Here is a 72089-nt window from a genome sequence, read left to right on the forward strand (position 1 = left end):
GCTGGATACCTTAGATATATTGTTTCTGATCCTCAGAATAAGGTCCCATAGTGTTGTCCTGGTTTTACAAATAGGGAAATAGGTTATGAAAAGTTAAACAGCTTTTCCAAAGTTACATAGGTAGTAAGAAGCAGAATGGTGACTGAGACTCAGATCTGATTGCTACATAATTACTTTTTACTCATACTATGCTATCCCAAACCATATCTCTATTTTGAAAAACTTTATTCTTTGGCATAAAATTAGTACATATTCATGATTATAAATTTGGAAAATATAGAAATATTTAGGAAAAACAAATCAACCATGATATCTCCACTGTTTTGTAAATATATGGTAATACAATTGATTCTCATTATTTGCAATAGTTATATGCTATAAAGTCACTGCAAACACTGAATTGGTGAATACTGAACTTTTGTTCCTAGGAGATACACAGGATTAGGTTTCCATAAGCCCAACATTTTTATCAACCAATCAACAGATTACCTTATTTTATGTTTATTTCTATCTAAAGACACATTAGTTTATATACATTGCTGATTTATTAACATCAAACTTACAGCCAACAGCACTCTAACTCAGACCTGAATGAAGTTTATCTAACATATACGTTTTCTCTGTAAGTAAAGCACGTTGGCCTGGCTGTCCTCGGGGACACTAGGCAGTACCTCAGAACCAGAATTCGTGGCTGTTTCGGACAGTGAAATGAACAACAAAAAGCAGAAAAATATGGCATTAAACACACCTCAAAAAGGAGACTTGTTTACAGTATAAGAGCTGAAACAAGATGGTAAAATATCACTTTGTTTGACGTTGAGGAGAAATGTATGTATTGAGTGACTCAGATATTATTTCACTCTGAATATGTCTTTGAATAGACATGAAAATGCTGCAAGCATTGATTTCGGGGATTACATATACATTTTAGCAAGTAGGTGAATTTGCAAATATAGAATTATGAATAATGAGGATTGACTCCTTCTAAGGAATCAAAAATCTGATTGCTTTTTTTCAAAATCAGCACATTATAAAAGAGGACTTTTCAGAAACATTTCAAAGTTTTCTTATGTACAGACTTTGGTGCCACAGGCCTGACACAAATCTATCCTTCTATTTATTTCATTTACCATCTTCTGAGTAAATTTTTTCTTTTCTTATTTTTTTTTTTTTTTTTGAGATGGAGTCTCACTCTGTCGCCCAGCCTGGAGTGCAGTAGCATGATCTCAGCTCACTGCAACCTCTGCCTCCTGGGTTCAGGTGATTCTCCTGCCTCAGCCTCTTGAGTAGCTGGGATTACAGGTGTGTATCACCATGACTGTCTAATTTCTTTGTATTTTTAGTAGAGACAAAATTTCACTGTGTTAGTTAGTTAGATCACAGGATCTCCTGACCTCATGATCCACCTGCCTCAGCGTCCCAAAGCGCTGGGATTAAAGGTGTGAGCCACTGTGCCCAGTCTTTGAGTAAGTTGAAAGTATATGTTAGTGTAGGAGCCAAGGGAAAACGTCTTCACCTTCTGAGGTTTTGTGAAAAATCACATGATAAAAGCCAGCTTGGAGAAAAGGCATATAAATCTATTAGCATACACACGGGGAGAGTCACAGAGTGATAGAATTCAGAAGCTCATATACTAATCTGGAGGTTACAGAAAAAATAGGGGCTCAGAGCACAGCCCAAAATAGATAGTGGTAGTTAAATCAGGTTATGTTGGCAAGACACGTTATGGGAGAGAGAAGATGAGGCTTGGCTAGCAAAGGTGGTCTTGTCATATAAATGAAACTTCACAGGTAGTAACCCCCAAAGAGTTATGCAATACTATGCAATAACATAGAAAATAAAAAAATATTATGCAATGACATATAAAATGTTTCTTTCAGATCTTTAAAGGGTTTTGACTCTCAGTTAATCTTTCCTAGATCTGGACAAGGGAAGGCCTGCCTGCATCAATGCAGATTCTCTACAGATGTAAATCTTCTGCATGAAAGACAACTTGGCAAGGCTACATCTGTTTACGGGATATCTGAACAGCTATCTCAAAATATGTCAAGGAAATATATCTTGGAATGAAATAGTTTGATTTACTTCACTAGGTACTGTGATAGGTATTAGAGTTAATAAAAATAAACAAGAAGGTTCCTACTTTCCAGAAGCCCATGGTTTGATGGAAGAAGCCAGCCGTATAAGCAAATATTTTAACAAAATGTGGTAAGTTTGGTAATGGACAGAGATACAGGGTCTTTTGGGAACACACCCAGGAGAAGATCCACTTAGCAGGGTAGGTAGTGTTTCAGCTGAATGCTTAGAAATTAGTCTGATTTCCTCAGGTAAAGGGTGGCAGAGACTGGTGACCATTACTGCGAATACTATGCAAGAACACAGTAGATATTAAAGTCTAGTACATTTGATTCAGAAGTCTTTCGAAACTACAGGTAAGATGATTATTCACCAATTATTCTATACTATATCTTCCAGATGGCACAGATTTTACTGTATCTCTTCTAGCCTAAGCTGGAATGTTTGCATCATCATAGCATGACTAATACATGTAATATGACTTAAGTGTTTTGTTAGATAGGTAAAGAATCTTGTCTTCTTGTAGCATATACCAAGGTAACCGTACTTATGTTAGTTTTCCGCATAGACGATAGGCTCACTCCAACGCAGACTGCTTTGTTAAAAAGTGTGCAAATAGAAGCCACTGTCTACTGCATGACAAAGAGCTAGCAGTTAAATATGTCTAGCTCAACCCCTGCTTCCTGAGAGAGTTATAGGTAGTTTATTCTAATCAATTTTGAGGAAACTTGTATACAGATTCCCTTAAGAGTATATTTTATGATTTCAAAGGAAGTTTATACAAAATCTGAATTGCTTTATTAAACTTTCTTTTTTCAATCTTGTTATGCTTACAAGCAAAAATTAGATGGGGAGGGATAATTTTATATATATATATATATATATATATATATATATATATATATATGCATATATTTTAGACAGGGTCTCACTCTGTTGCCCAGGCTGCAGTGCAGTGGTACGATCATGGCTTACTGCAACCTCAACCTCCCTGGGCTCAGTGATCCTCCCAGTTCAGCATCCCAAGTAGGTGGAACTTCAGGCCTGCACCGCTAGGCTAACTGTTTTATGTTTTGTAGAGATGGGGGTTTCACCATGTTGCACAGACTGGTCTTGAACTCCTGTGTTCAAGCAATCTGCCTGTCTCAGCCTCCCAAAGTGCTGAGACTACAGGCATTAGCCACCATGCAGGCCTGGCATTTTTAATGTAAGAGTAGTCTCATATATTTTTCTTTTTTCTTTTCTAGGTGTTTATTTTTTAGTGTTTTTATTTTCAAAAAGTAATGTTGCACATGATTGAAATTAAAATAATACCAAGGATATATACATTAAGAAATAAGACCCTTTTATAGCTCCAAAATTCAGTAGCCATTATTTATCAATTTCTTGGTTTTTTTTTTTTTTTTTTCCCTGAGATGGAGCTTCGCTCTTGTTACCCAGGCTGGAGTGCAATGGCGCGATCTCGGCTCACCGCAACCTCTGCCTCCTGGGTTCAAGCAATTCTCCTGCCTCAGCCTCCCAAGTAGCTGGGACTACAGGTGCACGCCACCATGCCCAGCTAATTTTTGTATTTTTAGTAGAGATGGGGTTTCACCATGTTGACCAGGATGGTCTCGATCTCTTGACCCCGTGATCCAGCCGCCTCGGCCTCCCAAAGTGCTGGGATTATAGGCATGAGCCACTGTGCCTGGCCTATCAATTTCTTATAAATATCTTAGAGTAATATTTCATGCAGGTATTAACATGTATATCTATAGCTAAACTGTAAAAGACATCAGAATGAAAAGAGATGGATAAGTTTTCTAAGAAGACAGTTCCTTCATAATCTGTTTTCTGTAAAAGGGTGATGATATGTTTAGAACTTTTAAATTTTCTGGGTACAAAAGCAATAAATGGTCTAGAGTTATTTCTGTTTTAAGGGAAAGGGTACTTTTATAAATTAAAGGCATATTGTATGCACATTCTGTATGTACTAGGTACTTTCTACATGTTATCTCATTTGAACTCTCAAACTCATGTAATGAAGAAAATATTACCCCCATATTATAAATAAAAAACCTGTATCTCAGTAAGTTTAAGTGACATTTTAAAGGTTTTACACAGCTGGAAAGTAATAGAACCTGAAGAACACTGTTCTGTGTGATCCCAAAATTCATACCTATTCTATATATATTCCAGATGCTGTACATTGTGTTTGAGATTTTGATTATAAATATAGACAGTCAATATTAGCTTAGTGTTTAAAAAATTTCTATCAGAGATTTGTACCTGTAAATTCACCCTTTTAAAATTCGTGGTTAACATCACTTTGTATTTGACGTTATAAAGCCATAGTTAGGAGAGCCAAGTCCCTTTTCAGAGATTTCCACAAATAAAAAGAGCTACATCAGAGGAGGCCTGCAGATGGCACTGCCGCCTGCGAGTCACTTAAAAAAAATGCATAATTATTTGAGGAATTATCCAACACTGATTCCAAAAGTTAAATTTTAACCAATATGTGAGTAATTTATCATTCATGTAATTCTTCCAATTTATGGTTGATGTTAAAATTTAATTTTCAGTTTAATGAACAAGTAATGTTTAGTAGCATTTCAATCCAGTAAAAGGTAGAACATAAATCTGTGTGGATGGGGCACGGGAAGATCAATTAAGTTGGAGAAGAGAAAGAGATTCAGATTATTTGCTTGGGCCTAAGGTGCTGCCTGAGAAATCAGATTGCTGAGGAATCAGAAGACAGATTGTGACTGCTCAGATTTAAAGACGAAGACACTCTTTGGAATTTCTGAGTTATAAATCAGAAAGCTAATGAAAACACATGAATACAAAAGTCTGAGACATTGTATGCAATCAACAAAAATGGCAGGTGTTTTATCACTGTATTTTTAGTGTTATGAATTTTCAAGAAAAGTTATCGCAAATATTTAACCCTAGCTAATCATATAAGCTTTAGAAGACAAAAAGGTACTTTCTCTTGAGTAGTTAAGAGATGTAAAGTTCTGGAGATAGAATATTCGAAGATTTTCATAGGGTTGTATCTGGATGATAGGATATAAGTGATTTAACTTCCAATTCATCTATAATATATATGTTTTTAAATAAGAATAAATACTAAATTTTAAGATAACCAAAACCATTGTTCTCATTCCTTCTGTCTGTCTGTCTCTTACACGTTAACACAAACCCTTTTTAAATTAAATTTTATTTTTTTCAGTTTTAATGCTAGGGATCCCTTGTAGTGAATGTGGGATGTTCTGCACAGATCCTTTCAGTGTTGAGTCATTTATTCTCCCAGCCATCAGGAATATTGGCTACATTCCTCTTTAGGAACTATGCTTGGCTAAAGGGACCTACCTTACCAAGGTTACGACTCTTCCCCAGGATCAGTCCATATTCATCGACTGGTTTATATAAAGATAAAAGACCCAGCCCCATCTCTTAATTTGGGACAATTCAGAAAAGTCATCACAGATCCAGGGGGATCAGCTGAGGCCTTTATCATGACTGCATTGTGGTTATTTTTTTCTTTTGCCCCATCCTACTTCCATCACTTTCTTACAAATGTTGCTCCCAAGTAAACCTCATAAACACAAGTATTTGTCTCAGTATTGTGGGTAACATGATCTAAGACAAAACTAGGAGTAGTCCTAAGAAGCTGACATCAACTTCCAGCCAAGTTAGCAAACCTACAATAACATATAACTCAATCGTTTTCCAGATTGCATAGTTTTTGACAGGAAATCAATCTTCATTCTTACGTTTTGTCTCTGGCTACTGTTAAGATTTTTCTTTTTGTCACTAGTTTTCTACAACTTGATTTTTTTTTTTTTTTGCTTCAGGTTACTTTAGCTTTTGTGAGTTTGTTTTTCATCACATTTAGAGAAAATTAGTTATTATTTTTGGCCAATAACTTCGTGTTCTCTTTCTTCTCTCCTTCTCAGCCTCCAATTGCACACTAACATTTCATATTTTTACATAGCTCAAAGATTCCTTTCATTGTTTTCAGTTTTGTTTTCTCTGTACATTATTTCAGTTTCTGCTGCTATTTTTGAATTCACCAACCTCTCTTCTGCTATATCTAATTTTATCTTAATCTCATTCCACATACATTTTTCAATTTTGATATGCATTTTTCATTTCTTGAAGTTTTATTTGGATCTTTTTTATGTCTTCTGTTTCTATTTATTTCTGATTTCCTTTTTATTCTAGAGTATGATATTTATAATAAGTATTTGAAAGTTTGCCTGTTAATTGCATTACCTCTGGTAGTTTCGGTTGATTCATTTTTCTCCTGGCTGTGTGTCATATTTTCTGTCTCTTTGCATACCTGGTAATTTTTGTTTGGATGATCAACATTGTGATTTTTGTTTGGAGATTCAACATTGCTGAATGCTAGATTTTGTTGTTTCTAAGTGAGAAACTTTGTTCTGGCACACAGTGTTACTTGAAGACCAAATGGAACATTTTAAGGCTTGCTTTTAAATGTTAGAGTAAATCCATAGCAGCTTTTATTCTAAAACTAATTTGGCCCTGCTACTAAAGCACAACCATTTTGAGGATGCCACCCTATGTTCTATGTATTACAAGCGCTCTCCATTCTGGCGATGGGAATGTAAACTATTCTTGGCCCTTTAAGGCCCAGGAACTGCTTACTGCTTTCCAGTCATTCATTCCTTGGTTTTGCTATGTACTACTCAAGTCATTTTCTTTACCCCATTCTAATTAATACTCAACAAAAACCTCTAGGGAGGACTACTCTGCAGATCTCTGGTGCTTTTTCTTTGCAGCTCCCGGAGTCATTCTGAACTCAGTCATCTTTGGTTTCTCCATGCAGTGAGACCACTAGGCTTTATTTTGGTTCCTCTGCTGGCAACTGCCTCTAGGCAATAATCTGGGGAAATCCTAAAGCTCATCACCTCTTTTCCCTCTCTTGGGAATCATAGCCCTGCATTCCCTGTAGTCCAATGTCTGAAAAGAGTTGTTTCATGTATTTTATCTCATTTCCTAATTGCCTATGGTAGAAAGGACAATTTGGAGGTCCACTAATATACATGAAGCTAGGCTTTGGCAGAAAAATTTTCAGTTTTTATAAGGGGCAGAAGTCAACAATACTTTAATTTGTCTTATAAACTGTTTCCTCAGTACACGTTCTGAGAGGTTTTCAGAAGACATAAAAACAACTAACATACGTTTCTCCTGGTGCTGAGAAAGTAAAAAAATCCTTAATTAATAAAAGTTGATTCTGAGTAAATACGTAAGTCTGAGTTGCTGTACTTATTGTATTTAGAAGTGTTAAATTTATTTTGGTGAGATGATTTTATTTCTTTCAATTCAATTTAATACTAAAACTAGCTATCCTTCATTTTTTTTTTACCAGAAATGCTTCAACAATACCCCTCCCCCACCTCTTCACTTTCAAAATCAAAGGGTGGTATATCTCTTGGTGGTACATATTACCATGATATACAATTCCATAACCAAAATTTCACCAAAATGAGGTAAAAAATATTCTTTAATTTCACCAAAAATGAGGTAAAAAAATATTACCACTGATAGAGCAGAAAATATATTGTGAGATACAAGAACAGAAACTTGATAGCAAAATGATTTTAATCAGTAGAGATCTTAAACTCAATACAAAGCAAGAGGAAAGAACATAAAAATTGAGCATGGGCTTGCTAAGTTCAAGATTTAAATATATTGCCTCTTTTCCACTACAATCACAACTTGGTTAGGTAATTCACATGTTATAGATGAGGAGATTCAAAGTTTAAGGTTCCCAAGGACAGAAAGGTAAGTCAGGGGATATTCCATGTACTTTCCATTACTAAATGCCACACAACTGGATAACATGAGTGGGTCATTACATGATACCAATTAGAAAAGGATATTAAATATGGTGGAGGCAATAAGTTCTGGGATAAGAACTATAATTTGTAGAATAACCAGACATCATTTGATCTGGTGAAACCTGTGCATTCTCAGAATTAGACTTCTTTCCACTTTCTCTCTTAAAATGCGCAACATCTTCCCCATCCTCTCTTTACTTGTAGTTGATTTTGATTCTCAAATGCTGAGAAAGCAAAAGCAATCAGAAGAGAATTTCTACATGCAACTACTACCAAATCAGTCAACTCATCTCTATTTGAACTTACTCTTTGTTAGAATGGAATGTCCATTGCTCCACCTTATGCGAAGCCCTTCTGAAGATATCCATTCCTCCCTTCATCAATTTTTCCCTCTCAACTAGATCAAAAATTTTCAGCCAGTAGGTATAATCAGAACTTTTGTCTCATAATGAGAAATAGTTAATAAGACTCATCAATTGTTCATAATTTTGTTTTGGTTCATGTCTGTCCAAAGCAACATAAAGAACTACATTTTTGCTAAGATCGCTTCAAGTGCTATAATCCTAGGTGATTCTAGTAATAGCTAATAGTTATAGACTGCTTATTCTATGAGAGACACTGCTAAACACTTTAAATGCATTATCCTACTAATCCTCACAATCCTAAAAGAGAGGTACTATTATAATGTTCATTTTATAAATAAGAAAACTGGAGCTTAGAGAAGTTAAGTAACTTGTCTGAGTTTACTAGCCAGTTAATAGCACAGCAGGATTCAAACCTTACTGGAGAGTTGACATTATTAAAGCATTGTGCCATATATTTTATAATCTGAATTGCATGCACATTAACGCACATGAAAGTTTCCTGCCTTTATGATTTATATATTTAATGTCAATAACACAAAAGCAAAATTAAATTGTTACACAACCGAAGTAATTTTAATCTCAAATTGCAATATAATCCACATTTTATATATCTATAAACAAAAAAAGTTTTAGGATACAAATGCCTTAGAAAGAATTCAATTTGGTTCAATAATTTTATAGCCAGAGTACCAGGATAAAGACACATTTATAATTTTCTGTCCAGGATTTTTAATAAAAATCAGTAAAGTTAAATGGAACACTATCATTTTATAGAGAAATAGTACAAAATTACATTGAGAAGTGAGAATAGTCATTAAACATTAAGATTTTATTACAACCCAGGCACTATATATTTCTTTACACTTAAGGAATAGGTATTAAACAATCTTGGAGTAAAAAATAGAAGGCAATTTGCTTCAAGTTTGCACCAAGTCAATCACGCAGAAACCTGAAGAACCTTGTTTTTAAGATGAGAGGCATTTGTAATTGTCAGACAGACATTTTCTTCCAATGAAAAAATAAAATCAATGTGCTACTATCTTGGCACTTATATAAATGTTTATAACAAGCATTTAAGACATTGATTCTCAGAGTTGGCTGAACATTGGAATCATCTAGATTAAAAAAAATACTAATCCCTATATAACACCCCTAAAATTCAGATTTAATTGCTATAAGGTAGGCCCTGGGCATACAGGTGGTTTTAAAACTCCTCAGGTGAGTCTAATGTGCACCAGTTTGAAAACCACTAGCTTAGAGACCTATTTCATAATCATCGAAGTCAGTCTTTAGCTGAATGATTCTATATGCTCTGATTTCAGTGGGTAGTATTGTTATTTTAAGCATCTGATGGGTGTATCTCCCTTGATTAGAAAATAAATACCTTAGGGAAGAGATTTTTATGTTTTATTTATCATTGTCTCTGCATATCTAGAACAATGAAAGGCACACAGAAGTTACTAAATATCTTTTGAATGAATATATGATTGCCTTATACTTCTTTTATATCCCCATCTTCTAATAGATTATGAAAATAAGAATTCAAAATATATATATTGAACAAATGAATAACTGAAGCAGTTGGGGATACTATTTAAGGCAAAACCAAATCTGACAAAATATACACATATTTTAAGAATACATACATATACATAAATAGATCAAAAGTGGAAAAAGAACATACAAAAGAGTGCAACATTTGGTAGCTGAGGATTATTTCACTGAGTTTTCAAATATTCTTCACATTCTTATACTTAGAAACAAAGAAGTAACCCCAAACAACTAATTCATTAGCTAGTATTTCAGAACTTGCACATATGAAGATGTTTTCTTTTAAAAACAGAATTATAGGTTAATCTTGATGAACACAGCTCAGTTTTCAAAATTCAAATAAAATTTTAGCACACATCATGATCGCCTTTCGAATAGCTGTGTTAAAAACAAAAAGGATTTGGTACCACCTATTGTTATGTGCTTTCAGTTGAGATCTAGTTAGTTTCCTAGTAGTCTCACATTAAAAAACAACTATTTTGGCACTTCCTTACACAATGTGTTTGTTTAGAAATACCTTATTAATAACAGACTTCCTTTTGAGTAGCTACATTTTCAGATATGGCTTCATTTATTACATAATTTTTAATTCAGTTAGTATCTTAGACTACGAAACTTTGGTTTTCTTAAAATCAGCATTGGTTGCTTGATTGTAGGTTTGTCCCCAAAAAGGGCTGCTTCACTCTCTGTGGTTGGAAATTTTTGCTGATATATCAAGGGATATTCCTTCTGAAACTTAAAAGTGAGGTGAAAAATTAGAAGGTATTTAACATTATTTCCCCAGCTGAAGCAGTACTCAACATTTTATAAGAATTCAGTGTCTTTCTCAAAGAAGTATTATAGAAATTAGTAACCTTTCATTTTTATCCTTGCCTGTCCCTCTCTCTTCTCATATGAAAGGTACACTATAAGATCTTTTAGATCTCCTTAACATTCTATGATTCTTTTTCTTCTGATGTTAATTCTACCCCCAAATTCCAGATCTTCTTTGTCAATGGTAAAACCTATGAAAGACACAGGCATCTAGTATTCACATTTCTTTGAGTGTCTCAGACTTAGAATTGGAAGTGGCAGAATCATGTGGCTACTGGACTTTTAGAGCTAAAAATTCTAAAACGGTGATGAGTCACTCTGTGATACATATTTATACTTTATAATTGCTTTCCCAGGCTAATACAAGCTATAATTATATAAAATACTAGTAATAAAAGAAAGTATACATTATTATTGTTGGTATTATTTTAAAATTCAGGATGAAGAACAAAATCAGGTAGGTACGTACTCACATGTTTTAGGTTAATGCACATATACAAGACATCATAATATATAGTCTATATACCTCAAACTTAAAATCTAAAATATTAAAATACAAAATAGATTCTAAATGTTATTAACAACCAGGAACAGCACATTAGAAAATATTTACATGATTGAGAACTTGCTATTCTTTTACCTGTTTTAGTTTTTTTCTTTTCTCCTTTAGAGGCAAACTCTTGTTTTTAATAATATTTTCTAAAAGTTCTGCAATTGCAGCTTGAGAGGTAGAAACTTTTTGCTCATCAAACTCCTGAGCACTAATCTGCTTACAGTATGAATAAGTTGGCAAAGGAGCAAATAGTCCATCTCCAGGATTGTCAATCTGTAGTGAACAAAATGATACAACTCTGTTAATCCTGGTCATGTTCTTATATGAAAAAGAGTTTTCTTTTGATGGGATCTAGCACCTAATAATTTACCACCAATCAAACATTCAGCACATTAAGAAAACTATGTATTATGCAGTAGTGGAGTGGAAGTCAGTAGGTTCTAAATCCCAGTTCCATAATCTACTTGGTTTGTAGCATTCAACAATTTATTTAACTTTTCTTAGTCTGTTTCTTCATTATTAACATGGAAATTACATAAGAAAATGTATATAAAGGGCTTAGCACATAATAAGCATTAAATAAAGACAGGTATTATAATTATTATTAACTATGGATTTTATTCTTTTAACTATAAATTAACAATCTAAGTGTTATTCTAATTCATTGTGTGACTTTAATGTGCTGACAGTGCAGGTAGTAGATGATCAGCATATTTACTGAAATGAAATATTTTTAGTTTTCATTTATTGTTTTTTGAGGCTTGGGAACATAGGCAGAGCCTCTAACATCTGCTAATAAAAGAAAGAAATTCTAGGAGATAGTTATAAGCCAGGACAATATTAGAATGGTACACATGGGAAAAACATAAACAGATGTTGGGCAGTCAAAGACAGAATACAGTAGATGTCTGTTGTTTCGGCTGCTCAATATTCCTTCTCTCTTTCTTTTAATAGTTCCCTTCCATCTTATCCCCTCCTCTACCTTTATCTTCTGTGAAGAACAAATTCTCCTTTAATCTTTGCAGAGTCAGAGTAAGGCTCTATCTCTATCCTACTCTTGACAACCTAAAGAATGCGTATTTAATCTCAACTAGGCTAAGAGTCTATATCCAGAGCTTTTAAAATTGGAGATGGAGGAATGGCTGTTTTTCCTCTGAATTGCGAAGGTAAAGCTGTAAACTCATGAACTTCAACTAGCCATATTCCTCATCATGTGAAGGGGCCATTGTCAAATACAGGATCAAAACAGAAATAAGTAAGAGATGGAGGAGACAGAAAGATACTGTCTATATTCCTGACTTTTAGAGATTATTTATGGGAGCTGATAAAGTCTTCCTTTTTCATTAAGCTACTTTGAGATGAGTTTGCCACTTGCAACTGACTATTGCAGAGAATTTTAAGACTTACAATACTTACATGTCCCTTTTTTAAGTAGTCAAGATGTTTTTCCACTGCAGTCTGTAAGTAAGAGGGTACTTGAAGAACTTCCTGATGATGATCCATTAAGAAAGAAACTAATCTTGCAGCAAGAAGCTCATCAAGATCCACTTCTTCAGCACAGCATAGAACACACCGAGAAAAGGTATGTATCATCTAGAAACATATTAAAAGATGTGAATTTAAAAAGCTAAGGTTGTATACAAATTAGAATATCAGTAATTTCCAGGTAGCATTGCATTAAGTATTGGGATAAAGTGATAAGCAGCCTCAGTTTAAAAATGAGGACAATAATTTTTACAGTTAGAAACATAAGAATTTGATTATATTTAAATCCTTTTTAAAATTGTTCCATAGCTGAGCATGGTGGCTCATGCCTGTATCTTAGCACTTTGGGAGGCTAAGGTGGGAGGATCACCTGAGGCAAGGAGTTCGAAGCCAGCCTAGGCAACATAGTGACACCCCGTATCTACAAAGAAATAAAAAACTAGCCAGGCATGATAGTGCATGCCTACAGTTCCAGCTACTCGGGAGATTGAAGCAGAAAGATCTCTTGAGCTCAGGAATTCTAGAATGCAGTGAGCTGTGATCACACCACTGTACTCCAGCCTGGGTAACAGAGTGTGATCCTGTGAAACCAGAAAAAAAAAAAAGGTATATCCTTAATGTAATTCCCAAGAATTATAAAAGGCTTTGGTTTTTTCTGTAATTTTATCAGTAAACACCATAGGTTCTATTAATACCACATATAAATGTTGCTTAAGTTTAAAGATTGTCAGACAACAATAACTAATTACATTAAATAAATCCCACAAAAAACATATACCAGGAGAGTGTGTAACATATGAACACTTATATTCATAAGTGGTTGCAAAGTTGATACATTTATCTTTTAAAAGTCTGGAAAATAGTTTTTAAAAATGCTTATTCTGTCAGTCTTTAGACAGCAATTTAAAATACACATTTTTCCATTCCATCTTAAGGGATCTTCAAATTCTGTGATAAAATTTGTTTCAAAACTCATTACTCTCACATATACCTATGCAATCCTCTAACAGTAACACATACACACACCTCATCCTAAAATCAGAATTCTGTTTTAAATATTTCACACGTAGTATATGATCAGCATATTTATGGACTTGATATATTTTTAGTTTTATTTCTACACATCGGTCAGGGTTTCCTGTCTCCTTTCACAGCTCAGAACTCAGCCTTTTTTGCTCTCTCTCCACATTCTTAACCTTGTAGAGCTCATCCACTCTCATAGCTTCAAGTATTTTCCCTAAGAAATAATCAAAACAATTTGCCTTCTCCCCTGATCTTTCTTCACCCAGCTGATATTTCCAACATTCTGTTGGATAAATTTCACTTGGAGGTCCTATGACTTCAAATCCAAAAAGTGCAAAACCAAAATTATCACCTTCCCAGTCATGTCTCTGTGAACATCTTTCTCTATAAACTTTCTATGCTTTTTAATAGTGCTATAGTTACTCAAGAATAATTCTTCTCGTTTATATTAGGTTTGTCACTATTAAAGAACTATCTTTAATAATGAATGAAAGAAAGCATAATTCCAGATTCCTCGCTATAAGAAGCTCTTGTAAATTGAAGTTGCATTTTGAGAAAGTGGTGACTTAAAAAAAAAAAAGAGATAGACAGAGATTAAAGATACTATTTTAAGAGTTTATTTCCAATCAATTATCTGCATATAAACGCCCTTGTCCTCATTCTCACAAGGAGCCTGAGGCTGTTTGGCAATAGTGCTTCCCACTCCTTGTCCACAATGACCTACTTTCCCACTACTATATTCTCTGAAACACTGACTAATGTATTAAGTTCCATTAGTTCTCTGCTTCTATGGTTATAGTCTCCTTAAGCTTTCAACATTGCCTACATTTCCTCTTCCTTATCAACCAAACAGAATTGGCATAAGACAACATAAAGTGGTCTGACTGATCAATTGCTACAGAATGATACAGGATGAATGAGCAGGCAAAGTCGCCAGTCAAGATTAACACCAGCATGTGAAAGTATAACAAACTCTGCACAAAAGATTAATATACCAAAATTCTGCTGCAAGAAGAGGTTAAAGAACCTTTCCAACCTAAGAATCTAGCACTTTAAGACATCACTTGAGTAGTACTTTTACATAGTTTGGTTTTCTTATTTTGGTTTATGAACCAGACTTATTCTTTCCATAAGAAATCAACTTACCAGTGATCTTGTGCCCATTGCATCATGAAGTTTGGGCATATCAATATTTTGACTGATTCGGGAAATCATACGCATTAAAAGTTGAAGCTTTCTACGATTTGGTGGGGGAAGTAACAAACAACATAACTGTAGAGCATCGATGGCAACCCTCTCTAAATGAGGTTGCAGCAAACCTAGAACGCAAAATTACACCCCCCCCCAAAATAATCAATGACACTAGTTGCTTTCATACTACCAGTATATACAGTTATATAACGTAGGTAAAATAATATCTTAGTATTTCATTTATTTTAACTTTCCAGAAATTATATTCCTCAAAAGCATGGTAAGATTCTCATTACTTTCTTTACAACTTATTTCTAAGAATTAAAATTCTTCATTTCTTACAAATTAAGTGACTCAGAATAAATAAAATTACAAAAAAGAAATTAAGTGCTTTAGGCAAACAATAAATCTAGGTTGTGCCATAGACAAAACTCTTTTATAATAATTCCTCTTGGAGGAAAAAAATTAAGCAAGAAGAAAAAGCCAGGTAAGCAAAACACAGAGTTAGTAAACACTAAAAGTTAATACTGCATGCATTGAAAGCAACAGCCTTACTTTGTGTGCCAGTCAACATAGAAGAAGCTGGAAGTAAAGAATTTTCTGAAAGTTCTATTGTACTTTTGCAGAGTCTTTTATTGATTGTGGCACTAGACTCTCCGAGTTCACTTTCCATAGCGGTTTGCATACTTGTGCTGCCTTGTCCAACATTTGGTTTCATGATAATTTCAGCCACTGGTGTATTGATATAACTATTCCTTCTTGTACTACTTCTTAAAAGCAAACTCTGAGACCTACAAAGCTGTTTTGACTTGCATTCCCCATTATACACCTCCTCTTGGTCTTGAACAGTCAAAGTAGAGGTTCTCTTAAAACCAACACTGAATGGTTTTTGAATATTTTCCTCTGAATGAAGATTCAACAAGAATTCCTGCTTGGGTTTAGATGCTAAAAACTGTTTATTATTTTGTCCTTCTATGTTCAGAAAAGATTGATGAAAGACACTGGATGCCTCTTTACTTGAATTCCCTGACACATCTACAATTCCTTCCAAAGAACAGCACCTTGGTTTGCTGTTACAGGATAGAGCATGCATACTACTTAACCCTATTAAATTATAACAACTTCCTCCCATTATGTCATTAGCACTCACTCTTCTGTTTCTTAAATTAACTAGCTGCGTTTTCTTAGCACATCTTTCTTGAAATCCTGGATTGCTTATCTGCAGTCTCTCAGTAGCATCTGATTCTTCTTTGTTTTTTTCTCTATGAAGCAGACTGAGAAGAAGGCACTCAGTTGACTTGAAGGAATTCAAATTGTTTAAGTGAAGGAATTTTGAAGACTGTGGATCATCTTGGATTTTATGTATCCCACTGGGTCTATCTGAAACTGTGACGTAGCCACAAACAACTACCAGGAAATGAAACAAAAATTAAGATGCAACTGTATGACAGTGGACAAAAATAAAACAAAAACAATAGTAAAGTTAAAAAATAAAGCATTATTATAGTATATACTGTTAGTATAGTATACATAGTAGTTGCTTAATTCAGAAGCCACTTAAATAGGACACATGCAACATTCGGTTACAAACGTGCAAGACAGATGAGTGGTTTTCCCATTTGTAATATAACCTCAAAAATTATTTCAATAGCTTAATTAAATGGATTGAGCCAGAATACACTAAAAAAAATCTGTTCTTAGTCTGCAAGTACTAGAAACCTAATAATTATAAGGCAATTGTGGTATAATAAAATACATATATTTGATCTTTGTCCTTGGTACCTGGTATGGAGCTCCTAAAACCCTTGGAATTTCCTGAATGATGGGCCATTTGTTACTATAACAAGCCTGTTTCAGCATATCTGAGTTTATGCTAAGGTAACTCGGGGCTGGCCATGGTTGGAATTTTCATCACCAACTACAACCTTATGGAAGGAGAAAGGGGCCAGAGACTGAGTTCAATCGACAACAGTGGCCAACGATTTGATCAGTCATGTCTTGGTAATTAAACTCCAATTAAAACACGCAGGCTGAGGGAGCTTCTGGGTTGGTAAACACATGGATGTACTGGGATCATGACATGACTAGAAAGGGTACAGAAACTCTGTGCCACACCTCACTCTCCTACCTTGCCCTGTGTGACTCTTCCATTTGGCTATTCTTGAGATCTAGCTTTCATAAAAAACTAACGGTCATAGGTAAGGTGCTTTTCTGAGTTCTGTGAGTCATTGTAATGAATTATTGAATCTGGCAGGGGGTTGGGGAAAGTTCCAAACTGGTAGTTGGCTGGGCGAAAGTATGAGTAACCTGGGGATCTTATTTCATTGAATTATAAAATAATTTGTAGGTTGCCAACTTCATATTTATCTATGCTTTTAGATCTTCTAAATTACAAGAAAATTGAAAACTTTAACAAAATGAACAAAAATAAGTGAAATCCACACATACCCAAAATGTTCACAAATAATTCGTAATATTCAAAAGTAAGTAGAGGTTCAGGAAGATCTAGAAAATAATCTGCGATTGTTCTGAATACATCTCGTTCAAATCCAATATAAGTTGGATTATTCATATCATTACTTCTTGGCCCTAAGAATCAGAAGGCAAAAGAAAAAGGCAAAGTATATTTTAATTTAAATACAATTTTTAAATATAAAAAGTATAAAATCTGTATTTCATGAAGGAGCTATGTTTAACAACAATTCTGTCACAGCTCAAAAATTTAAAGGGCATGTCTCATTATTCCTCATTATCTTTCTACTAAAAGCAGCCAATTGATAGTATTTTGTTTCATTTTAACATTTGTATACCTGAAAAATTGTTCATAAAGTAAAATTTTAATATCATATTTAAAAGTATTAAAGAAGTTTATTTTAAGGAGATTTTATTGCAATTCATTTTGTAAAGGAAATAATATTTGGATAATACAAATAATTCCTTCAAATTGTCTTTTTGTAAATTTACATTTTCATGAATACATTTTCTCTGACATGAAGCATAGCCTTAATGAATTTAAATAATATCTTCACATTGTTGTTTCTTAAGCTTGACCCAACTATTGAAACAATCATATCTACTGATTTGTGTTTTCCTCAAAAATAAGATCTGATTTTATAGATAAGAAAACTGAGGCTAAGAGTACCTTGCCCAAGATGAGAAAGACTTTGGTAGCAAAGTTTGAATTAGAAGTTAGAGCAGTTTAAAATAAGAGCAAGGCCCAGGACTTTTAGCTCCAACAACATTTAAAGTGTGGTTCACGGATTATATCACAGAATCATCCAATGTGCTGATTAAAAATACAAATTCCTCTACATAGACGATAATCCATGAAGGTGGGGCCAGAAATTTACTGATTTAGAAATGTTTGCTTCTAGTTCACCAATTGAGTGGTTTCTAAACACTAACCTGAGAACCTTCACCCTATAATAATCTTCTGGAGGGATTTTTTTTTAAAAAAGATACCTGACCTACTAAATTAATCACTTCAGAATCTCTGGATAGTCTCTTTAGTGACTGTTAAATGCATCTAGGTTTTAGAGCCATTATACTATCTCTCAAGTTAAAATGTCTCTTTATCAAAATCCAAATAATATTTCTTACTTCTCTGTTTCCAACCTTTGTATGTGAGCACACACTGAAAAAATAATTAAAGAAAACAGTTCACACACACACACACACACACACATCTAACAGTAAATAGATATTTTTCTAAGGACACAAGAAATACATTAATATGTGGAATAAAAGATTTGATAATCATTAGAACGTTCTCTAAGAAAATACATGTTTACAGGAATTAAAAATATTAAAAATATAGAATTTATACAGAATCTAGGTTTGAGCTCTAGCTCCTCTGCATTAAAAGAAGATTCTCTAGGCTTTGGTTTCCTCTGTTGGAAAAATTGGGATGGTATACTGATCACTAATTCCTACATCTCACAGAATTACTCTGGGGGATGGAATAAGAAGTAAAGCTAGTCTTAACTCTGCCTCTGGCTAAATACATTGTTGCTAATTTGGAATCCAGTAAGTTATATAATTGGTATCATTTAGGTATTACATAAATTGGAAAGAGAAGGAAGAAACAATCCCTAAAGACAGGATGTCAGAGGAATCCCTGTCAGTATGCCTGTCTGATTTTCTAACCATGAGCAAAGGAAGGAAACAAAAATAGATAACTACGCTTGGAAAGTAGAAACACAAATTTAAGCCTTAAGTTCCTAATAAAGATTTCTATCTTAATTTGGCAAACAAAATGTTTCTGTAAATGTATTTACTTTATTGTTATTTATTCAATATCATTTTGTCATATTGACACCCAGTGGACAACAAAGGAATATAAAGTTACCCTGAACATTAGTAAAACCCTATTAGCGTTTTAGAAAATGCTAACTTTGTATAGACTAAAAAACTGTATTTGTAATTAAAGCTATTAAAATATAATTTAACTTTAGATGATTTAGAAGCTTATACCTTTGTACATTTAAAAAATTAACTTTGAACGCAAGTAGGATTTTGTATCAAATTAGGGTTTTGTGTTACGAAAATCAATTATCACTGATCACTATGAAAAAGCTTGATCACTGAAATGCTAAAAAAATTTCTGGATCAGTGACTGATATGGTTTGGGTATGTCCTCACCCAAATCTCATGTCAAATTGGTAATCCCCAGTGTTGGAGGTGGGGCCTGGTGGGAGGTGATTGGATAATGGGGGTATATTTCCCCTTTGGTGCTGTTCTTGTGATACTGAGTAACTTATCACAAGATCTGATCCTTTAAAAGTGTGTACTACCTCCACCCACAACCTTCTTCCTGCTTTGGCCATGTAAGATGTGCCTGCTTCCCCTTCACTTTCTGCCTTGACTGTAAGTTTCCTGAGGCCTCCCCAGCCATGTTTCCTGTACAACCTGTGGAACCATAAGCCAATTAAACCTTTTTCTTTATAAATTACCCAGTCTCAAGTACTTCTTTATAGCAATGCGAAAACAACTACAATTACAGATAATCTTTTTTTCATAACATAGTCATATTAATATATCTATAGTATTCAATGCTTCTACACAATAGAAATCACATGGACTTTAAGCCATTTGAGCCTCACTGAGTTGATTAGTGTGGATTTCACCTAAAAATCCTTTTAGAACCTCTAGCCTATGACTTTATAATTTACGTGAATTAAACCATAAATAATATGCTTGAATTAAAAAATCACCTTCATTCTAAACAGAAAAAGTTAAGGGCTCTATAATGTAATCAATTCCACTAGAGTTTCATTTATATGTCAAGAGAAATTATATACTTTATCAGGACTTTAATAAATTGTTTTAAAAATTTCCTTAGTTCTTGTTAAATACCATCAACATAAAACACACACACACACACACACACACACACACAAACACACACACACACACACACACACACACACACACACACACAACTTACAATTTGCTAGGCACTTCATGGCAGATAATACCCAGTGAGGGAGGTCATCTACACAAAAAGAAAAATATTATTTAGTAAACTATACAATTTTTATTTTATGTTATTTTATTTTTTGAGATGGAATCTTGTTCAGTCACCCAGGCTGCGGTGCTGTGGCGAGCTCTCGGTTCACTGTAACCTCTGCCTCCTGGGTTCAAGCAATTCTCTGCCTTAGCCGCCCAAGTAGCTGGGATTACAGGTGCCCACCATCACAACTGGCTAATTTTATATTTTTAGTAGAGACGAGGTTTCACCATCTTGGCCTCACTGGTCTTGAACTCCTGACCTTGTGATCCACCCACCTTGGCCTCCCAAAATGCTAGGACACAGGTGTTAGCCACTGTATCCAAACCAATTTTTATGATGATATATTTCAAAATATCACACTTACGTGTGTATATATATATACATATATATACACTCACACCCACACACACACACATACATGTTACATTTGTATGTGAATGTTACTAGGATTAAAAAGTATCATATATTTAATAAGACACAGGATCAAGTCAATATTTTAAAATAGAAAAAGTCCGAAAAAATGATAGAGATTCTGAGTTTGATCCATATTACACATAACAAATACTGCCAAATCGAAGATTAATTATTTTGAGGGAGCGTTTAGATATAAACTCAACATTCTTTTTCATCTACTACCATCATCTTTCTTCATCCCTGTTTCTATTCTGCCTATGACTACACTATTTGAATATTACTGATTTGGGTGAGACCTATGATTGAAATGAACTATATCTGATTATTTTTCTGCCTTTATAGTGAAGTTTGCTTAAAATCTTTAAACTGCCGCTAAATAAAATATGTTCCATAGAAATTTAGCATTTTTTTACACAGGGTTAGAAAGAATAGAAATCTTAAATGAGGGCATATACTGCTTAACCATGTTATTTTAGATAATAGAAGAAGGGACTGGTCTATAGCTACATGCATATGCCACATAGCAAGCTCATCAGTTTTAACATTTACATTTTGCTCCTACAATTAAAAATTCAAAGTTCTTGCCCATAAAAAGAAACCCAAAGTAATATATGTCAGTTAATTCTATAGCCAGAAACTTACCATAAAAACATTAGTTATAATTTTGAGAGATTAATACATTTCTTATAATCTAAGTTTTCTAATACATCTATCTAGCTTGAATTGTTTCCCTGATTTTTGTATCTAAATCTGAATTAACTATATAAATATATAAAACAAAAAAGCCAGTGCCCTTTAGAATCCTCATCTTGAAAGTCTGAGCTTATTTTGTTGCGTTATTACAGTTTTGTATATATGTTTGACTCCTGTTAATTTGTACATCACTATTCATGAAAGCCTCATGAGAGTATGGACCATTTCTATCTTACTTATCATTAATCTTTGGCACAATGTCTGACGTGTTGGAGGTCCTCAACAAAAATCGGCTTAATCAAAACTTTTGTTATACTTGTATACCTTTTGGATGTTTAACCTTGTCATTGTTTTAAATATCATGCATGAATCTATCTTAGCAGATAAAATATTTCTTATAATAGTATGAATAATACTTATTTAAAAAGTATTCCACTGTTATTACTAAAGCACTTATGATAGCCCCTCTGATCCTCCATAAAGTACTCTACTTTCAACATTTGGGTCTTTCTTCACCCTCCTATAGTTGCAACCTTGTTGGCTAGTTTTAAAAAGTTCCAATTCTTTTATTAATACCAACCTGATTTGTTTTGTAGTATAACTACTCCATGTTTACTTGTATTGGCCATATTGTACATTATATATTGGGGAATTACTTGTTTTGGATTTATGACTTCTTCTAGGGATGGCACACCTAAAATTGTTTGCAGGCTAAACAGAAGAAAGAATATTAACTTTTTTTCTTCATAAAATAAATGGGACAGATTATACATATAAATGAATATGACTGGTAAACAAAGCCATCAGAATATTTTATTTTTCTCTTAACCAAATTTCTAAGACTTATATTTAGTATCCTCTTTCAAATACATTTATTTCAATGATCTTAAAAGGATTCTAATATATATCCCAAACTATGGCCACAATGTTGATTCAAAGAAAAAGGAAATCATACCAAAACATTCAATTTCTACTTTGTTAGAGCTATAACAAGAGTATTTATTTAAAAACACATATACAGGTTGCATTCTAAGCTTTGAAAATTAATCTGTTCTGATTCACTTGCATATTTTGATGAAAATGTCGAATTAATAATCAAAACACTTCAGGAACTTCATTAAAGCTTAATTTTATCTTACTAAATCAGAGTAACGTATCTCCAAACTTCTTCAACATCTTCCTGGCTTAGTTCTCTATTATCAACTGCATTTTCTTGATCTTCCTTGATCATTTCATGCTTTGTTTTCTCAGCATTTTCCTGAAAAATGGATGGTTTTGGTTTAATCTCTCAAATTTTTTAAATATCGAAAACAACAATAATTCTATTACTATACGTCCATTGTGGAGCTATAAAGTGCCTCCTGAAGAAATAATGTAACATGGTGATAAGAGTTTTTAATTTTCAGTTGTCTCTACCTCCCTCAAACCAATTTAAACCAAAACACGCTTAAATTATATAACTATTGTTTTCAATTATGCCTCACTACCATTTTTATTATTCTTTCTATGGGTTCCAAACAATTATATATATATATACATATTTTTAGAAAGTAATGTAGGTTAGGAGGTTTCAGTACTGGCTTTAAATATTAAAGAATCATTTACTTTTAATGATTCTATTATTGAGTATGTGGTAATTATATTTAAAGTAGTAATTAGTAAAAGGACGTGTTACCTGAGATAAATGTAATCCATGCTTTTTAGGAGTTCTACGAGATAAGTTTCGTAATTTAAAAATACTATCTTTATCTTTGGAAAAGTTTTCTATGTTATTTTTTCTCAATTCTGGATGCCTTCGTGGTAGAGTTTTAAGTGGTGAAGTTGCAGGAAATCTGGTTTAAAAACAATAAGAAAGTAAATTATGTGAGATTAGAAACAAACTTTTAGAGCCTATTTATTTTAAAATTCACACAAAGAGCCTGATTTATTAATACTACCAAGGAATAAAGATTCTAGACAAATGAATTTTCCCATTAAACCTTTAAAAAAATTTAATAGGTTCCTGTTTTCTTTAGTTGTGTGTATTTTAACTTCATTTCTTGATAATTCAAGGTTATGATTAGGGTCAATTCTGTTTGAGGGGTATTGGTTACATACAAAACGGCTCTAGAATATTACATTTTCTAAATTTATTTGATGAGTTATCTAGTTTGTATATTCCCCCTTTTATTTGTGTTTGTCCTAATTTCTGGAACTAGTTTCTGTTGCTTCTTTTGATTGTAATGTTTCACCCTCCTTTTATTTTAATATAAACTATTTCAAAAATATAATAAAACAATACCCATGTAAATATTTCAAAGATAATACAATACCCATGTATATAACTGTCAACCAATTCAATTGTTGACATTTTTGCCAGACTTCTTTTTTTGTTTTAATTATTTTAACTTTTATTTTAAGTCCAGGGGTAAATGTGCAGGTTTCTTACATAGGTAAACTTGTGTCATAGGGGTTCGTTGTACAGATTATTTCGTCACCCAGGTATTAAGTCTAGTACCCATTAGTTGTTTTTCCTGATCCTCTCCCTCCTCCTATCCTCCACTGTCCAATAGGCCTCAGTGTCTGTTGTTCCTCTCTGTGTCCATGTGTTCTCATCATTTAGCTCCCACTTGTGAGAGCATGCAGTATTTAGTTTTCTGTTCGTTACTTTGCTAAGAATAATGGCCTGCAGCTTCATCCATGTTCCTGCAAAGGACATGATCTCATTCTTTTTTATGGCTGTATAGTATTCCATGGTGTATATGTACACATTTTCTTTATCCAGTTTACCACCGATGGACACTCAGGTTGATTCCATGTGTTTGCTATTGTGAATGGCACTGCAGTAAACATAAGATATGTGTGCATGTGTCTTCATGACAGACGACTGATATTGCTTTTAGTATACACCTAGTAATGGGATTGTTAGGTTGAATGGTCATTCTGGATTTAGGATTTTAAGGAATCACCATACAGTTGTCCACAATTCATATGGAACCAAAAAAGAGCCCAAATAGCCAAGGCTATCATAAGCAAAAAGAACAAAGCTGGAAGCATCATGCTACCAGACTTTAAAATATACTACAGAGCTACCATAACCAAAATGAAAGGGTACTGGTATAAAAACCAACACATAGACCTATAAAACAGAATAGAGAGCTCGGAAATAAGGCCACACATGTACAGTCATCTGATCTTCAGCAAAGCTGACAAAACAAGCAATGAGAAAATGATTTCTTAGTTAATAAATGGTGCTGGCATAACTGGTTAGTCACATGGAAAAGACTGAAATGGGACCCCTTTCTTACACCACATACAAAAATTAACTCAAGATGGATTAAAGATTTAAGTGTAAACCCCAAAACTATAAAAAACCTGGAAGACAACCTAGGCAATATCATTCTGGACATTGGAATGGGCAAAGATTTCATGATGAAGATGCTGAAAGCAATTGCAACAAAAGCAAAAATGGACAAATGGGATCTAATTAACTAAAGAGCTACAAAGCAAAAGAAACTATCAATGGAGTCAACAGACAACCTATGAAATGAGAGAAAATTTTTGCAAACTGTGAATCTGACAAAGGTCTAGTATCCAGCATTTACAAGAAACTTAAACAAATTTACAAAGAACTCCGTTAAAAAGAGGGCAAAGGATATGAACTGACACTTTTCAAAAGAAGATATACACGTGGCCAAAAAGCATATGAGAAGCTCAATATCACTCATTGTTGGAGAAATATAAATTAAAACCATAATGAGATACCATCTCACACCAGTCAGAATGGCTACTATTAAAAAATTTTAAAATAACAGGTGCTGGTAAGTTTGTAAAGAAAATGGAATGCTATCAATGTTGGTGGGAGTGTAATAACTCCTTTTTTTAAAAAATGAAATTCTTTGCTCATTCATATCCCCCTCTTCCTAAGGGTGAGTAAACTAAAAACTTATCTCCATAACTATAAGCCTATAGTTGTATTTCTTTTCCATGTTTTTATACTTCTAGTAAATATATATAAACAATATGTGTTTTGCGTTTTTTCACTTTATCGTATCTTTTACCACACGTCAATATTTTTTTTCTTCACCAAGTTTCACTGTCACCTAGGATGGAGTGCAATAGTGTGATCGTGACTAACTGTAGTCTTGACCTCCCGGGCTTGGCCTCCCAACTAGCTGGGACCACAGGCACATGCCACCATGCTTAGCTAATTAATTTTTTTTTTTTTTTTTGGTAGAGAAAGAATCTCCCTGTGTTGCCCAGACTGATCTCAAACTTCTGGGTTCAAGTAACCCTCCTGCCTTGGCCTCCAAAAGTGTTGGGATTATAGGCGTGAGCCACTCTGCCTAGCCTCATACATCAAATTTATACAGAAAGTTTTTAGTGACCTCAAAAGTGTGAAGACCTCAGAAGTTTGACCTTGGTCTTCAAAATTCTCTCAGGCTTTTACCAAATGAATTTTAGAATCTGCTTATCAAGTCCCACAAAGAAACTACATTGAAGCTTTGAATGAAAATGCACTGAGTTTCTATTTCATTTTGAGGAAATATACTTGCATAAACCTGATACTAAGTATTTTGATTCATGGACAGAATATCTTTCTCCATTTATTCTATTTAATACAACTTAATACTTTTCTCCAATAAGGTCTTACACATTTTTGGTAAACTTTATTTCTACGTACTTTATAGTTTTCTTGCCATAGTAAAAGACTAGGAGAGGCCAGGCACAGTGACTTATGCTTGTAATCTCAGCACTTTGGAAGCCTAAGGTGGGTGGATCGCTTGAGTTCAGGAGTTTTGAGACCAGCCTGGGCAACATAGTGAAACTCCATCTCCATAAAAAATACAAAAATTAGCTGGGCATGGTGATGTGTACCTGTAGTCCCTGCTACTTGGGAGGCTAAGGTGGGAGGATCACTTGAGCCCAAGAGGCAGAAAAGACTAAGGGTAGAGAGACTAGGTGAGGATTTATGCAGAAATCCAGGTAAAACAAAACAAAGAGAAATCCATATAAGCATTACATCCTAACAAAAAGAAGATGTATCTTGGAGAGAGAAGGGTAGAGATCAGAGAATTACTTAGGCAACACAATAGACTAAAACATATTCAAAGGAGAAGAAAGGGAAAGAATCAAGGCAACTATAGGGAAGGCAATGCCAGTTATTCAGATAGGAAACCTAAGAAGACAAAATTCAGGTTACGTGGTGATAGTCATTTTTCTACATGGTATATTTGAAGTGCCTTTCCAGGAGGTGCTTGAAAAAAATGAGCTGGAAGCTCAGGAGAGATATTATTTCAGGAGAGGCCTGGAAGTCATAAGAAAAGTAGGTGAAGACATGGCATGAGATTGCCTACAGAGAAGGTGAAGTAAGGACAAGGGCAGTTACTTGAAGATGAGCGAGCTAAAGGACGAGCAGCAGTAAAGGAGCCCACAAAGATAACAGAGGAGTAGTTAAGAGAGGCAAGATTTGTAGAGTGCTATATAAAATGGATTATTTATATGATTGTTATTGTAGTTTACTTGTATGACATAAATCATTTTTGGTACATAGGAAACAATAACTTCTTAGACAGTGCATTTGAAAAGAACCTAATGTTATGTAGAAAAAAAAGGCACAGACATTCGATTCCACAGACCTAGTTTAACGGCTATATAACAAAGAATTGTAGGTCATAAGAGAAAAAGCAATTATGCTGGCTTCTGGGAGTCAGAAAATTTCCACAGAGGAGGCTATAAAGGAATTGAGATTAAAAGAAATGTTTAAGTTTACTAGCCTGACAAATGTGTACAGTGCCTCACAGTGGAAAAACATTTCAGGTAGACAGAACAAGATTTGTTGAAGCATGGTCTCAGTTTCTCCATCTGTTAAAAGGGGTAAATACCTACTCTGCTTGGCTACTGTAGCAATTAAGTAACAACACACAGGCAAATCATTAGAGTTTCTAGTATATTTTAACTGTTTAATAAATATTTTCTTTAACCTGTGGTATATTTCTTCTGTCTTATTATTTTTTGAGACAGAGTCTTGCTCTGTCACCCAAGCTGGACTGCAGTGGTGTAATCTCAGCTCACTGCAGCCTCCGCCTCCCAGGCTCAAGCAGTTCTCGTGCCTCAGTCTCAGGTGTGCATCACCACACCCAATTTATTTTTTGTATTTTTAGTAGAGACGGTGTTTCGCCATGTTAACCAGGCTGGTCTCAAACTCCTGACCTCAAGTTGATCTGCCCACGTCAGCCTCCCAAAGTGCTGGGATTACAGGCATAAGCCACCTCACCTGGCCCTATTTGTTATATAAGGTTTGCCATTATCCTATTACATGTATTCTTAGATTAAATTACATGTTTGAAGGCAAAGGATCTGTGAACTTGTCTTGTAAATCTAGAATCTATGCAACTAAAGGTCAGTAATATGTCCTTAAAATGTTATAAAGTGTTCAAAATATGCAGAAGTGATAATAGCTCACTATTTCCCCTTTATTCCCATATAAAATACAGTTCCCTACTTTATTATATATGCTAACACTTAAAAAGTTTAAATTTTGTAGTAATTAACATTACAATTTTTCTAAATGATTTTAATTGAAGAGCATTAATAGTTTTCCAAAGAAATTATTACTTCTTTGAAGAAGCTGCTGTTATAGTAAAAGTGTAAGTACAGGTAAAACTTTACAGTAATTCAATTTTATATTACATATGTGTTCAATACCTGAAGAGCTGGTTGTTATCATCAACATTTTCTGATCCCCACTTGCCTTTGATATCTTCAATTACATGATTCTTAAGAAATTTCCTCAACAGTTGGATAGTCTGTTGCCTCGTAACTTCAGGCCCAAAATTGCTATTATTTCTTAATAGGTCATAAAGCCAGTCCACTGCTTCTCCTGCTGTGAAACAATTGCCGTATTTTTTAAAGTGTTGTCTGTGTTTTCTTAGGGGCATTCCAGCTCGAAAAGATGTGGTAACTTCATTCCACTGTAGAAAGGAGGAAAATATTTTTTAAAAATTGAAGAAAAATGGAATCTCATATTGATCTGAAGTACATTAGGTAAAGACAATTCTTTAATTCACATCTGATTACATCATAACAATTCTTGAAGAATCATTCCTCTTCTTTGTGCCATACAAAATTTTATATCTTACACTGCTTTCTTTTTGTTAATTCTAGTGCTGTAGTAATATTTTTATGTAATAGCTTTTTTATTAGAAGCACTTCAATAGCTGATCAGCTTATTTAAAAAGAACCTAGAAATAAGGAAAAACTGCAGTCAATAGAGAAAACACTGACCCTTGTTTTTTACCTCAATTAATATTAATGTTGGTAGCACTGTGTCTCACATTATTTCACTTTAATTATCACAATTCTATGAATAGGTATTATTCCTCATTTTTGAGATAAGGAGAAAAAAACACAGAGATTAATAAAATGACCAAGGCCACATAGCTAAGTGATGAACCTCGGCATTCAAACCCAGGTGTGATTGACTCTAGAACCTGTACTCTCAACTACTGTGCTGGCTAAGCAAAACTTACGGCAGGCAATAGTTTTACTGGTGAAATATATTTTTTTTTTTTTTTTTTTTTTAGACGGAGTTTCGCTCTTGTTACCCAGGCTGGAGTGCAATGGCGCGATCTTGGCTCACCGCAACCTCCGCCTCCTGGGTTCAGGCAATTCTCCTGCCTCAGCCTCCTGAGTAGCTGGGATTACAGGCATGTGCCACCATGTCCAGCTAATTTTTTGTATTTTTAGTAGAGGCGGGGTTTCACCATGTTGACCAGGATGGTCTCGATCTCTTGACCTCGTGATCCACCTGCCTCAGCCTCCCAAAGTGCTGGGATTACAGGCGTGAGCCACCGCACCCGGCGGTGAAATATCTTTAACATTAAAATGGTTTATGTGTTTACTAATAGCATCACTTTTGTGAAGATTCCTGTAGTGAGCATAGAACAGATAGGAAAAATTAAATAAGCTGTAAGTCCACTGCATGTTTAATGACCCTGTGACATGTACATTTTACAAAGATATTTATTTTCTAAACTGTCCTCAAATCAGCCTAACTTCTACATTTGTGACAGCTCTAACAGTGGAGCATGGAGATGATGGTGATATAAAATAAACATATCACTTTTTAATAGAAAAATTAGATTTGCAACCTCTATTAAGAGGATTTTTGTATTAAAAAGTGATATGTTTATTATGCCACTACTAGCTATGTCACCACTTATCTAACCTATGTGGCCCCGATACCACAAGACAGAATTTAAGGCCTGAAAACTTGATGATTGTATTGTTTTCTTTCCACATTTTCCCACTTTATATATTTATTTACCCAAGAAACTGATATTGAGCTGTGCGCTGTATACTGGTCTGAGAACACAGTAATAAAAATGACAGAAGTGGTCTCTGTACTAAAGGAGCAGAATGGGTTTTTTGAGACGCAGTACAGAGCAGTGGTTTTAAGAGCAGGCTCTGGAGTTAGACTAGCAGGGTTGGTTTCCCAGGTCTAGCTCTAACACTGTTTATGATCTTTTGGGTCTATCTTCAATCTCTATTTCTCAGTCTCCTTAAGCATAAAACAGGAACAAAAGAACCTACCTAATGTGCTTGTTGGAATGATAAAATGACGTAATACAGGTAAAGTACTGGTAAGCATTCAGTGCATGTTTTCTTTTTCAGCATGCTTGTACTACTTTCATCTAACGAGTTTTAAATACTGTGGCAAGACTACCTGATTGAGGTTCCTACATAGAATCCACGTAAGATCACCATACTAGGAAGATGTGAATTCTAGCTCTGCCACTTGCTGTCGATGTGACTTTAGAAGGCATTTACCGTCTGTGAGGCTCAGTGTCCACACTGATAAAGGAGGGCTAACACCACATGCCCACCTGAAAGGCATTCCTGAGAGGAAAATGCTTGTTATTCTGCACATCACAACACACTTTCCCAAAGTGCATCCTCCCAGGAAACCCCTTAAGGAGAGCACGTGCTAGTAACTTACTCCACCAATGCGGAAACGGGCTCGCAGAAGGTAGGGGACCCCCCCTAACGTCACATAACCAGCGCCACAGAATCCTGCAGAACCAAGACCCAACCGCACAAAACGCTTTAGGAGCACCGCGCAGGCCGATTCAGGGACCAGCAGCGGCGGCTCCCGACGGGCACTCAGAACTCCTGCTCTGAAGCCGCCGTCACCCTCCTGGTACTCGGCCGGCACATCCTGCGTTCAATTCTACGGGTTCAATAAACAAAATGATCCCATGCGGGCTTGCCCCCACCCTAACCCAACAAAATTTTGGACCTCATTCCCAATTGCTCCCTGATTCTTAGAAGCGTAGAAAATCGGGCGAGGGGAGCGTGGAAATCGGAATATTCTACGCCGACCACGTCGGGCACAGGAGCCGCCCCTCGAAGCGAGTCTGGGGCAGCCAACGTGCGGCGCTTTCCTGCGGACCTGAGCCCAGACCCCCCCCAGCGAGAGGGAGCGGGGAGTCTGGCAAGGGGGCCATGCCCGTTACTTCCCCTCCCAGCCTGTTCATTAAATCTAGGGATCCTGGAACTCATCCCTCATCCCTCCTGGGGTAAAACTACCAACCGTCTCACGCCAACAGCAGCCCGCTGTCCGGTCCCCTCTATCCGAGCTGTCTTACCAGCTTCGTGGCCCGATAAGGCCCCGGAGGCACACCCCGACTCTCCATAGGTCTGTCAGCGCCCGGTGGCGTCCATAGCTGCGAAGGCGACCCTCAGGCTCAGCGGCCCGGGCAGCGGCGTGTCCGGGCACAACCGTTGGCCCCGCCGCCGATTTGAATAGCGCAGAGGGCTGCGCGGATTGGTCGCGCCCACGGTCACGTGACGCCGCAGCCAGGCTCGGGCCGCGTCGGCAGGGGCCGAGGAGGTTCGGCAGTGTCTCCGGGCTCCGGCTGCTGGCGCCGGCCGGGTGGGGCTGGCCTGGGGCTGCCGAGGTGGGACCGGCTCCGTTTCCCCGGCGCTGCTTCTCCCTCCTGCGGTCCGCGGTGAGGCGGAGTCATGTCTCCACGCTCAGAAGGGGTGGGGGGTTTAGTTCCAAACGAGATTATTTGGAGTCCAGCCTTTGGTTTGAGGGAATTTGAAATTGGAAAAGACAAGAAAATACGTGTTTTCTGCCTGGCTCTACGGAGTCTTCAGCAGTGTTAGCTTAGAAGGCAAAGCAGCCTCATGGATGTGTGTCGCAGTTTCTCGCGCTCTCTTCTCAGCAGGGGCCGTGATTCTCTCAAGCGCTAAAATGTAGGTGCAGTAACCCCGTAAATTGGGCAGTAAAATGGATAATTCAGAACCCCTGAATTGGTAAAAAGAGATTATAGGTAGACATTCGTAAGTGCATACAATGTGGGGCTTTAGAAAGATTGTGTACAACTTGCTAAATTGCTTCCCTTAAAATCTACCACTGTACATGAATTCTGGTTATGTTTGCGTCATGATTATGCACTAAAAGTTCACTGTGATCTTAGAAAACAAGTCTTCAGCAGAAGTCAGTTCTCAAATGACAGAAACTACATTCTGAGAGTTGAAGAGACTTGCTCAAAGTCTTAGGTTTCCTTGGCAGAATGCAGACTTCAAGCTTTTGATAAATACCCTGTCACCGGCCTGAAACTATCTGATGCTAAGAATCCCTGAGTCCAGTGGACTTGGGAGATTGGTTGAGTGATTTCAAGCTGTGCAAGAATTCACTTGGAAATTAAATAGCTGTTTAAGAGGATAGGATACAGTAAAAAGAAGAGATAAAGGAAAATGTTCAGGGAGTGATAGTGTAGGTCTGCAGGGTTTTCTTTAATTTGGGTTATTTAGGGAGAGACACATCTATTTTCTAGCAGGACCAGTGGGTAGGAATTTTCTTTTTCTTTTTTTTTTAGATTGCATTTTAGGTTTTGGGGTACATGTGAAGAACATGCAAGATTGTTGCATAGGTACACACGTCGCAGTGTGATTTGCTGCCTTCCTCCCCCTCACCTATATCTGGCATTTCTCCCCATGCCATAACCCCCCAACTCCCCACCCCCCACTGTCCCTCCCCTATTTCTCTCCAACAGACCCCAGTGTGTAGTGCTCCCCTCCGTGTGTCCATGTGTTCTCATTGTTCAACACTCGCCTATGAGTGAGAACATGCAGCGTTTAATTTTCTGCTTCTGTGTCAGTTTGCTCAGAATGATGGCTTCCATGTTTATCCATGTCCCTACAAAGGACACGAACTCATCGTTTTTGATGACTGCATAATATTCCATGGTGTATATGAGCCATATTTTCCCTGTTCAGTCTATCATCGATGGGCATTTGGGTTGGTTCCAGGCCTTTGCTATTGTAAACAGTGCTGCAATGAACATTCATGTGCATGTGTCCTTACAGTAGAACGATTTATAATCCTTTGGATACATACCCAGTAATGGGATTGCTGGGTCAAATGGAATTTCTATTTCTAAGTCCTTGAGGAATTGCCACACTGTCTTCCACAATGGTTGAACTAATTTACACTCCCACCAACAGTGTAAAAGTGTTCTTATTTCTCCACATCCTGTCCAGCATCTGTTGTCTCCAGAGTTTTTTAATGATCACCATTTTAACTGGCGTGAGATGGTATCTCAATGTAGTTTTGATTTGCATTTCTCTAATGACCTGTCATGATGAGCGTTTTTTCATATGTTTGTTGGCCTCATGTATGTTTCTTTTGTAAAGTGTCTGTTCATATCCTTTGCCCACTTTTGAATGGGCTTTTTTTTTTTTTCTTGTAAACCTGTTTTAGTTCTTTGTAAATTCCTGATATCAGCTTTTTGTCAGATGGGTAAACTGCAAAAATTTTTTCCCATTCTGTTGGTTGCTGATTCACTCTAATGACTGTTTCTTTTGCTGTGCAGAAGCTGTGGAGTTTGATTAGGTCCCATTTGTCTATTTTGGCTTTTGTTGCCAATGTGGGTAGGAATTTTCAAAAAGCCTTTGGTAAACAAGAACAATCTACTCGATTTTCCATTTACGTTAAAGAAAAGTAAAATGATTGATGTTACAAAATAATGTTAACCATTTCTTATCTGGCTTTATGATACATTGTACCAGGATTTTCCTTTTCTTCTGTTTTTTCTTCCCCTTTCAAAGGGAAATGGAAATGAGACCGTAGAAGCCAAAATTTATTTTGCATTTTTGCCCAGCTCCCCACACTGAAAATCATCTCACATACAACCTTTCACATAAGTAGCCTCAACTTAATATTACCTTAACAATCCACTATGGGTATGGATTCACTCTGCATCATTCACTTTCACATGACGATAAAATATTCAAAAGTTAGGTTCTTGTTAAATGTGGGTTGTCTGGGTCTCTTTAAGGTAACTTTGGATACCTTTGCTCTTAACAATTATTCATTGATTGCATAGTTTAAACCTTGGAAGTCATTTTATTGATCTCATTATCAATTCTGTGAGAGTCACTTTATTATCCTTTTCTTAATTCTCCTACATCAGAATTTCTCAGAGTGGTTTACAAACTACATGTTTTAGGATTTCCTGCAATACCTGTTAAAATGCTGATTCCTGGGATTTCCCAAATGCTGATTAGGGGTGTGTGTGTGTGTGTGTGTGTGTGTGTGTGTGCATGTCCTGGCAGGGAAAGTACAGAATAGGGATGGAGGAGCTGAGATGCTGTAATGCCCACGGACTGCCTAGCTCTGGGCTTATATATGAAAAAATATGAGCCTCTGTTAATTTACTCTTCTAGCTGAACCTAACATAACCTACTAATTATGATACAATGAGTATCACAAAAGAAAATGAGCTTTCTTCTCTTGTCTGCCACCATGTGACATTTGCCTTTTACCTTCTGCCATGATTGTGAGGCGTCACCAGTCACACAGAACTTAATTCGGGTAACTGAAGAGATAATGGTGGCTGGGAGGCAGAACTAGATTGCAGCTCCTGCTTGGATGGAAAGAGCAGCATGTGGAGCCTCGCACTGTGAACTTTTGCTCTAGAATGACTGCAGGAATAAATCGGGAAAGCCAAGAGAACTGATAGACCATCTGAAGGAAGTAGATTGCTCCTGCAGGACCTGGGAGAACCCTGAATACTGTGCTGGCTAGTATCCATGACTGAGATACCCACAGACAGTTCACATCACACAACACTATTCAGACAACCATCAGTACCAGCCCAGAGCCTGGTAATCTTGCTGGGTAGTTAGATCCAGAAGAGAGATAACAATCATTACAGCTCAGCTCTCACAAGCCACATCCCTAGGAAAAAGGGGACAGTACTACATCAAGGGAACACTCCATGGGACAAAAGGATCTGAACCACAGCCTTCAGCCCTCGGCCTTTCCTATGACAGAGCCTACCCAAATGAGAAGGAACCAAAAAAACCAACTATGGTAATATAACAAAACAAGGTTCTTTAACACCCCACAACAATAACACTATCTCACTAGCAATGGATGCAAAACAAGAAGAAATCCTGATTTACCTGAAAAAGAATTCAGAAGATTAGTTATTAAGCTAATCAGGGAGGTCCAGAGAAAGGCAAAGCACAATTTAAGGAAATCCAAGAAATGATACAAGAAATGAGGGGAGAAATTTTCAATAAAATAGATAGTATAAATAAAAAACAATGAAAACTTCAGGAAACATTTATAGAAATGCAAAATGCTTTGGAAAATCTCAGCAATAGAATTGAACAAGTAGAATAAAGAACTTCAGAGCTCAAAAACAAGATTTTTGAATTAACCCAAGCCAACAAAGACAAAATAAAAAGAACAAGAAAGTATGAACAAATCCTCTAAGAAGTCTGGGATTATGTTAAATAACCAAATCTAAGAATAACTAGCATTCCTGAAGAAGAAGAGAAATCTAAAAGTTTGGAAAACATATGTTGGGGGAGTAATTGAGGAAAACTTCCCAGGCCTTCCTAGAGACCAAGACATTCAAATACAAGAAACTCAAAGAAGATCTGGGAAATTCACAAAAAGATAATTGCCTATGTACATTATCATCAGGTTGTCTACAGCTAAGATGAAAGAAAAAATCTTAAGAGCTGTGAGACAAAAGACCAGGTAACTTGTAAAGAAAAACCTATCAGATTAACAGCCGATTTCTCAGCAAAAACCCTACAAACTAGAAGGGATTTGGGCTGTAATTTGGCTTCCTCAGGCAAAACAATTATCAGCCAAGAATTTGTACCCAGTGAAACTAAGCTTTTTAAATGAAGGAAAGATACAGTCTTTTTCAGATAAACAAATGCTGAGAGAATTCATCACTACCAAGCCAACATGACAAGAACTGCTAAAATGACCTCTAAACCTTGAAACAAATCCTGGAATCACATGAAGAGAGAACCTCTTTAAAGCGTAAATCTCATAGGACCTGTAAAGTAAAAATACAATTGAAAAAAAAAAAAATCAAGGTATACGGGCAATGAATAGCATGATGAATGGCATGGAACTTCACATCTCAATACTAATGTTGAATGTAAATGGCCTAAATACTTCACTTAAAAATACAGAATTGGAGAATGGATAAGAATTCACCACTTGATATCTGCTGCCTTCAACAGACTAACATAATGCATAGGGACTTACATAAAGTTAAGGTAAAGAGGTGGAAAAAGACATTCCATGCAAATGGACACAAAAAAATGAGTATGAGTAGCCATTATTGTATCAGTCAAAATAAACGTTAAAGCAACAGCAGTTAAAAAAGACAAAGAGGGATATTATATAATGATAAAAGGCCTTGTCTGACAGAAAAGATATCACAACCCTAAATATATATGCACCTAACACTGGAGCTCCCAAATTTATAAAGCAATTACTGCTAGACCTAAGAAATGAGATAGAAAGCAACACAACAAAAGCCAGTGACTTCAATACTCCACTGATAGAACTAGGCAGGTCATCCAGACAGAAAGTCAACAAAGAAGCAATGGATTTAAACTATACTCTGGAACAAATGGATGTAACAAATATTTATGTGACATTCTACCCAACAACCATAGAATATATATTCTATTCATCAGTCTATGGAACTTTCTCCATGATAGGCTACAAAATGAGCCTCAATAAATTAAAGAAAATTAAAATCTTATCAAGCACTCTCTCAAACCACAGTGGGATAAAACAGGAAATCAACTCCAAAAAGAATCTTCAAAAATCATGCAAATACATGGAAATTAAATAACCTGCTCCTGCATACTCATTGGGTCAACAATGAAATCAAGATGAAAAGTAAAATTCTTTGAACTGAACAATAATAGTGACACAACATACCAAAACCTCTGAGATACAGCAAAGACAGTGCTAAGAGGAAAGTTGATAGTTCTAAACATCTACATTGAAAAGCCTGAAAGAGCGCAAACAGACAATCGAAGGTCACACCTCAAGGAACTACAGAACAAGAACAAACCAAACCCAAATCCAGCAGAAAAAGGAAATAACTAAAATCATATGAGAACTAAATGAAATTGAAACAAAAAAATAAAAAAGATAAGTGAAACAAAAGCTGATTCTTTTAAAAGATAAATAAAATTGATAGACCATTAGCAAAATTAACCAAGAAGAGAAGTGAGAAAATCCTAATACAAATAGAAAGGAAATGGGACATAATACAACTGACACCACAGAAATACAAAAGATAATTCAAGGCTACTATGAATAAATTTACACACAAAAACTAGAAAATAGTGGAGATGGATAAATTCCTGGAAAAAGACAGTCCTCCTAGTTTAAATCAGGAATAATTAGATACCCTCAACAGACCAGTAACAAGCAGCAAGATTGAAATGGTAAGAAAAAAATTACCGACAAAAAAAGTCCAGAATCAGATGGATTCACAGCAGAATTCTACCAGACATTCAAAGAAGAATTAGTACCAATCCTATTGACACTATTCCACAAGATAAAGAAAGACGAAATCATCTCAAAATCATTCTATGAAGCCAGTATCACCTTAATATCAAAGCCAGGAAAGGGCATAACCAAGAAAGAAAACTACAGACCAGTATCCCTTATGAACATAGATGCAACAATCTTTAACAAAATACTAGCTAACCAAATCCAATAGCATATGAAAAAGATGATTCACCATGATCAAGTGGTTTTCATACCAGGGAGGCAGGTTTGGTTTAACATACACAAGTCAAAAAATGTGATACACTGCATAAACAGAATTAAAAACAAAAATCACATGATCAGCTCAATGGATGCAGAAACAGCATTTGACAAAATCCAGCATCCCTTCGTGATTAAAATTCTCAGCAAAATCAGCATACAAGGGACATACATCAATATAATAAAAGCCATCTATGACAAACCCACAGCCAACATAATACTGAATGGGGAAAAGTTGAAAGCATTCCCTCTGAGAACTGGAACAAGACACAGAGGCCTACTCTCATCACTTCTCTTCAACATAGTACAGGAAGTCCTAACCAAAGCAATCAGACAAGAGAAAGAAATAAAGGGCATCCAAATTGGTAAATAGGAAGTCAAACTGCCACTTTTTGCTGATGATACAACTGTTTACCTAGAAAACCCTAAAGAGTCTTTCAGAAAGCTCCTAGAACTGATAAAAGAATTCAGTAGTTTCCAGATACAAAATTAATGTTCACAGATCAGTAGCTCATCTACACGCCAACAGCGACCAACCTGAGAATCAAATCAAGAACTCAACCCCTTTTAAAATAGCTGCAAAAAGCCCACAAAACAAACAACAACAAACTTAGAAATATATCTAACCAAGGAGATGAAAGACCTCTACAAGGAAAACTATAAAACACAGCTGAAAGAAATCATAGATGACACAAATGGAAACACATCCCATGCTCATGGATGGGTAGAAACAATATCATAAAAATGACCATACTGCCAAATGCAATCTACAAATTCAATGCATTTTCCATCAAAATACCACCATTGTTCTTCCTTCACAGAACTAGAAAAAACAATCCTAAAATTCACATGGAACCAAGAATGATCACACATAGCCAAAGCAAGACTAAATAAAAAGAATAAATCTGGAAGCATCACGTTACCTGATTCAAACTATACTGTAAGGCCATAATCACCAAAACAGCATTATACTGGTATAAAAATAGGCACAGAGACCAATGGAACAGAATAGAGAATGCAGAAATAAACTCAAATACTTACAGCCAACTGATCTTTGACAAAGCAAACAAAAACATAAAGTAAGGAAAGGACATCCTATTCAACAAATGGTGCCAGGATATTTGGCAAGCCACATATAGGAGAATGAAACTGGATCCTCATCTCTCACATAATATGAAAATCAACTCAAGATGGATCAAGGACTTAAATCTAAAGACCTGAAACTATCAATATTCTAAAAGATAACGTTGGACAAGTTGTCTATACATTGGCTTAGGAAAGGATATCATGACCAAGAACCCAAAAGCAAATGCAATAAAAACAAAGATAAATAGCTGGCACTTAATTAAACTAAAGAGCTTTTGCACAGCAAAAGGAATAGGCAAGAGAGTAAATAGACAACCCGCAGAATGGGAGAAAATCTTCCCAGATTATATATCTGACAAAGGACTAATATCCAGAATCTACAAGGAACTCAAACAAATTGGCAAGAAAAAAATTAACAGTCTCATTAAAAAGTGGGCTAAGGACATGAATAGACAATTCTCAAAACAAGATATACAAATGGCCAACAAACATGAAAAAATACTCAACATCACTAAGGACCAGGGAAATGAAAATCAAAACTACAGTGTGATACCACCTTACTCCTGCAAGAATGGCCATAATCAAAAAAATTAAAAAATAATAGATGTTGGTGTGGATGCAGCGAATAGGAAACACTTCTATACTGCTGGTGGGAATGTAAACTATTACAACCACTATGGAAAACAGTGTGGAGATTTCTTATAGAACTAAAATTAGAAGTACCATTTGATCCAGCCATCCCACTACTATATATCCGCTCAGAGGAAAAGAAGTCATTATATGAAAAAGAAACTTGCACACACATGTTCATAGTACCACAACTTGCAGTTGCAAAAATGTGCAACCAACCTAATTGCCCATCAGTCAAGAAGTGTATGAAGAAATTGAGGTATATATAAATATATATGATGGAATACTGCTCAGCTGTAACAAAGAATGAATCAATGACATTTACAGAAACCTGGATGAATTTGGAGACTATTATTCTAAGTAAAGTAACTCAGGAATGGAAAACCAAACATTGTGTGTTCTCAATCATAAGTGGGAGCTAAGCTATGAGGATGCAAAGGCATAAAAACGACACAGTGGACATTGGGCACTCAGGGGTAAAGGGTGGGAAGGGGGTGAGGGATAAAAGACCACAAATAGGATGCAGAGCACACTGCTCAGGTGATGGGTGCATCAAAATCTCACAAATCACCTCTAAAGAGCTTATGTAGTATATACAAACACCACCTGGAACAGGTGGAGAACCACCTATTCTCCAATCCTATGGAAATAAAAACATTTTTTTAAAAATAAAATGAATTGCATGTACCTTGTCTTACATATGGTGAGACCATTTGTTTTCACCTAGACAGAAATGATCTATTCTAGTAGGCTTTCCCCATTCTACCCACGGAGTTCATTTGTTCCCACGAAAAGATAAGTTCCATGGCTGAGACTTTACCCAGTTTGTTCACTGGTCTGTCTCCAGCCGCTAAACAGCACATAGTGGGAATTTAATAAATATTTGGTGAATAGATGATTTTTTTCTTATCATAAAAAGGAAAGTTTATATATATATATATATATGGGATATAATCTAATTGTCTTCCCTTTATAGGTAACTTTCAATAAAATATTCCTGCATGTCTGTGAAATTTATTTATCCTTGAAGTTAGCCACTCCACCATGCCATGTCTAGTTATGAGTCTTATTTCATGAATTTTGTCTAATGTTTGATCTGGTCTGAAAAAATTTTTTCTTTTTTTCTTTTTAATTGCTCCTGCCTCTTATTCTCTCTGCTTCTGAGACTATGATTAATTATTTGATCTTATGGATCTATCTTATTTTTCTGATGTCCTTCCTTCTATAATTTTCCTTTTATTATTTTTTTCTTCAAATTCTGAGATAATTCTTCCAGCTGAGCTTCTATTCATTTTCTTTTATGCCCAGTTTTTCCTTCATCTCTAGGAAGACTTTTCTATTCTCCTATTATTATTTATTTCTGTATAGCCTACTCTTGATTTAGACTTGAGAGTATAAATTATGAATAAGAGTTCAGTTATTTTTCCCTTTTGTCTTACACTAACTCACAGTAAAATGCTCAAAATGACCCTTTTCTTTGAACTGCTGATTATTTTATAGTTTGTATTGCTTTTTATTTAGATTTATGTATTCTTACAGAAGGCTTTTTTTTTTTTTCAGTTTAACATCAGTAACTGAGATAAGCCTCAGTAAAGATCATGTATGTATGTTCATGTAAGTGTTTTCCAAACTTTTTATTTTTCAACTATCATTCCCCAAATCTTGTATCCTCAAGTATTCATACAGCTGCTGTAGTTTAGGATTAGAAGTGCAGTTGACATGTATTGTCTTGTCTGGCAATCAGCTCTCATTTCCTTTGGGAAAAGTATACCTCCTCATTTGGGAAAATATTCGCATTTGGGAAAATACTTCTCTACCTTTTTTTTTTTTTTGAGACAGAGTCTTTTTCTGTCATTCAGGCTGGAGTACAGTGGTATGATCTTGTCTCACTACAACCTCTGCCTCCAGATTCAAGCGATTCTCCTGCCTCAAACTCCTGAGTAGCTGGGACTACAGGTATGTGCCACCATGCCTGGCTAATTTTTATATTTTTAGTAGAGACAGAGTTTTACATGTTGGCCAGGCTGATCTCAAACTTCTGGTCTCAAGTGATTCTTCCACCTATGGCCTCCCAAAGTGCTGGGATTACAGGGGTGAGCCACCATGCCTGGCCCTGTCTAGCTCTAAAATGTATTCTGAGAAAACTTTTCTATCTTTCCCGTCTTAGGGATCTAGGAGTGGACACTTGTTCCTACTGAGTCACAGTGTTTTGCTCACCCAAGTCCAATGAGGTGGTCACATGACCCAAGCTGAGTCAATGAGATTTTTAAAAACTGGTTTAAGGGGGAAAAGCCTTCTCTTTCTGTTGACTGAGGTGAGAGACTATGAGCCAGGAGCCAACGTAGTTTTATAGTCACACCCGAATGGAGACTTCTAGTCATGTGTTCACTGATGCCCAAAGAGAAGCAGAAAGGAAAGTTAAAAAGTGCTAATTTTAGTCTTTCTGAGGTTCACTAAGACTTGAAATTGTATTAAATGAGACAATACAGTTTTTTCTTTCTTTCTTTCTTTCTTTCTTTCTTTCTTTCTTTCTTTCTTTCTTTCTTTTTTTTTTTTTTTTTGATGGAGTCTTGCTCTGTGGTCCAGGCTGGAGTCCAGTGGCATGATCTTGGCTTACTGCAACCTCTGTTGCCCAGGTTCAAGGAATTCTCCGCCTCAGCCTCCCTAGTAGCTGGAATTACAGGTACCTGCCACCTTGACTGGCTAATTTTTGTAGTTTCAGTAGAGACAGGGTTTCACCGTCTTGGCCAGGCTGGTCTTGATTTCCTGACCTTGTGATCCACTTGTCTTGGCCTCCCAAAGTGATGGGATTACAGGCGTGAGTGGCTGCACCTGGCTTTTAAAATTTATTTATTTATCTTATTTAATAAGCCAGTTTGTTTAGATTTCTGTCATTTACTTGCTAAAGGTCTCCAGTAAAAGACAAGTTTTCAAGAACGCTAATGACATATAACTTTTCTCAAGGGCACAGATGCCATTGAATTCCTAGGTAAGGTTCTGTGTCATTCCAGTATGTTACAATGCTCTATATAGAGGACAGAACAGCTATATAATTGTATTCTGGATATTTTCCAGGATTGCTGATATAGTTTGGATATTTGTCCTTGCCCAAATCTCATGTTTAATTATAATTCCTAATACTGGAGGTAGGTCCCAGGTACTTGGGAGGCTAAGGTAGGAGAATCACTTGAGCCCAGGAGATGGAGGCTGCAGTGAGCAGTTGCCCCAGTGTGCTTCAGCCTCAGTGACAGAGTGAGACTCTGTCTTAAAAAAAAAAAAAATAGAATACATGATTAGATTAATTCATTAATAGTGACTTCAAACTTTTTCTTATCAGTTCCAGAAAATTTACACACTTTTTGTTCATTTTTTTTTTAAAAAATAGAAGGTTGGTATGCATTTAACTTCATAGTCTGAAACAACTTCCTGACAGTTTTCCATGTCTACTTCAAGCAACACCACCTTGGAATACTTTGCAGAGAGGGAGTGAAAGAAAGGCTTGATTATTTTGCAAAGCTTACAACAGGTGGCTGGGAAATCAACTTTGGGTTTATCTCCTGGATTGTTCAAGGCCTCCTGAAAAGCACTCTTGTTCTCAATCTACTTCACCATTTTGACTGTTGGGGTCTGACTAGCAACTGTAAGAATAGATAGAAATGGATCCAAAGCACTGGGCTGAGCTTTTTGCATATTAGATTTTTAGTGAACTGTCTTTGGAGTTTTCTGTAGTAGCACATCCATGCACTGACTTAAGCTTGACTACTTATAACTCATATCCCATTTAGAAGTATTCAAAGAGGGAATTCAAACTCTTTTAAAAATGAATGCCAATATCTTAGACTTTCCAAATGGAAATACTGCATTTTAGAGTTTTTTTCTCTGTGAAAACAGACTGCTTAAGCATCCTAACTATATGTCTATGTTTCTACTTTTATGTAACATATATGTATGTATTCGAAATTCAGATTAAAAGAATGCTTAAGTGTGTATGAGGTATACTAGCTAATCAGACTTTTCTGTTTAACTAAAATACTATCGGTTTAACATAATTGTTGAAAGTCCTCCTAAAATAAGTCACTTCTTTGATATCTTGTTAATGCTTAATTTTACACCATTGGGAGTATAAATTAGTTCAACCATTGTGGAAAACAGTGTAGTGAGTCCTCAAGGATAAAGAATCAGAAATAACATTTGACCCAGCAATCCCATTACTGGGTATATACCCAAAGGATTATAAATCATTCTGCTATAAAGACACATGCACACATATATTTACTGCAGCACTATTCACAATAGCAAAGACTTGCAACCAACCCAAATGCCCATCAGGGATAGACTGGATAAAGAAAATGTGGCACATATACACCACAGCGTACTATGCAGCCATAAAAAGGATGCGTTCATGTCCTTTGCAGGGACATAGATGAAACTGGAAACCATTATTCTCAGCAAACTAACAGAAGACCTGAAAACCAAACACTGCGTGTTCTCACTTATAAGTGGGAGTTGAACAATTGAGAACATGTGGACACAGGGAAGGGAACATCACACAATGGAGCCTGTCGGGGGTTAAGGGTATGCTATGGGAGGGATAGTATTAAAAGAAATATCTAATGTAGATGACTGGTTGATGGGTATAGCAAATCACCCTGGCCCATGTATACCTTTGTACAAATCCTACATGTTCTGTAGATGTATCCCAGAACTTAAAGTATAATAATAATAATAATAATAATAATAATAATAATAACATAATAATGTGTTAACATTTAACCTTTTAAAATAATTTAAATGAAGTATCTCTGTTTCAGTGAGGATTAAGAAAGGAACGTAGAAACCATCCTAGGTGTTTCAAGTAGAAAGAGATTTAGGGCAGGAATTAGGTACTTACAAGACTGTTGGAAGGATGAAGGAGTAAAAGTCAGAGGGGCTACTATAATCTTTTTTTTTTTTGAGGCAGAATATTGCTCTATCGCCCAGGCTGGAGTGCAGTGGCACAATCTCAGTTCACTGTAATCTCCACCTTCCAGGCTCAAGTGATTCTCCTGCCTCAGCCTACCAAGTAGTTGGGACTACAGGAACCTGCCAACAGGCCTGGTTGATTTTTGTATGTTCAGTAGAAGCAAGTTTTCATCATGTTTGCCAGGCTGGTCTTGAATTCCTGAGCTCAAGTGATTCCCTCCTCTCGGCCTCCCAAAGTGCTGGGATTACAGGTTTGAGCCACCATGCCTGGCCATAGTTGAAGGCTTTTAAAAATTGTTTTAATCATGTAGGTGAAGGCCATAGACAATAGTAATTATATATATATATTTTTTTGAGATGGCATCTTGCATTGCTGCCCAGGCTGTGTAGTGCAGTGGTGCGATCTTGGCTCACTGCAATCTCCACCTCCTAGGTTCAAGCAATTCTCATGCCTCAGCCTCCTGAGTAGCTGGGACTACAGGTGTGTGCCACCATGCCCAGCTAATTAAAAAAAAAGCGCATTAAAATTATGTGAAAAAGTTTTTAATTAAATACTTCTTAATTTTATTTTGCTTGGGTTTTCCTATACTTGAATATTACTATATTTAGTTTCTCTTGGATTTCTTCTCTGAATAATTCTAATTTGTGTGCGAGTTTAGTGCATGATAATAAAAGTAAATTATATTCTAGCTAATACAGGGTTTTAGTTTTTCCATTATAGTCATTCACATGCAATAGTTTTCTTTTACATCTTCCTTCATTCTGTCTGCTTTTTGCCCTTCTTTCTTTATCTTTTTTTTTTTTTCTGCAGACAGTTGAAAGTAAGGAAGGGGGCTGTAGGGAATTCTAGTGTTCATATCATATGTAATTTTATAGTCTACTTTACTTTGAACTCTAATGCCAATTCTTCATTCTCTTTTAACTTTGCTTAGTCAGATTATTAATGAATTTCAATTAATATATATGAAAAATGCTAATTTAGTATACAACCATCAAATGTCTGGATTTGCCCTGTTTAATGTAATTTTTAAATGTTTTTCAGTAAAAGTCATTTATTAAAAATCAGTTGGTCTTTAGCTGTATAACTACACAGGTTTAAGACACAGATGTATATATGCATTATGTTTATGTTCTTCACAAAGCAGAAACATTATTTGGCTGGCTTCTTTGTAACTATAGTGTATGCATGGGAAATCTGACAAACTCAGGATATGAGAATGACATTGGTAGAAGGAGATGGGGGGGCTGTTTGTGAATTTTGTGTTGAGAAAACAATATTGTGAAATCTGGAAATGACCCTGTGTCTGGAAGAAAATTCATAGAACAAGGAACATTCTTGCTGTAGTGGACATTTATTGATTTATCACTCAGCATCCATTTCCCATGTAATACTCAGATTTTCCTTAGGTCTTTCATCTCTTTACATACTTCACATGAGTTTAGGGAGATAGTCACACTGCTGCTATATCTGGGGTAGGCCTAGATTATTTAAGATAACAAGAACAATTAGTTCTTCTGGATAGTCAGTATTGGTTGGACTTAAGCCAACAAGTATGTTTAATCTGTCATATTAATACAAGTCTTTCCAGCTGCTACAGAAAAGTTTTGGAGTTTTAGGGCAGGAATTAGGTGCTTACAAGGTAGGCACACAGCTGAAGATGGCTGGCAATTGCGAGGCATCTGGCAGATATTCTAAGTACAAGGGAAAAATATTTCCAAATCTAATTCTTATGTAGTTGGAATATTAAAGTTGGGAAAGTGTGCTAGAATCACAGTAATACCTGGTTAGAAAGTCATCCTGCATTTTTAAACTACAAGAATCATTAGTAACATGTGTTCATGAAACTCATCCTATGAGGTTTATGGACTTTCAGATAAAACTAACCTTTCCTTTAATACTTCCCCATTGTGCAGACAGTTGAATTAAAAACTATTAGTACCTTAGGGTGCATTTATTTGGGCACTATGTTAGGAATTCAGTCAAATTTTAAGAATTATTTCTAGGGGAAAATGAATTCCCAGTTTTAGCCACAAATGATTCATAAATGAATACTTAAAGTACAATTCATTGATAAGTTTAGAATTTACTGAGTCTATGAAAGCCTATGTAGTGTGCTAGAAAGAGCACTGCTCTAGGAAATAGTCAAGGAGTATTGATTTTAATCTCGGCTCTGCCATTCATTATCTATGAGACTCCAGCAAATCCCTTCCCTGGCTCTTAATTTTCTCATTTGTAAAATGAAGGAGTTGAAGTAGATGTCTAAGATTCTTCCAGTTCCAGGAATTTATAATAAATTTACCGAATTTCAGAACATATATTTATTTAACAGTGACTTTAAAATACTAAATTTTAAAAATACATTTTGAAAATTATCCTAAAGTCTAGGCTTAATTTTGTTTTGCTGGATCATTAAACATTATTCATAAAAGTAATTTTTATCTTTGGGCATTTAATTTAATACATTAGTTAAGAAAATTCTAATAATGGTATCCAGGTACAACTAAATAAGAGAAAAATTAGAGGTCATATTAAATGCATTTTTAAAATAAATTTATTTTAAATATGTTCATTTATTTTCAAATTATTTTTATGATGCATTGATTTAAGAGAACTTTTGCTTCATACACACACACACACACACACACGCACATGTACACTCCATGTGCACACATATATAATGTTTCTTACATTGTCATTCATTCAGCCTACTTTATACCAGGTACTATGCTAGAATCCAGGGACATGAAACATACAATTATTGGCTTCGAGGAACTTATGGTCTGTTGAATGAAATAATCATGTAAACTGACAGTTGTATGGTCAGTTAACATATGAAATATATGCACACATCAATAATCAGAGAAATTCTAATTAAATAGTACATCCCAATTTTTGCACATTACAAGATGTATAATATGTAAGGCAGAATGTGGCAAAAGGGACACTGTTTTGGATTGATAATAAATCCTACTCCCTCTTTGTCCCTTTATCCTGTTTAATTTTTCTTCTTAGATATTATCAGCATCAATACTTTATGTGAATATTTTATATATTGTAATCTGTTTTCACTCACTGGAATGAAAAGCTCTGTCAGAGAAAGGATTTAAGTTAAAAAAAAAAAGAAAAAACTGGATAAACACACACTAATCTGGGGGAGGCAAAGGGTATATGAAATAAATGTTTACTCCATGTAAAATTTGTATTCTTTGTTTCTATAAGATGTATTTTATTCTATTGTTTGAATGTTTTATATTGAGCATATGTTTGTTTATTAAATAAATATGAAGGTAATGAACACCATGGCCAGTGTAATTTTAAGCACCATGGCCACTGTAATTATATGTGGAATTCTTAGGAATGTCATGAAACCTAACTTTGGTGGGAGTTATGTGAGGAGGAAACACTGAGCTAATCTTGATGGATGAATTTAGTTAGCCAGGTGGACAGAGGAAGAAAGGAGGTCAATCTCATGAGAAGCAGCAACTTATACAAGAGTCATGGAAGCATATAATTATAGAATATACAGAGAATTAAAGGTAATTAGCATAACTAGAATATATAGTACAAGGAAAGGGAGAGTGATATGAAGCTGTAATGGTAAGCATGCGTCAGATTCTGAGAATGTATTTGCTATAGTAAGGACTTGGACACCACTTCCAATCTATTCCTGATAATTCTTGATTATGACTTTAAAGATCACTTTCCTATAGGCAGCCACATTGTAATTGTAGTTCTCACATCTACTTTTGTTTCCTTATCGTTTATTCTCCATAAAGCAACCAGTTACCCTTTCACCATAGTTCCCTTTATCATCCCCTCTTCAGCTGTATTTATCATAATGTATTATATCTACATACATTGAAAATGAATGAGAGAATGTTACAATTTTTATTTTAAAATATCAAACACACTTTAAACAACTACAGAATACAAGAAGACTTTATTATATTTACTGAGATGCTTAACATTTCTGTTGTTCTTCCTTCATTCTCGATGCTACAGGCATCTTTTGGGTATTATTTTCCTACTGTCTGAAGAAGTTCCTTTAATGATTCTTTTAGAACAGATCTGCTGGCAACACATTTTTAAGTTTATGATCCATCTGAGAATATTTTATCTTAATTCCTAAAAGACATTTTCTCTGAATATGGAATTCTGGGTTGAAAATTATTTTTTTTCAGCACTTTATAAATGTTTTACTTCCTTCTGGGCTCAATGAGACAGCTGCAGTCATTAGAATAAATGTTTCCCTATAAGTAATACATCATTTTTCGTTAGCTTTTTTCATGATATTTTCTTTGTCTATAGTTTTCAGCAGTTGGAATAGGATGGCTCTGGGCATGATTTTTTTTTTCTTTGTTGTTTTTCTGTTTGGGTTTGCTGAATTTTTTGAATCTGTAGCTTAATATCTTTTCTTTATATTTGGGTTATTTTCAGCCCTATTTCTTCAAAGTTTTAAAAATTAGCATATTCTTTCTTGTCTCTGTGACTAAAATCACACAAAAATTAGTTCTTTCATTATTGACCACAGGTCTTTAGACTCTATTTAATTTTCTCAATCATTTGCCCACTGCTTTTCTCTGCTTATCCTCAGGGGTTGCATTCCAAGACCTCTTGTGGATATTTGAAATGCAGATAGTATCAAACTCTGTATAGACTAGGCGCACATTTCCTTTTTCTTCTTTACAATTTCATGGATAGAACATTCATTCTTACTGCAGATCTTAGCAATCTCAATATGTGACTTATTTCATTTCTTTATTAAATTGAAAACTTTCACCTTATTAAGTTCAGCCTAAAGCTGCATCCTTATACTTTAAGTTCAGCCTAAAGATTTCTCTGTACATCATGAACTATAAGAAGTGGAGATGTAAAAAGACCATAGCCTATATGTGTGCCAGTCACTGAATTTTGGCCAATCAAATGTAGCCAACTGTTCAAACCATGTTCAAATAAGGCAAATACCACGCAGTAACTCATCCAGCTGTTTCTGCACCTCACTTCCAATTTCTGTAGGTAACTTTCCTTTTTCTGTCCATATATCTTCTTCCGCCACATGGATACGCTGAAGCCCCTGAGCATACTCTGGCTTGGGATGCTGTTCAATTTGTAAGTCGTTCATTGCTCAATTAAACTCTTTAAATTTAATTTGACTCAAGTTTTTCTTTTATCAACCTTTTTACTTAAAAACAACAACAACAACAACAACAACTGATGGCTTCTCTTTTGCATATTCGAATTGCCACCATTACTACTTGTACCTTGGGGACAATTGTAATTAAAATAAGGGTTACTTGAATCCAAGCTCTGCAATATCACAACTGTTGATGTGACAACAAATATGGCTACCAAGAGACTAATGGGAGTGTAGAATACACAGTGTGGATGTGCTTTGAAAAAAGGATGATTCATGTCCTCATTGGGGGCAAAATGACATGGTATGAGATTTCATCATGCTACTCAGAGCCACACATATTTTAAAACTTGTGTATTGTTTCTTCTGGAGTTTCTATTTAATATTTCAGATTTCAGTTGACCATGGGTGAGCAAAACCTTGCATCAGATGGATGACAATAATTTTTATAGCTCTATCTTCAAGTTCATTTGTTTTTATATTTATTTTTTTCATCTCTATTCTGCTACTGAGCCCATCTGGTAAGTTTTAAAATTTGTTATTGTATCTTTTAGTTCAGAAATATCTATCTGGTTCTTTTTTATATTTTCTATAATAATTCCTCCCTATCTGCAGAGGATTCATTAAGATTCCCTTGTGGATACCAAAATCTATGCATACTCAAGTTCCACAGTCGGCCCTGCGGAGCCCTCAGTTACCAAAAGGTGGTCTTTGTACACTGAGGTTTTACATTCCGGGAGTATTGTATTTTCAATTCATGTTTGGTTGTGGATATGGAATCTGCCAATACAGAGGGCTGACTATATTTATTGAAAAATATCCACTATGTGGACTCATGCAGTTCAATCTTGTGTTGTTCAAATGTCAACTGTATTTTATTTCAAGCTTTTAAGATTTTCTATCTGCACTCTTTCCTGTGCTTTCCTGTATCCTGGGGCTCCCCTTATTAGACTTCTAACTGTATCTTTATTACTCCACTCTGCCGCACATTTCTTGTGACTCTCTCCACATCTGGTACAAAGCAACAAGATAATAAAAGACTATGTTAGTCCGTGTTCTCACGGATATAAAGAACTGCCTGAAACCGGGTAGTATATAATGAAAAGAGGTTAATTGACTTACAGTTCTGCATGGCTGGGGAGGCATCAGGAAGCTTACAATCCTGGTGGAAGGGGAAGCAGGCATGTCTTACAGGGTAGCAGGTGAGGTGAGAGAGAAGATCAAGGAAGGAACTTCCAAACATATATAATCATCAGGTCTTGTGAGAACTCACTGACTGTCATGAGAATAGCATGGAGGAAACCACCTTCATAATCCAATCACCTCCCTCCCTTGACCTGTGGGGATTACAGGTCCCTTCCTAGACATGTGGGGATTACAATTCAATATGAGATTTGGGTAGGAACACAGAGCCAAACCATATCAAAAAGGGTGGGGAATAATTACCTTACTTCCTTTAATTACAGCTCCTGTGACTGGAAATGAAGGTCTTCCTCCCTTAGAATTTTCAGCTCTTGTGCTTCCCATTGCTTCCTCAACCATGGTCTTTGAGCCACTATTGGATTGCTTGGGGGCAGGGACATGAGAGAGTGAACAAGAAAGAAAAATGGAGTTCCTGCATTCTCTGAGCGTTGAGAGATTGCTTTTCCACTCCTTGAGCTTCTTAAGCCAGAACTCGAGGAATTCTCCTAGCACTTTATCTGTTTATAATAAATTATATTTCCAGATTTCCTGCTCAATTGAGTCCAAGCCAGGAGATGCCAGAGTAAAATAAAAATTAAAACTCACTGTCCTTTCAGCAGGACTTTGATTTCTGATTTTCTTCCCAGTCTCCTTGCCACTTACTCTGCAGAGTGCTCAAACAGCTGCTGCATGCATTCTGTTCTGATTTTATACCTGTATTAGGTACAAAAGTGAAATACTAATAAATAGTTTCTTGATGATTGAGTGAGAGGTTATTATAACTTCTCAAATTAAGAATTTTTGAATGAAGTTGTGTTTTGTAAATAATTTGTATGAGGCAAAATTTAATTTCTCTCTTGTGAAATTTCTTTTCTCGATATTAAACTACTTGTTCTTTTTTATGAAAGAGATAATCTTTGTTTTTTACCTCTCACAGTATTTGCTATAGGCTCAGTATGTAATTGATTTTTAAAAATATTTTTACATTTTTGTACATTCTTATTTGTAGATCTTTGTGTTCTAATAACTCAAAATTTTAAAACAACTTCAATGTTTCCACAGAAATAATCAAATGGTTACATTATGTAATAAAACCAATCACTATAGTACAAAAATATCCTAGCAATCAAATTGTTTCAACCATTTTAGTAGTGATTGTTCTTTAAAAAATTTAAATGTAATATATAACATTTTGCATGTTGCTATACTTGTTTCCTTTTTCTTTAAAATTAATAGGTTCATTTTTGTAACTTATAAATTTAAAAATAAAATTATTCACAATAAAATTCTTGAATTAGACACAAGGACTAAAAATCTTCCTTTAATCTTATATTAAGTGAAGTTATTTATAACTAAAAAACTACTATTTAAGACATATGATAACTATTAAAAATAGAAAAAATAAAGTGTTCCTATGTAGTAAATAATGTTCAAAACAGTAACTTATTTCTAGGTTGTCTTTTCATAAAACATGGATATGGTACAGTTACAAGCAATTGCAATGATACTATATTGTAATTGGCTTTTTTTTTTTTTTTATTGAGACGGAGTTTCGCTCTTGTTACCCAGGCTGGAGTGCAATGGCGAGATCTTGGCTCACCGCAACCTCCGCCTCCTGGGTTCAGGCAATTCTCCTGCCTCAGCCTCCTGAGTAGCTGGGATTACAGGCACGCGCCACCACACCCAGCTCATTTTTTGTATTTTTAGTACAGACGGGGTTTCACCATGTTGACAGGATGGTCTCGATCTCTTGACCTCATGATCCACCCGCCTCGGCCTCCCAAAGTGCTGGGTTTACAGGCTTGAGCCACCGCACCAGGCCTGTAATTGGCATTTTAAAGCTCATGAACTTTTAATGTAATTCTATCTTCACTGTACATTGGAGAATTTAGTCTTACTGGGTTTCAGTTATTAGAAGTAGTTCTAAATATAGGAAATACGGTATCATGGACACTATGAAATGAGCTTCTAGACTCTGAGAATCAGGTTTGGATAGAAATGGATCTAGTACATTTGCCTTTCTTTGTTACCATAATGAAAATGTAATTACGTTGGATGGCTGCTTCCTAGAAGCCTAATCTTCTAATAGGCATACATTTCCTAGGGACCCTAACATCAATCCTCTTTAAGATTCTCTAGGAGTGCCTATCAAGAGATGACAAATTTTTTTAAAGAAATCTAGTTTAAAAACTAGATTTTTTTTTTTTTTTTTTTTTTGAGACGGAGTTTCACTCTTGTTACCCAGGCTGGAGTGCAATGGCGTGATCTCGGCTCACCGCAACCTCCGCCTCCTGGGTTCAGGCAATTCTCCTGCCTCAGCCTCCTGAGTAGCTGGGATTACAGGCACGTGCCACCACGCCCAGCTAATTTTTTGTATTTTTAGTTGAGACAGGGTTTCACCATGTTGACCAGGATGGTCTCGATCTCTTGACCTCATGATCCACCCGCCTCGGCCTCCCAAAGTGCTGGGATTACAGGCTTGATTTTTAAGTATCCCGCAGGGGCAGGTCGCCGTAGCACTAGGCGAGGCGGTGCAGGGCGGCTGCGGCGGCAGGGACAGCAGAGCGGTGGTGCTGTCAGCGCGGCCGTCGAAGAAATGGGAGACCCGGGGTCGGATAGAATAGAATCTGTGCCTCCAGCTGCCCCTGAGGCATCTGAGTCAACAACGGATGAAAATGAGGACGACATTCAGCTTGTCAGTGACCATTACGACCTGTTCTTGAATACATTGATCTAGTCAGCAGTGATGATGAAGAGCCTAGCACCTCTCATACAGATAAGAATGTTAAACGTAAAGACCATATTGATCATCAGAAGGATAAAGCTGCTTTAACTCTGGCTCGTCTAGCCCGCCATGTTGAAGTGGAGAAACAGCAGAAAGAAGAGAAGAATAGAGCATTCAGAGAATAAATTGATTTTCAGCGTGCTCATGGGTTACAAGAATCGGAATTTATTCGAGGACTTTCTGATACAGAAGCAGCAAGACTGTGTGTGGACCGGTGGCTAAAAATGCCAGGACTCAAAACAGGCACAATTAATTCTGGGACAAAAAGTTCATTCCGAAGAGAAAGCCAAATGCGTGTGTCTGGGAAACCAATTTTATGTCTTATAATGCACTGTAACAAGGAGTTTGACAACGGGCACCTTCTCTTAGAACATTTGAAAAGGTTTGATCATTCTCCATGTGATCCAACAATTTCACTACATGGACCTTTCATCAGCTCCTATGCTTGGGTAGCATGTTATAAAAAATTTGTTACTCAACAGCAATATAGAGATCACCTTTTTGATAAGGAAGCCACGGATGATGGACATAACAACCTTCTTCCTCAGATTATTCAGTGTTTTGCATGTCCAAATTGCTTCCTTCTTTTTAGCAGCAAGGATGAGTGTTTGAAGCATATGTCTGGAAATAATCATTTCCATCAGTTTCAAACTGGGTGATAACAAAGGAAATGCACAACCAATATCTTTTCCATCTTTTGCAAAGAAACTTTTGATTTCTCTGTGCAGAGATATTCCATTTCAAGTTAAGGGTGTGGCCTGCCACCAGACACTGTGTTCCCACAGTGGAGCTCACTGCCCATTTCAGAGTTCATTGTCGAAATGCTGGTCCTGTAGCTGTAGCTGAGAAGAGTATTATCCAGGTTGCAGAGAAATTCATATTAAGAGGTTACTGTCCAGATTACAATCAAGTCTTTGTGGATGAAACCAGTACCCAAAATCATAAGCAGAATTCAGGACACAAAATCCTACTCATTAATTCAGTGGAAGAATCAGTCTTACTTTATTGCCACAGCAGTGAAGGGAATAAGGATCCTTCTTCTGATTTGCATTTATTGTTGGATCAATGAAAATTTTCGTCACTTAAAAGAAATATGTCTGTTAAAGAATCTAGCTCACAGGAGTTCATTGCCATTCCCAAAAATAAGATAAATTTAAAAGATAAAAACCATGAAGGTGTTGCTTGTGTCTAGAAAGAAAAGTCAGTAGTTAAAACCTGGTTCTGTGAAGGCAATCAACGAGTCCTAAGTGAAGATGCAGTAGAAAAGCATGTTTTCTCAGCAAACACAATGGGTTATAAGTGTGTGGTCTGTGCAAAGGTGTGTGATGATTCAGGGTTCATTCGTTTACATATGAGCCGGATTCATGGAGGGGCACATTTAAATAACTTTCTTTTCTGGTGGCGAACATGCAAAAAGGAGCTAACCAGGAAAGATACTATCATGGCACATATGACTAAATTTCATAATGGACACAGATATTTTTATGAGGTGGATGAGGTAGAAGATGAGACTTTGCCATCATCCTCCATAACATTGGGTGATTTGACTGCTAACCAGCCTTTATCAGCTATTACTATTATTGATCATTCTCCAACAAATAGTTCTCCAAGGGGCAAATGGCAATGCCAGATTTGTGAAGATATGTTTGATTGCCAAGAATATGTAAAACAGCACTGCCTGTCTTTGGCAAGCCACAAGTTTCATAGATACAGCTGTGCTCACTGCAGAAAGCCTTTTCATAAGGTAGAAACATTGTACCAACATTGCCAAGATGAACATGGTGCAGTAATGAGATAAAGATTAAATACTTGTGTGGGCTTTGTGATCTTATCTTTAATGAGGAAGAAGCATTTTTGAGTCATTATGAGGAGCACCACAGCATAGATTATATATTTGTGTCAGAAAAAACTGAAACTTCAATTAAAACTGAAGATGATTTTCCAATAATGGAGACCAGTAACCAGTTAACTTGTGGTTGCCGTGAGAGTTACGTCTGTAAAGTCAACAGAAAAGCAGATTATAGTAGATGTCTCCAAATCATGCTGGATAAAGGAAAACTGTGGTTTCACTGCAGCTTATGTTTATGTTCGGCAACAGCACAGAATGTAAGTGACATGAACACTCATATCCATCAAGTAAGTGCACAAAGAAAAGAGTGGTGAGGAGGAGCAGCATTACGAAAAAAAAAAAAAAAAAAAAAAAAAATTATTATTTTATCTCTCTTTCTTTCTTTTTAAAAAAGGAGAGAGGTGCCGGGCGCGGTGGCTCAAGCCTGTAATCCCAGCACTTTGGGAGGCCGAGGCGGGTGGATCACGAGGTCGAGAGATCGAGACCATCCTGGTCAACATGGTGAAACCCCGTCTCTACTAAAAATACAAAACATTAGCTGGGCATGGTGGCACGTGCCTGTAATCCCTGCTACTCAGGAGGCTGAGGCAGGAGAATTGCCTGAACCCAGGAGGCGGAGGTTGCGGTGAGCCGAGATCGCGCCATTGCACTCCAGCCTGGGTAACAAGAGTGAAACTCCGTCTCAAAAAAAAAAAAAAAAAAAAAAAAAAAAAAAAAAAAAAAAAAAAAAAAAGGAGAGAGGTATATTTACTTTTTTTAAAGAAAAGAAAGAAAAGTATACTTTTTATTTCTTGTTCCTAACTGATTCAGCTGGTTAACACTTCTAAACAAACAAACAAACAAACAAAAAACTAGATATTTTTTATTTTTTTGTAAGCCATCACTCCTATCTAAGCATTCATTTTATTACTTCAGTAAATATTTGTTGCCTGCCTACTATGTTCTGGGGACTTTGCTAGATCTGGGTCTATATTAGTCAGCAAAATACAGTTTCACTCCAAGTTGCAACCTAGCAGGAAATACAATCCAATAAAATAAGGTTTAATTATTTTTCTGATAAGAGAGGTATATGATTTGTGGAGCTATATAGGAGGGACATTTAACTCAAAGAACACCTAGGATAATACTCAACACCAAGTATGAATCAAGCAAGTGAAGAGATGTTAGAAGAGCTTTTTGACTTGTGAGAAACTGTATAAAGTGCTCTCCTGAGACTTGTAACCTGTAAATTGTGATGCTTTATTGTCCCACTTCAAGGTTATTTTGTCTCTTCTAAAGGGTGAGTGCCTGGCAAAATTTACACTTTTTCTCTACATTAAATAATGCTGAGGTTCTAATTAATATACAATTTTGATCAGATACAAATGAACAAAAACAGTGATAAATCATAAAGAAACATTAATGTTCTCATGCATCACTGTCAACTACTAATAAATAATTTTATATGTATATTGTCTCCTTGGCCAAGCATCCAAGCATATTATAATGTTTTTTGATGACATCTGTTAGCAGCTACCTTCACTGTTATCTTGTCTGACAGCAGACCCATTTATCTATTTGCTTGTCTTAACAGTTTTACTTCCAGGTTCCTTCCACATTTCTTATTCCTTGGGGATCATTCTACCCTTGTGAAATATAAATACCATTTCTGTTAGATTCATTACCCATTTTATCTTCACTTTTCTAGACAAATCACCATGGCTTTGAAGTGTAGAATATATTATTTAAATTCCTCTGCTAGCTTGCTCTCATAACTTTAGTTTGCTTTTCCTCTTCTTGTCATTGGAAGTTGCATTTCTGAGTGTATTCCTTCAAGTTAATTTCTTAATATTCTTCTATAGCATAGTAAGAGAAAAACAATCTTGATTGGCTGGCCAATGGTAATGAATGGAGTGTAGACCAGTCTATAGAGTCCAAAGCCTTCAAGAGAGAAAGAACAAGAATAAAAGGTGGTGGTGTAGCTAAACATTTTTGTAATCATGTACAAGAGGATTTGAGATCATGATAATTTACTTCAGGTTATTTGCAGGTGAACTTCAGACTTCTGTGATTGACGGCACATGGGGTCCTAGATGCTCTGATGGCGAACCTGGGTATTACAAAATATGTGAGTAGGTGGGCTTCTGTTAAATGGGATACTTAAAGAAGAACTATTCAAGTTGCCCAGGTTGTGCTTGAATGGGTACAGTCTTAAGAATGCAATGAGCTCAAGTGTTAATATATGCCCATTGGACTGTAGATTCCATGAAAGGCCATATCATGCCTGTCAATAAATACTGTAGAATAAGACATGAACTACAATATTGAGCTCTTCACAAAAGGCAACCTTATCTGCCTCTTTAGAGAGAGTGAGATTGTATTATCATATAAAAGAAAATAAAGACTGTACCCCTATAGGTTCTTTGTGTGTATTTGTGGTTGAGGGATTAAGCAATTTTGGAGAGATAAACACATTGGATATCATTTGATTCCTATACACATTGAATATTTTACAGAACATTATACTCTAAGGAGATTTGTCTACTTTAGAATCAAGAGATCATCAGGAATCATAAAGAGCTAAATTTATGTTGCCTGTTTTACCATGAAACCATCTATTATTAATATAAAGCAATAAGAAAGATTACCCTATAATTAATGGTCTAAAAGTGGAAATGATATGACTAGCTTTTTTCACTGAAAGCAATTTCTATTCTGTTATTCAATTACTCTGTTGCTTAATTTTAAGATTTTATTATGTCTTTAAATCATGATTACTATAGGAAATACGATGCTTTTCTACTTCCTAACCACTGCTTATCCAAGCATCCACAACCTTTTATAATACTATTTTGTACTACCATATTTATTTTAAAATGAAAAGTATTAGATTTTTTTGTTATAGTGACAGAATCTTATTGTGGTAGTTGAATAAAGCAACATTTACTTAAGTCAAAGAATTAGAATATGAATATACATTGATATTAAGATGTACATAATTTTGAAAAATCTAATGACAGCAATACTAAAGAATAAAATAATTTTTACAAGTATAAATCAAAGTTCTAGAAAATTCATGTTGAAAACTGCTTAAAATTTTTATTATAAGGCTTTTAGGAACATTTTATATCTTGATAATATAAAATATAGCAAGGAGAACTCAGATATTCAGAATTTCCTAGGATCACATCTCTGACTTAATGAAATTCAATTCAAAAGACAAATACAGACATATAGCTTAAAGAATATGCTATGAGCTGGTAATTGTCTGTAGAGCCTGTACACTTTAACAGTAAAAAACTGTAGGATAACTTCAATACAATGCTATGGTTGGCGCTTTGATAATGGCATGCACAGCATGCACATAAGAGGAAACTTAACATTAGCTAAATGGAATGTGATGTTTTTTCTAGGACTAACTTCCTGCCTTATAAAAGAGCACAGTTTGGGGCTCTTGGTTCTATACTCTCTAAAATACAGAATAATACTGAGGAATTAACTGGAGTAACCTGGGAGATAAGAGTGCTTACCCTAGAAGTTTGGGTGGTTTGGAAAGCATTGGCAGATGCCCTCATTCCACAGAAGTAACTCCAAAACAGGGCATCATGATTAGAATTGAGGGACTGCAATGTTAGCCAACCAGACAGTGGCTTGGTGATTTAGCACATCTTTAAGATCTTTAATATTCTTCTTGAGGTAGGACCCTCAGACAGATACTCTTGTGGAGAAAATGAACTTCTCCTCTTCACCTTCCCTCCCACTGCTCCAGTCTCCCAAAGACAAGGAAAAGTGAATCTAGGAAATGAAGCAGTGAGAGTAGAGAACCTAAGAAAAAATAGAGATGATATATTAATCAACTAAGAACTATGTTATAACATATGCATAATCAGTTTTATCTGTGCCCAATGTGGAAGAACTCTGTAGATGCCAGGGAGATGAGTTTTGGAGAAATGATGAAGAGAGGAGCTCCTCTTACAGCAGCAGCATAACAAGGCATGCTGGTATTGGGCTCCTTAATCCAGCAAGGTTTACCTTACTGGGCTGGGGTAGCATACAAAGTGTTTATCTTTATGTTTACCTAGAGTTATAGGCACAAGTACTGAACTTGTGTGTTGAAAGGGTGCACCATGGCCTAGTTCCAATCAGTTAAAGTTGGAGAGAGAGAGTAACCTGGGCTCCTTAGGAGCAAAATGAAGGCTTAAAAAAACGTGTTCTTTTTAAGGGGCCTTATCTCTGGCAGGGATTTCCCTAAAACTGAAAGGTTTTCATTTTCTATAAACTCCATTTTCCTGGAAATAATATTTTGTATGTCCTAAAAGTAATAGTATAATTCTTCCTGAAAAATATGATTCTGAAGGCATTGGCTGATTATTGCTGGCAGTGAAAGTAGGTGTTGTGGAATAGTCTGGATGTATAATTTTTAATTAAGTTTTTGCAGAAGTTAAAAAATTACAAAAGGACACAGATTTAGTTTCGTTTGTGCCAATTGGCTCATGGAAGTTCACTTTGATATTTATCTTACAATATTTTTGACTTCAGTATCGTCAACTTGAATGAAAATTATTACAGTTAGAAATAAGCACATGATAATATAAAACATGCAAAAAGTATAGAAGAATGCTAGGGAAAGGAGATTGCTGATGAAGCTAGAGTTAAAGAGAATTTCTTATAGAAAGTTAATTCATTCTGGAAGGATGTAATAGATGCAGATTGGTGTCTATGCTTTAATTTGTATTGAGCAACTCATGTAACCATGTCAAAGGCTTTTTGCCTTCAGCATCTCACTTTATCCAGACAAAATTTCTATAGCTGTTACCATAATAATTGGATTAACAAAGAAACTAAGCCATAAAGAAGTTAAATATCATCTAAGGATACATTTGATTAGCCAGATATCTGAGACTTGAAGCCAAATCTCCTGTGTTCTAGTCCATAGGATGTATTCTCTTTCCTATTTTATCCCTGATATAACATAAGTAACAAGGAATAGACTACAAATATATGGATATTCCAATAATTTTTCTATTAATTTAAAAGCAAAAAATAGTTTATCTATTAAAAGTAATCATACAAAACCCAGTTATGACCAAATCCCAAGAAGTTAGGGAAAAATGAATTCTTATCAAAGATCAGGTCAATTTGGTCAGATAACGTATACTAAGCAATTTTTTTTTTTTTTTTTAAGACAAAGTCTCCTTTTATTGCCTAGGCTGGAGTGGTGCAGTGGTGTGATCTCAGCTCACTGCAAACATGGCTTTTTGGGTTCAAACCATTGTCCTGCCTCAGCCTCCTGAGTAGCTGGCACCATAGATGTGAGCCACCATGCCCAGCTAATTTTTGTGTTTTTGGTAAAGATGGAGGTTTTATCATGTTAGCTAGTCTGGTCATGAACTCCTGACTTCAAGTGACCCACTGGTCTTGGCCTCCCAAAATGCTGGGATTACAGAAGTGAGCCACCATGACTGGCCTGCAAGTAGCTTTTCTTAAGGCAATGCAATATTAGCCTTTGAAAGTTCTCCTCATGATGGTCCATATAGACAATTTGTTTTTTGACCAGCATCCAGATCTAAGTGATATGTCAAGGTGTTTTCCCATTATTTTTCCATGATGTGTCTGGAAATGGAACTGGATGTGATATTCTGGTCCTGGGCTCTCATTTCTGAGGCCAGGAAGTGTTAGAGAGGGGTTAGGTTGTTAGCAATTAACTCTAGATTTTTCTCAAAAGCAAGGAGGAAGCTTTGCCCACCACTGATTCTTCTATATGTGGTTATTGCCTATCATAAACTACTACTTCAAGGCTAATTAAAAATGGCTTGCATGCCAAGCAAAGTTACCATCACGTATCACACTTTATTCTCATTCTGGTTTGTTTTCTTTAGAATTTCAAACTAAGAAATCCCTTCTTGAATTATAGTCTTTTCTTCTTTCTCCCCATATCTTCCCACATTTTTGCTTCTTTTGAGTTTGTACTTCATCTTTGGCTCCAGATATTTTAATTATTAGATAACAACTGTCCTAATTTTAGAACATAGAGATAAAAGATACAGTTTCAGCCATCAAGGAGCTCACAATCTAGAAAGGCTGGCAAAAAAGGAATCAGAAAATGACAATACTGTGTGGAAAAAGTGTTAGAAATTATTGCTGGTACCGTGTCTCTTTTTAGTAGTGTGCTCTTGGTTAACCATATAAAACACAAGCAGGGATTTGAGACTAAGTAGTAAAAGCCCAAGTGTATTACTTTTTTATTGCTGCATTACAAATTGCCCCAGAATTTAGTGGCCTAAAAAACCATTTATTATTTGGCATTTTCTATGGGGCAGGAATTTGGACCTGAATTAGCTGGGTCTTCTGACTAACCATGACTACAGCAACAATGTTGCTTTCATCAACATTGAGGCTATAGACATCACAAGGTTTGTCTGGGTTGCATCTACTCCCAGGCACACTCAGGTAGTTGTTGGCAAGATTCAGTTCCTTGCGAGTTTCTGGACTGAAGGGCTTAGTTCTTTGCTGCTATTGTTTGGAGACCACCTTCAACTTTTATCAGGTGTGCCTCTCCATAGGACAGCCCACAACAAGGCAGCTGGCTTCAGCCTAGTGAGCAAGTGAAAGGATGTGAGAGAAAGTACAAGCAAGCAAGGAGTCATAGTCTTATAACCTAATCTCAGAAGGGTCATCCATCACTTTTGCCATATTCTATTTTTTAGAAGCAAGTCACTAGGTTCAGCCTATACTAAAAAAAAAAAAAAAAAAAAAAAAAAAAAAAAAAAAAAAAAACCTGGAAGAAATGGATAAATTCCTGGACACCTGCACCCTCCCAAGCCTAAACCTGGAAGAAGCCGAAACCCTGAATAGACCAATAACATGGTCTGAAGTCGAGGCAGCAATAAAGAGCCTACCACCCAAAAAAAGCCCAGGTCCAGATGGGTTCACAGCGGAATTCTACCAGACATACAAAGAGGAGCTGATACCATTCCTTCTGAAACTATTCCAGACAATCCAAAAAGAGGGAATCCTTCCCAAATCATTTTACGAGACAAACATCATCCTGATACCAAAACCCGGCAGAGACTCAACAAGAAAAGAAAATTTCAGGCCAATGTCCATGATGAACATAGATGCAAAAATCTTCAATAAAATACTGGCAAACCGATTGCAACAGCATATCAAAAAGCTCATCCACCATGATCAAGTAGGATTCATCCCGGGGATGCAAGGCTGGTTCAACATACGCAAGTCCATAAACGTAATTCACCACATAAACAGAACCAAAGACAAAAACCACATGATTATCTCAATTGATGCAGAGAAGGCTTTTGACAAAATTCAACAACCCTTTATGCTAAAAACCCTCAATAAACTAGGTATTGATGGAACGTATCTCAAAACAATAAAAGCTATTTACGACAAACCAACAGCCAATATCATACTGAATGGGCAAAAACTGGAAGCATTCCCTTTGAAATCTGGCACTAGACAAGGATGCCCTCTCTCACCACTCCTATTCAATATAGTACTGGAAGTTCCAGCCAGAGCAATCAGGCAAGAAAAAGAAATAAAGGGTATTCAAATTGGAAAGGAGGAAATCAAATTGTCTCTATTTGCAGATGACATGATTGTATATCTGGAAGACCCCATCATCTCAGCCCAAAATCTCCTGAAACTGATAAACAACTTCAGCAAAGTCTCAGGATACAAAATCAACGCGCAAAAATCACAAGCATTCCTGTACACCAGTAATAGACTTCAAGAGAGCCAAATCAAGAACGAACTGCCATTCACAATTGCTACAAAGAGAATAAAGTACCTAGGAATACAACTAACAAGGAACGTAAAGGACCTCTTCAAGGAGAACTACAAGCCATTGCTCAACGAAATAAGAGAGGATACAAACAGATGGAGAAACATTCCATGTTCATGGTTAGGAAGAATCAACATTGTGAAAATGGCCATACTGCCCAAAGTAATTTACAGATTCAACGCTATTCCCATCAAGCTACCAATGACCTTCTTCACAGAACTGGAAAAAAACACCTTAAACTTCATATGGAACCAAAAGAGAGCCCGCATAGCCAAGTCAACTCTAAGCAAAAAGAACAAAGCAGGAGGCATCACACTACCGGACTTCAAACTATACTACAAGGCTACAGTAATCAAAACAGCATGGTACTGGTACCGAAACAGAGATAGACCAATGGAACAGAACAGAGGCCTCACAGGAAAAACAACATACCCACAACCATCTTATCTTCGACAAACCTGACAAAAACAAGCAATGGGGAAAGGACTCCCTGTTTAATAAATGGTGTTGGGAAAACTGGCTAGCCATGTGCAGAAAGCAGAAACAGGACCCCTTCCTGACACCTTACACCAAAATTAACTCCAGATGGATTAAAGACTTAAACATCAGACCTAACACCATAAAAACCTTAGAGGAAAATCTAGGCAAAACCATTCAGGACATAGGTGTAGGCAAGGACTTCATGACCAAAACGCCAAAAGCAATGGCAACAAAAGCCAAAATAGACAAATGGGACCTAATCAAACTCCACAGCTTCTGCACGGCAAAAGAAACAGTCAGTAGAGTGAATCGGCAACCAACAGAATGGGAAAAAATTTTTGCAGCCTACCCATCTGACAAGGGGCTGATATCCAGAATTTACAAAGAACTAAAGCAGATCTACAAGAAAAAAACAAACAAGCCCATTCAAAAATGGGCAAAGGACATGAACAGGTACTTTACAAAAGAAGACATACAGGAGGCCAACAAACATATGAAAAAATGCTCATCATCACTGGTCATCAGAGAAATGCAAATCAAAACCACATTGAGATACCATCTCACACCAGTTAGAATGGCGATCATTAAAAAATCGGGAAACAACAGATGCTGGAGAGGATGTGGAGAAATAGGAACACTTCTACACTGTTGGTGGGAATGTAAATTAATTCAACCATTGTGGAAGACAGTGTGGCGATTCCTCAAGGACCTAAAAATAGAAATCCCATTTGACCCAGCAATCCCATTACTGGGTATATATCCAAAGGATTATAAATCATTCTACTACAAGGACACGTGCACACGAATGTTCATTGCAGCACTGTTTACAATAGCAAAGACCTGGAACCAACCCAAATGCCCAACGATGATAGACTGGATAGGGAAAATGTGGTACATATACACCATGGAATATTACGCAGCCATCAAAAAGGATGAGTTCACGTCCTTTGTAGGGACATGGATGAACCTGGAAACCATCATTCTCAGCAAACTGACACAAGAGCAGAAAATCAAACACCGTATATTCTCACTCATAGGCGGGTGCTGAACAATGAGAACACAAGGACACAGGGAGGGGAGCACTACACACTGGGGTCCGATGGGGGGAAATGGGGGAGGGGCGGGGGGTGGGGAAGTGGGAAGAGATAGCATGGGGAGAAATGACAGATACAGGTGAGGGGACGGAAGGCAGCAAAGCACACTGCCATGTGTGTACCTATGCAACAATCTTGCATGTTCATCACATGTACCCCGAAACCTAAAATGCAATAAAATAAAATAAAATAAAATTAAAAAAAAAAAAAAAAAAAAAAAAGGAGACATCACCCAAGGTAATAAACAACAGGAGTTAAGAATCACTGGAGGCCATTTTGAAAGCTGCCTACCACACCCAGAATAAAACAGCTATCAAAATATCCATAAACTTTTTCTAAAAAAAGGTCAGAGTGTATTTTCCAGGCCTAAAAGTAGCTTATAATTAATTACTGAATTGACAAAGTAACTCATTTCTTTAGGTGTAGAACGTACCAGATTGGAAGCAGCCGCAAGGGTTAAACAAAACTGAAGCATGAAGAGGTGAAAAGCACCTGCCATTTATTACGTCCATATCCAAGAAACTTTTGGCTGCCTCCATACATTTTGTTTCAGTTAACCTTCAAAAAATGGTGCATGAAATAGAGAAGCAGCCTATCTTAGTGGCAGGGCTGTTTCATAGAGCTGTGCAGGTGGTACCCTGAAGAACAACGAAGCCACCTCTGACGGTGTGAGCAATACATCATGGATTGTCCTCATAGTGGTCCATGATTCCTTGGGTCTGGAATCAGTACCTCATTCCTAATGCTGTGATTTTCACATGTTGCTTAACATCTCTAAGTCTTAGTTTCCTGATTTCTAGAATAAGGAGATCATAACATTAACTAACTCTCAGGACTGCTATGAAGATAAAATGAGATCATCATCATCATCGTCATCATCACTTATTCAATGCTTACTACCATCTTGGCACTCTTAAGTGTTACAAGTATTTTAACTCTAACAATAACTCCACAAAGAAGGTATTTTTATGAACTTTTAACCAATGAAGAAAATATGATATGGAAAGTTAAAAAAATCTGTGTACGGTCACAGAGCTAGGAACTAGTCTGACTCCAAAATCTGAGTTTTTAATCTCATTATACTATCTCTCATCATTGTGGAGTCAATGCTGTAGTACAGTATCTGACAAGTAGTACATATTCAATATTAGCTCTTAGTCTTATCCCATTTTACTAATAGGAAAACAAAGACTTATAAATGGTTAACAACTTATCTAAAAAATAATCCTGACCTTAAATGAGAGACCCAAGATTTTAAACCACATATGTGGATCCAAAGCACATGGCATTCTTTGTTTTGCTTTGTTTTATTCAGAATAATCATACCAATCATGACATGATCTTTGTCTAAGGGTAAACAACTCTATATGACTCACCCCTCAGGGCATTGCTACATCGTCTAGCACAATGTGAACACTGAAGTTTATAAGAATGATTCAAGACCATCAAGAAAAGGATAAATTTTATATGATATACTTTCTGTAAGAAGGACTAAAAGTGTATGATATATTTTAGATTTCCAACAAAATTATTAAAATAAAATCAGTTCAATCATATAGTGGGTGAGCTTCGGCTACCTGAAAAATTGATTGATGTTGAACACCTTATTCCTGAGCAATGTCAGTGAAATGAAGTGTGGCTATATAAAATACGAGGGATAGTGAGTGCAATAGCTTTGGATATTTAGCTACAAAATGAACCACAACAGTCTTAGTTCAGTTTCCATATCAAACTGTAAACAGAGAATGTTCTGCAACCCATGAAAATAATCATATTAAAGGAATGTGATCCACAAAATGTATTCCATTTTTAAAAAGGCATATATACCCATCCACTGGCTAAACCCTTTCCATATAGTTACATACATCTGATAAAATTATTAATCATCCACTTTTCTTTATGTAGCTGTTATCAAATTATAGAAAATAGAGCTGTTCAATGAAGTGTTATTTTGTAAAGAAAATAAGCGTTTTACCTGTGAAAATATATGAACCAGCAAAGGAATGTGATATTATAAATTCATTATTTTCAGCCTAAATTGGGTTCTCAACACTAGTCGAGGAAAAAAAAAAAAAAAAAAAACCCTTAATAGCTCTGTAATCATCATGCTAGCCTCATCTTACAAAGTATCTAAATTAACTTTTTTGATTTTCCACCCATCTTTCTGGCTTCTCTGCTTTAAGTGATTTTTGGAGTTTGTCTTTCTTTTTTCTTTATCTATGTCCTGATGATAACATTTAGCTTCATATTGTTGAAAATGTTCAGGTGCCACTCTGATGGCATGCACGCTTGAGTGCAGATGCTGCTGCCACTGCCCCAGTGGAAAGCTTTGGCTAGCACCCTCCCATCGGAATGTTTTTGTCAGCAGACCAGGAATACCTCAGCCCTTCCAGTGCAGCAGGTGCTTAACCTTGAGGGGTCAGAGAACAAAGCCTGGCACCAGTCCCTGAGGGTTAGAGCATGCAGCCCAGGGGTGCTGACGTGAGCCTTGAGCCCCCTAAAAATCTATCATAAACAAAGCCAGTCAAGTGGTTAGCTTATACCACAGTCAAACCCTCAAGGGCATCAAATAATATAAAAGCAAAAAGCCATATCCAAAGGACAGCAACTTCAAAGATTAAAGGAACATGAGGCTACACAGATGAGAGGGAACCAGCACAAGAACTCTGGCAACACAAAACGTCAGAGTATCTTCTTACTTCCAAATAATTGCATTAGTTCCTCAGCTGTGGCTCTTAACCAGGCAGAAACAACTAAAATGACAGATATAGAATTCAGAATCTGGATAGAAGTGAAGATCACTGAGATTCAGGAGAAAGTCAAAACCCAATATAAGGAATCTAAATAAACTAATAAGATGATACAAGAGCTGAAACACAAAATAGTCATTTTAAGGAAGAACCAAACTGATCTGATTGAGTTGAAAAACTTAATTACTACAAGAATTTCATAATACAATCACAAATATTAATAGAGGAATAGATCAAACTGAAGAAAGAATCTGAAAGCTCAAACACTGGTTCTTCCAGTCAACTTAGTCAGACAAAAATGAAGAAAAAAGAGTAAAAAGAATCAACAAAACCACTGAGATAGATGGAATTATGTAAAGACACCAAACGTGTAACTTATTGGTGTCCCTGAACGAGAGGAACAGAAGGAAAGCAACTTGGAAAACATATTTGAGGATATTATTCAAGAAAATTTCTCCAACTTTGCTAGAGAGTTTGACAAGTTCAGGAAATGTAGAGAATCCCTATGAGATACTACACTAGACAACTATCTCCAAGACATGTAGTCATTAGATTCTCCAAGGCCAATGTGAAAGAAAAAATAATAAAGGCTGCCAAAGAGAAAGGGCAGGTCACCTGCAAGGAAACCCCATCAGGCTAACAATGAACCTTTCAGCAGAAACCCAACATGCAAGAGGAGATTGAGGGCCTATATTCAACATTCTTAAAGAAAAGAAATTCTTTTTTTGTTGTTCTTTTCTACTTAAAAAAATAATAATTATACTGGATAGTAGCCTTTTGCTAGATGGGTAGATTGCAAAAATGTTTTACCATTCTGTTGGTTGCCAGTTCACTCTATTGATGTTTTCTTTTGCTGTGCAGAAGCTCTTAAGTTTAATTAGATCCTATTTGTCCATTTTGGCTTTTGTTGCCATTGCTTTTGGTGTTTTAGTTATGAAGTCCTTGCCCATGCCTATGTCCTGAATGGTATTGCCTAGGTTTTCTTCTAGAGTTTTTATGGTGTTAGGCCTCATTTTAAAATCTTTAATCCATCTAGAATTAATTTTTGTATAATGTGTAAGGAAGGGATCCAGTTTCAACTTTCTGCATACAGCTAGCCGGTTTTCCAAACACCATTTATTAAACAGGGAATCCTTTCCCCATTGCTTGTTTTTGTCAAGTTTGTCAAAGATCAGATGGTTGTAGTTGTGTGGCATTCTTTCTGAGGCCTCTATTCTGTTCCATTGATCTATATCTCTGTTTTGGGTACCAGTACCATGCTGTTTTGATTACTCTAGCCTTGTAATATAGTTTAAAATCAGGTAGCATGTTGCCATCAGCTTGTTTTTTTGTTTGTTTTTTGTTTTTTGTTTTTTCTTAGGATTGTCTTGGCTATGCAGGCTCTCTTTTGATTCCATATGAAGTTTAAAGTAGTTTTTTTCCTACTCTGTGAAGAAAGTCATTGGTAGCATGATGGAGATAGCATTGAATGTATAAATTACTTTGGGCAGTTTCTGACCAAGAATTTTGTATTCAGCCAAATTAAGCTTTATAGGCAAAAGAGAAATAACTTTCTTTTCAGACAAGCAAATGTTAAGACAATATGTTACCACCAGACTGGCCTTACATGAGTTTATTAAGGGAGTGCTAAACATGGAAATGAAAGACTGTTACCGGCCATCACAAAAACACACTTAAGTACACAGACTATTGACACTAAAAAGCAACTATACAATCAAGTCCACATAACAACCAGCTAACAACATGATGACAGGACCAAATCCACACATACAAATATTAGCCTTTAATATAAATGAGCTAAATATCCCAATAAAAGGCATAGAGTGGCAAGCTGGATAAAGAAGCAACACCCAACTGTATGCTATATTCAAGAGACTCATCTCACATGCAATGACACCCATAGGCTCAAAGTAAAGAGATGGAACTAATTTCAGACAAACAGACTTTAAACCAACAGCAATCAAGAAAGACAAAAAGGTTATGACATAATGATAAAGGTTTAATTCAACAAAAAGACTTAGTTATTCTAAATATAGATGTGCCAAACACTGGAGCACCCAGATTCATTAAAAAAAGTTCTTAGATGCCTATGAAGAGACTTAGATAACCACACAATAAGTGTGGGAGACTTCAAAACCTCACTGACAGAACTAGATATATCATCATGACAGAAAACTTACAAAGATATTCAGGACCTGAATTCAACACTGGACCACATGGATCTAACAGACATCTGCAGAACACACCACCCAACAACAATAGAATATACTGTCTTCTCATTTGCACATGGCACATACTATAAAACTGATCACACAATCAGTCATAAAATAATTCTCAAGCCATTAAAAAAAAACCAAAATAATAACAACCACACTCTTGCACCACAGTGCAATAAAATGAGAAGTCAATACAAGAGTATCTCTCAAAATTATACAACTACATTGAAATTAAACAACCTCCTCCTGGATGACTTTTGGGTAAGCAGTTAAATGAAGGCAGAAATCAAGACATTATTTAAAACTAATGAAAACAAAGATACAAACATATAAGAATCTCTGGGATGGGCCAGGTACGGTGCCTCATGCCTGTAATCCCAGCACTTTGGGAGGCCAAGGTGGGCAGATCACTTGAGGCCAGGAGTTTGAGACCAACCAGGGCAACATGGTAAAACTCTGTATCTACAAAAAATACAAAAATTAACTGGGTGTGGTGGCACATGCCTGTAATCCCAGCTACTTGAGAGGTTGGGGCACAAGAATTGCTTGAACTTCAGTGAGCTGAAATCACACCCTGCATTCCAGCTTAGGTGACACAGCGAGGCTATCTAAAAGAAGAAAAAAGAAAAGAAAAGAAAAGAAAAGAAAAGAAAAGAAAAATCTCTGGGATACAGCTAAAACAGTATTAATAGAAAAGAGAAATCTCAAACTAACAACTTAACACCGCACCTAGAGAAACGAGAAAAACAAGACAAACCAACCTCAAAGCTAGCTAGAAGGAAAGAAATAACCAGCATCAAGCTGAACTGAAAAAAGATGATCTAAATATCAGAAATGACAAAGGAAACATTACTATCAATTCCACAGAAATAAAAATAATCCTCAGATACTGTTACGAACACCTCTTTGCACACGAACTAGAGAACTTAGAAGAAATGTCCCTGGAAACATGAAACCTCCAAAGGTTGAACCAGGAGGAAACTGACAGCCCAAACAGACCAATAACAAGTTCTGAAATTGGATCAGTAATGAAAATCCTACTGACCTAAAAAGCCCTGAACCAGACACATTCACAGCTGAATTACACCAGATGTATAAAGAAGAGCTGGTACCAATCCTACTGAAACTATTCCAAAAAATTGAGGAGGAAGGACTTTTTCCTACCTCATTCTAAGAGGCCAGCATCATTCTGATACCAAAACCTGGCAGAGACACAACAAAACAAAAAAAGAAAACTTGGGTCCAATATATTTGATAAACATAAATATAAAAATCCTCAACAAAATACTAGTAAATCAAATCAAGCAGTGTATCAAATAGATAATCCACCTTGATCAAGTAGGCTTTATTCCTGGGTTGCAAAGTTGGTTTAAAATACACAAATCAAAAAATGTAATTCACCACATAAGCAGAAACAAAAACCAAAATCACGTGATTATCTCAAAGATGCAGAAAAGGCTTTTTATAAAATTCAACATCCCTTCATGTTAAAAACTTTCAGTAATCTAGGCATTGAAGGAATATTCCAAAATAGTAAGAACCATCTAGGACAAACCCACAGCCAGCATCATATTGAATGGGCAAAAGCTGGAAGCAGTTCCCTTAGAACCAGAAAAAGCAAGGATGCCCATGCTCACCACTCCTATTCAACATAATACTAGAAGTCCTAGACGGAACAATCAGGCAAGAGAAAAATATAAAATTATTCAATTAAGAAAAAAGGAACTTAAATTATCTCTGTTCACCAATGGCATGATTGTATACTTAGTAAACTTTAAAACCCTCCAAAAGACAGCTATTCTTGGCAAACAACTGTAGTAAAATTTCAGCTTATAAAATTCAGGAGCATTCCTTTACATCAACAATATGCAAGCTGAGGGCCAAATCAAAAATGCAATCCCATTCAAAATAGCCACAAGAAATAAAGTACCTAGGAGTTCAGCTAACTAGTGAGGTGAAAGATTTGTACAATGAGAATTATGAAATACTTATAAAAGAAATCAGAGATGACACACAAAAAAATGGAAAAACACTTCATGCTCATGGATAAGTAGAATAAATAGTGTTAAAATGGTCACACTGCCCTAAGCAATTTACAGATTTCATGCTATTTCTATCAAACTACTAAGGATATTTTACACAGTATTAAAAAGAACTATTCTCAAATTCATATGGAACCAAAAAAGATTCTGAATAACCAATGCAATCCTAAGGAAAAAGAATAAAGCCAGAGGTACCACACTACTTCACTTCAAAGGACACTACAAGGCTACAGTAACTAAGACAGCATGGTACTTGTACAAAAACAAACACAGACCAATGGAACAGGTTAGAGAACCAAGAAATAAAGCCACATACCTACAACCATCTGATTTTCAACAAAGTCAGCAAAAGCAAGCAGTGGAGAATGGACTCCCTATTCAAGAAGTGGTGCTGTGCTAACTGGCTAGCTATATGCAGATTATAGAAACTGGACCCCTTCCTTCATTATATGCAAAAATCGACTCAAGATTGATTAAATA

The 72089-nt window shown here is 36.0% G+C and overlaps 1 protein-coding gene and 1 pseudogene across 3 annotated transcripts; one reads left to right on the top strand and one right to left on the bottom strand.

The window, feature by feature from the left end:
* Positions 1-8838: 8838 nt before the first annotated feature.
* Positions 8839-31290, bottom strand: DEPDC1 (DEP domain containing 1). 3 transcript variants are annotated; one of them, XM_003921426.4, is made up of 12 exons: positions 31152-31290; positions 28210-28475; positions 23198-23354; positions 22662-22780; positions 22103-22233; positions 20350-20397; positions 17352-17492; positions 15459-16310; positions 14859-15031; positions 12621-12797; positions 11292-11477; positions 8839-10573 (listed from the first exon to the last, which is right to left on the bottom strand). In XM_003921426.4, the coding sequence occupies exons 1-12, from the start codon at positions 31197-31199 to the stop codon at positions 10433-10435; spliced, it is 2439 nt and encodes an 812-aa protein (XP_003921475.1). In that variant the 5' UTR covers positions 31200-31290; the 3' UTR covers positions 8839-10432. The 3 variants fall into 3 exon arrangements, with proteins under 3 accessions (XP_003921475.1, XP_074237100.1, XP_003921476.1); XM_074380999.1 differs by lacking the exon at positions 31152-31290 and adding an exon at positions 31097-31147; XM_003921427.3 differs by lacking the exon at positions 15459-16310.
* Positions 31291-53194: 21904 nt separating this feature from the next.
* Positions 53195-55580, top strand: LOC101051762 (E3 SUMO-protein ligase ZNF451 pseudogene; annotated as a pseudogene).
* The last annotated feature ends 16509 nt before the right edge of the window (positions 55581-72089 follow it).

This window comes from Saimiri boliviensis, chromosome 11 (assembly GCF_048565385.1).
Source record: "Saimiri boliviensis isolate mSaiBol1 chromosome 11, mSaiBol1.pri, whole genome shotgun sequence".
Lineage (NCBI taxonomy): Eukaryota > Metazoa > Chordata > Mammalia > Primates > Cebidae > Saimiri > Saimiri boliviensis.

Excerpts from the sequence above, each read along its gene's own strand:
- DEPDC1 (XM_003921426.4), bottom strand. The coding sequence starts at position 31,199 with ATGGAGAGTCGGGGTGTGCCTCCGGGGCCTTATCGGGCCACGAAGCTG. Across the intron at positions 17,493-20,349 it reads CATGAAGTGCCTAGCAAATT|GGCCAAGAAGTAATGATATG; the intron begins GTAAGTTGTGTG and ends TCTGATTCTTAG. Across the intron at positions 10,574-11,291 it reads AAAGAAAAAAACTAAAACAG|TTTCAGAAGGAATATCCCTT; the intron begins GTAAAAGAATAG and ends CTCACTTTTAAG.